Here is a 70633-nt window from a genome sequence, read left to right on the forward strand (position 1 = left end):
TAGTTGCGGCGAGTGGGGGCTACTCTTTGTTGTGGCGCACAGGCTTCTCATTGCGGTGGCTTCTCTTGTTGCGGAGCACGGGCTGTAGGTGCGCGGGCTCAGCAGTTGTGGCACGTGGGCTCAGCAGTTGTGGCTCACGGGCTCTACAGTGCAGGCTCAGTAGTTGTGGCGCATGGGTTTAGCTGCTCCGCGGCATCTGGGATCTTCCCGGACCAGGGCTCGAACCCGTGTCCCCTGCATTGGCAGGCAGATTCTCAACCACTGCACCACCAGGGAAGTCCCCACTGATTTCTTGAATAAACAACTGAATGAATAAATAATTACAAATTCTCAGTTTCACAAAAAATATAAGGAATGCCATATTTTGATATAAGTTGATTTCTCCAGGAGCAATGAAACTAAAAAGAACACCTTTGAAAACAAGTCCTGTGCTGTCACCTTAGCTTCTGTCCTCATCTTCCTCGTGTGTATCCACTCAGGAAGGTCTATGTAGGGGATTTTCATCATTTTGAGTTTGAAACTCCGTTCCTTTACACCTGTCCTGAAAAAAAAATGAAGAAAAACATTAAAGGGCTTTTTTGTTTTAACTAGGAAGTGCATTTGCACACTGTGTTGCAGTTTAAGTACAATTACTCAACTTCTGCTGAAATTTTACTTTTGTAAGATTAAAAATTTTTCCGCAACAATAAATGATGCTCAAGGTGATTTCTTAGGCATGAAACACGTGCTATTCACATCCTAGGAACATTCTGAGGTTGCTAAATTTCCTTGACATGAGCCGTAAACTCAGACTGGTGCCCAGGACCCTCGCACACTGCCCCAGGCGGGGACTTCCAACCTCTGAGACTGCTTCCAGCGTCTTCTCTGAAATGACCTCTTTTCCTGGAAATGACATAGCTCCTTTCTATAAGGTCCCCCTCCCAGGCCGGAGGTGAAAATCAGATGAGAGAGTGAAGAGTCAGCAAGTCTCCTGGAGAGTCAGCCCACGTGGGATAGAGCAGAGGCCCCTCGGGAAGGGGAAGGGCAGGACTCTGGCCGGGGCCGTTGCCTGGCTCCGGGGACTTCTGAGAATCTGTGGGGAAGTCACTAACCGAGGCTGAGAGAGGTGGGCGGCCCTCCCAGCATGGGACCGGTGGGCGGTCCACAGCTGTGCCTGAGCTGCGGTTCCACATCCCTGGCTGCCCTTTCCAGGCGCTGGGCCTCTCCCTGCGCCTGGCCGCCTTGGGATGTTTCTCCTTCTTCCCTGACCCCGCTGCCGCTCAAGTACACATTGTATTGAATTATATATCACGTCGCTCTTTACAGATGCGTGTCCTCATTGGTCCTCCTCACTGGTATATAACTCGCTTAAAGCTGGGAAGTATTGTAAGAATTATAAGTATTTGTAGTCTCAGCACAGAATGAGCAACACAATACGTTCTGGATTTTTCTGAATAAAAAAGCATTTAATTTTGCCCAAAAGATGTCTGCCCCACGGCTCTCAAAGCCCACTTACTTGCCCTTTGTCCCTTCCCACCGGCAGGATTCTGCCTCCTCCTCTGGGCCCACGCCACCTCAGACTTGCTTTGTGGAGCACGTTACAGCCATTTGTGTCCCTGGAGACCCTCTTGGTCAGTCTCATGGCCCTGGCGTCCCTCCGCCTGGAGACCCTCTTGGTCAGTCTCATGGCCCTGGCGTCCCTGCGCCTGGAGACCCTCTTGGTCAGTCTCATGGCCCTGGCGTCCCTCTGCCTGGAGACCCTCTTGGTCAGTCTCATGGCCCTGGCGTCCCTCCGCCTGGAGACCCTCTTGGTCAGTCTCATGGCCCTGGCGTCCCTCCGCCTGGAGACCCTCTTGGTCAGTCTCATGGCCCTGGCGTCCCTCTGCCTGGAGACCCTCTTGGTCAGTCTCATGGCCTTGGCATCCCTCCGCCTGGAGTGATGGAGGCCCTCGGCTCTTCGACGTTTGGTTTGCATTCAGTCGGATGTCTCCCACCAGCTACGGGGTGCACCAGGGTTAAGCTTTCTCCCTTTGGTAACGTTTGTCACGGACATTGTTTACCCTATTTACCCTGTGTGGTGATCACCCAGCACACAGTAGGCCTCTGCCTATTTTCTGGATTGGCAGTGGCTGGGAGTAGGAAACTCAGCTGCAGAGCTGGAGGGGCAGGTGGGACAGCGAGGGGGCTGAGGAGACAGCAGCAGAGGGGAGGGGCTGGGGGCAAAGACCTTCAAACGGTGGCTCTGGGGTTCCTCACGTCCCTGGAACCTCCCACAGACCTACATTAAATATGAACCCTCCCAAGCCTGGTTTTCTTTAAGGACGTTTCCCTCGCCTCAGAATTTCATCGATGGAATGCGTGTTTCCCTGTGCGTGTCCACCAGTGAATCCTTGTGGATCTCATGGCCACAGGTTAAAATCTCCACTTGGGTCCCTGATCACATTCCAGGGCGGTAGGTGGAGGGAAACAGAAACCCCACAGAATTGGAGATTGGAAGGAAAGAACTAGTCTCTAATTAAGGGCTGCTCCATGCAGTATGAAAACATCCTGAGGGCGGACATGGACGGAGCCTCGTAGGAGAATGACCTGCTTTTGAATTCCTAGATAAGAGGCTTTCCCTCCCAAAGCAGCCTGGTGGGGAGGCTTGTGGTTTTTTGTTTTATTTTTGTAGGGAACTGGGGGAGAAGAGGTGAAGGAGTGTTGCACTGAGAGTCGGACTGATGTTCTAACAGAAATAACAAGCGGGCCACTGAACCAGAGGAAGGTGGGCCAGGAGCATCACCTGTGGCTGGAGCATGGCCCGGGGAACTCAGGTGAATGACCGGCCCAGGACCGCCCGCCCGCGCGCCCTGTTCCGCCCGCCCCACCCGCCAGGGGGCGCCGTACACCCGTCGTGCCCGGTCCCGCTGCCCGGGTGATGCGGCGCCGCCCGCCCGGTCCCCACGGCCCCGGACACGCACTCCTCTCCCACCTGCTGCCCCTCCAGGGTGCTGAGCCCCGGCGGGAGGAAAGGACAAACTAACCGACTGCTGCTCCAGACCCAGGTTCCTCCAGCTGTGGGATCTGCCCACGTTCCCACCCTCACGCTGGGGAGGGGACAGACAAGGGGACAGATTGTTATCCCGGGAGGAGCCTCAAGGGCCGGCGAGGAAGAAAGGGCAGAACCCTCTGGGGAAGCCATGGAAGGGCACCTGAGCCAGCCAGGCTGCTGCCTGGGGGAGGTTAGGGTAGTTTTAAAAGACTTCCCCTAAGGAAAGACATCTAAGGGGAATTTTGAGCACTAATGTGGGCCAGCAGTGGAGGAAGAAAGGCATTTTAGTAAAGCCAGCAGTACCCGCTTAGACGCACAGATGATTATAAGTAATACACACATAGACTTGTATTGGGGGAAGTGTGTATTATATCTCGGGGAGAAAAGGGATGGCGGGGGACAAGGACGAGAGAGGACCAAATCCTGGAGGGTCCTGTAAACCAGGCTAAGCCGCTGGACTTCACCCTGAAAGAAAAGGACCATGGCTGGTGGTTTGTGGGCAGGGGAAGCAGTATGTGACTCCGGCACTTTGGAAGATTGTTGTTGGCTCGTGAAGCACCAGAGACCAAGGAGAGAGGGGCTGGAAGCTTTCGCAGAAGCAAAACCCACAGGGGCTGGCGACCGAGGGAGGTGATGCTGGAAGCAGAGGAGTGTCTGGGGCCTGGCGGGAGAGAGCCGAGAGCCGAGGCCCAGACCCCCCGGAGCTCACGAGTGTTGTCTGCCCGTGGCTGAGTTGGGGGGCAGAGATCCGCAGGGGAGGCCTGGCCCCCGGAGTGGGTGGCTGGAGGCCGGGGGGAGCACGCTGCTGCAGCAGCAGAGAAATAACATGATTTTAAAACCAGGGGAGCCTCACACTGGCTACACTTTCAAACACTCGGGGAGCTTTTAGAAATGCTGATGCCCAGGCTCCACGCCAGGCTGGACCCCTGGGTCAGAGGTCAGGAGAGGCAAACTCAAACTGCCCCCAACCGTGAGGATGAAATGAGCTAACACACGCAGAAGGCTCATGGCTGGTCAAGGGCTCAGCAAGGTGGTGGTGACGGCCCTGTGGGGGGCCACCGCGTCGCCTGGGCTGGGGGCGCCCCTGCAGCTCACGAGACGCGCCCCCCCCAGCAGGCTGCTTTACCCAGACGCTTAGCCGAGCATCTGGAGGCCAGCAGACGAAGCACCACCGTGAATGTGTCCCAGCTGGTCTGCCAGCAGAGCCTCACCTCCCCACGGCACGGGAGGGGGGAGACTTGCCCTTGAGCGGAGACGAAGCCCTGGAGACATACTTGGCAATCAGATTGATACGTCAAATATTTAATTCTGGTATTTGAAAGAGAAAACCAGGAAGCTTGGGCCCCGTGAGCCGGAGTGGAGGTAATTTGATGGGGCAGTTGGAAGCGTGTGGGGAGGTGGGAAATGGGAGATGAACACAGGTGATGGGCAGGAGGGAGGCCTGGAGAGGGCCGTGCGGCTGGGGGAGGGGGAGGTTCCGAGAGCAGGTCTGGAGGGGGCTGGAGGGGGCTCAGGGATGCGGAGGAGAGCTGCGACCCGGGCCTGGAAAGGGACTCGGGAAGAAACACCATCCTCGTCTTTGATGTGAGCGTGAAACTGGAAAGGAGTGCCAAACACCTTAGTCCTTTTTTTTTTTTTTTTTTTTTTTCCCCCCGGTACGCGGGCCTCTCACTGTTGTGGGCTCTTCCGTTGCGGAGTACAGGCTCCGGACGCACAGGCTCAGCGGCCATGGCTCATGGGCCCAGCCGCTCCGCGGCATGTGGGATCTTCCCAGACCGGGGCACGAACCCGTGTCCCCTGCATCGGCAGGCAGACTCTCAACTACTGCGCCACCAGGGAAGCCCCCTTAGTCCTTTTTAACCCTCACATTCTATGTGATTTATTTTGTCTTCCTCTCTGACTAGTAAAATGGCTTGTGTACTTTACTCCCTGACTACGTAAACCCCGTTGGAGCGGTGCTAGTACGTTCTGGGTGAGGCTGAGGGTGTGGGTCACCTAGGGCCCAAAGCCTGGCCTTGAGTAGAACTTTCCAGGCTCCTGGAGGGCTCAGTGGGAAGTGATTGACCTTATTCACTGAAAGCCGCCCTCCTGGCCCTGCAGCACCCCTGGCCCTACCTGTCCACGGAATCACCGTCCGGCAGAAGTCCCTGAGCTGCTGTCAGTGGTCACCAGGACCAACCAGCCAGAACATAGCCAGCATCCAGGGGCTCGTCCACATTCCTCACCTGCGACCCACGTGAATACTCCTTTACATCTTAGGACCTCGGAAACTACTCTCTCAGGACCCAGAAAATTATTCTCTTTTGAAACACTGGCAAGCCTCCTGGTATCAGATAATGATTGTTAGGCCATCTGTGTTCTTTTTTATCGCCTGGGCTGCCAGTAAACTCAGCACTCGTTTTAGACAATGACCGTGAGTCCGGCAGCATAAGCCTAGATGACTGCCATGCTCACTTTCTCCTTATTATTATATGCTTTTAACTTTGCTATTTCTACATTTAACATTTTATTTTAGATATACCTTTAATTTTTAGGAAATTTTTAACAATATATTGTGATATACTTTCATACGTTATATTTTTAAGAACCTGGCCCTCATTAATTACTCTGAGCAAGTAGTAAGATTATGCCTTTGTTCCTGAGCCCTGGGAGGTGGGTCAAGAGATTTATGATTGTTGGATCCAATCCAGTCGAGGCTTGTACTAACTCCACCCGCGTTCAGAGATAGACGAAACCATTGCATTTTAACCTTGGTCTGGGGCGTTCATTCTCTTCACTCCACTGTGTACAGCCCTTCACGGTGTTTTATAATAACACACTGTCTTTTTAAAAAAAATTCGAAGCATTTTATTTTTTTACATATACATATTCCCTCTCTCTCTCTTTCTCTCTCTCTCTCTCTCCTCTTTTTCAGATTCTTTTCCCTTAGAGCTTATTATAAAATATTGAGTATATTTCCCTGTGCTCTACAATAGGTCCTTGTTGTTTATTTTATATATAGTAGTCTATGTTAATCCCGAACTCCTAATTTATCTCCCCTGCCCCTTTCCCCTTTTAATAACACACTGTCTTACTTTTTTTTTTTTTTTTGTGGTACGCGGGCCTCTCACTGTTGTGGCCTCTCCCGTTGCGGAGCACAGGCTCCGGACGCACAGGCTCAGCGGCCATGGCTCACGGGCCCAGCTGCTCCGCGGCATGTGGGATCCTCCCAGACCGGGGCACGAACCCACGTCCCCTGCATTGGCAGGCGAACTCTCAACCACTGCGCCACCAGGGAAGCCCACACACTGTCTTAATGATTCCTTATGAAGCAGGAAGAGTCCCATTTTGCAAATGGAACAGTAAGAGCAAGATTAAATCACTTGCTTTCTGCCACCATTCAGCCTTCCCAGAGCAACGCTGACATGATGCAGGGGCCCCACCGTTCACCCTCCCCACCCGCTCCTGCCCAGGTGGAGACAAGAGCCCCGAGGACTCTGCCTCTCGGCCCCGTCGTTCCAGGGCACCTGGGCACACGCCCAAGTTCAAAGGATGAAGAGGAAAGAAACGGCCCGAATGCCGTAGGCAGCCTTCCAGGAGGGCCAGCCTGCCGGCCCCGCAGCCGGTTGGCAGGGGGGAAAGTGTTATCCAGCTGGGAGGCTTCGGCAGCCCTGGCGGCGGCCCTCCAGACGCCCAGGCCTGCGTCCAGCTGGACCTGATGCCCTCCCGTCCCCGGCGGGGCTTGGGCTCCTGGCAGAGTTTTCTTTGGGCAGCAGCAGCAGCAGCAGCAAACAGAACAAGGTGCTCAGCCATCTGTTCAGAGCCTGGTGACGCCTCGGCCTCAAGTGCGCTCTTCAGGCAGCGGGATCTGCCTCAGGGCCACGCGGAGATGCCCTCCGCTTGGCTTCTCTGCCTGGAACTGGGAGACGGGGCAGCCTTGGGCCGGACATTCAAGTCCGGGCCTCTCTGCCCACATCCCCCTCATTGCTGGGTGTCTGCTGGATCTCTGCAGGCAGAGTGCCCCCAGCACCAGCACCCAGGCTCAGGAGGACTGAGCACTCCCAGCAAGGGTACCGAGCGTCTCGCTGCTGCCTTCTAAGCCAGGTCAGCCCATCCTCGGGGTGCAGGCCGGTGCTCAACGGCACGCAGCCCTGTGTCAGGTCCCACCAGGGCTGTCAGTCGCCAAGGGCGCCTCCCCGGCCTCCGAAACATTAAAATAAATCAAGGAAAGCCAGGACTGCCTGGGGGGCCTGTCTCCGGGCTCTGACGCTGGGACACTGTTGGACACTGTGCATCCCTCAGCCCAGGGCATACTCCTGGCGCCACTGTGTCTCGGGGCCAAGGTCTGAGGGATTCCTGCGTAAGGCAGGGCACCTCAGGTTCAGATGCTCTGAGCTGAGCGAGCACCCACAGCCCAGCTCCGAACCAGGCCGTGGTCAGCCCGATCTGCAGGCAGGGCCCACGTGGCTTATGTACAGAGCCGCAGCGCTGCAGGTTGGCGGGTGGTCCGTGCTATCCAGCCCTCGTCGAGGGCCTTCTGCAGAGATGCTCACTGAGCTTTGACTCGCTGTGAAATGACTTGAGCTCCGCATTGGGGGAATGCAAAGGGGTCAGGCCTCCTGCAAACAGACACAGCACAAGGTGGCCAGCAAGACTGGCAGAAAAGGGGAAACGGTGCTATGAGATTTCGAGAACGTAAAGCCTCAGTGGTGTTAAGAAGACTATAGTCGTGGTCCGTTCAGACCGTGAACTTGAGAACCCTCAGAAGGAGCTGGGCTGTGGGATGGAGGGGGTCGGTCCTGGGCGGAGGGGAGGGTCTGGCGCCGGCAGAAAGGACTGGAAGTTGGGAGCCGTGAAAGGCAGGCAGGATGTGAGGGGGAGCGGCTGTGTGTGTTTGTGGTCTTGAGGAGACCGGCCGGAGGACGGAGGGGAAGCACAGCATCTGAGCTGTCTGACGGACGGGTGGGGCAAGAGGGTGCCACACGGACAGGACGGCCCTGCCTGGACGGCGGGGTGTGCAGAGCGTGGCCAGTCCCGGAGCTGGGGGTCCTGGGCGAATCCCAGCGGGGGCAGGTGGCATCTGAGAGGCCTCACGGGTCTACTCACAGCAGCCGAAATGTTTATTTATTTGATTAACACCTGTCTTCTCACTTGGCTGAAGCTGCAGGAAGGAAGGACAGCGTGTGGACTGGCTCAGCTTGGCATCCGGGGCATCTGGGGCTCGGGTGGTACTGAGTGAGTGAGTGAACGAATGACTGAGGAAGGGCCAGGCTTTGGCTGGAAGCTCGTGGACAGGCCAAGGATGGGTTCATCCTTCTTTGAATTATTGCTACATTTTCTTCACTCAACAAACCTCCATTAGGCACCCACTAGTATTACGTAGTGGACACTGGGAGGCTTGAGGTCCAGCAGGGGGAGATGCTCATACAAAAGACCGAGGTCAGAAAGTGTGTGTTCATGGGCCACGAGCATAGCCCAGACAAGCTCGATGGGTAGGGGCTGAGGGCAGGAGAGCGTTCAAGGTCGGCGAGGCAGGTGAGCAAAGCCCCAGAGTCAAGAGTGCCGCTGAGAGCGGCCAGGTGGCCTCCTGGAGGGCGCTGGGCTGGGCTGAAGGACGCACCTCGGAAACACTGGCCACAGGGGGGTGGTGTTTAAACAGCGGTCTAACTGACAGGTCCATGAAAGGAGAAAAGAGGAAACACGGGGAACACTGTCCAAGAGGTGCCAGAGGGTTGGGATGCCTCAGAAAGAAAGCGGGGCTCAAAGAAGGGCCGTGACCGCGTTACCAGGTGTTCCCGAGCCGTCAAAGATGGTGAGGAAGGAGCAAGACAGAGGGACGTAGGTACTGCTGGTGAGTGGGCAGAAGGCATGCGACCGGCATGCCCCACCTCCAGGCTCATCGTGTTATCAGCCTCACATGTCGTATCCTTTTGGAGATTACTTCTATACAATCTTTTTTTAAAAAAATTTATTTTAGCCAGGACATGGAAGCAACCTAAGTGTCCATCAACAGATGAATAGATAAAGAAGATGTGGCACATATATACAATGGAATATTACTCGGCCATAAAAAGAAACGAAATGGAGCTGTTTGTAGGCAGGTGGATGGACCTAGAGTCTGTCATACAGAGTGAAGTAAGTCAGAGAGAGAAAAACAAATACCGTATACTAACACATATATATGGAATTTAAGAAGAAAAAAAAAGGTCATGAAGAACCTAAGGGTAAGACGGGAATAAAGACACAGACCTACTAGAGCATGGACTTGAGGATATGGGGAGGGGGAAGGGTAAGCTGGGACAAAGTGAGAGAGTGGCACGGACATATATACACTACCAAACGTAAAATAGAGAGCTAGTGGGAAGCAGCCGCATAGCACAGGGAGATCAGCTCGGTGCTTTGTGACCACCTAGAGGGGTGGGATAGGGAGGATGGGAGGGAGGGAGATGCAAGAGGGAAGAGATAGGGGAACTTATGTATATGTATAACTGATTCACTTTGTTATAAAGCAGAAACTAACACACCATTGTAAAGCAAGTATACTCCAATAAAGATGTTAAAAAATTTATTTATCTATCATTTATTTTTACTTGCATTGGGTCTTTGTTGCTGTGTGCAGGCTTTCTCTAGCTGTGGCGAGTGCGGGCTACTCTTCGTTGCGGTGCGCGGGCTTCTCATTGCGGTGGCTTCTCTTGTTGCAGAGCACGGGCTCTGGACACGCGAACTTCAGTAGTTATGGCACGCAGGCTCAGTAGTGGTGGCTCGCGGGCTCTAGAGCACAGGCTCAGTAGTTGTGGCACATGGGCTTAGTTGCTCCGCGGCATGTGAGATCTTCCCAGACCAGGGCTCGAGCCCATGCCCCTTGCATTGGAAGGCGGATTCTTAACCACTGTGCCACCAGGGAAGCCCTGGAAATTACTTTTGTCTGTTGTCTCCAATGGTCTACAACAGGGTAATGTGATGACGTGTGTGTGTGTGTGTGTCCAAAGTATGTGGACAAGAGTCAAGTCCATAATGTAATTGCATTTATTTAGAAACTCATACTCTATAAGTTTCAAGAGACATAAACCCTAGTCTGGCTTTGTCACTTACTGACTCTCAGAGGTAGTCACTGACTTGTCTGGACCTCAGTTTACCTGTTTGTAAAATGATGGTGTTGGGCTGCAATTTTTTTTTTTTTTTTGCGGTACGCGGGCCTCTCGCTGCTGTGGTCTCTCCCGTTGCGGAGCACAGGCTCTGGACGTGCAGGCTCAGCGGCCATGGCTCACGGGCCCAGCCGCTCTGCGGCGTGTGGGATCTTCCCGGACCGGGGCACGAACCCGTGTCCCCTGCATTGGCAGGCGGACTCTCAACCACTGCGCCACCAGCGAAGCCCTGGGCTGCATTTTTTAAGCAGCGTTCCAGTTCTTAACAACAACAACAAAAACAAGCATCAGCTGTTACCCCCATGATTCTAGGCAAATTCCGAGTGGCTGATTGTACCCTGAGTTTGTATCTTTCACATATACTCTGGATCTCTATGGATGAGAGGGTGGACTGAAAAATGTGATAAAATAGAAAAAAAAAACTCACGTAAAAAATGAAATGTTGAAGTAGTCGTAAAGAATCAGCTATAAACTCTGAGGCATCTTCAGGTAAAACTCTCCCGCTGATACGCTCTGGGTTCATCCACCGTGGGGTTTGTTGCTTCACATTTCTGTCTGTGTTGCTCCTTCCTCAGCTGGTTTTGTCTGCTCTTCGGTGCGCAGCCTGGCCACCTTCTTGGACCCCAGATACTCGACAGTTCCATATGCCGCCATGGCCAGACTCAGGACGCCCAGGAGGACGTAGAGTTTGACGCTGACACACAGGAACATGCTGTATCCGAACGCGATGACGAAGCCCAGGGCTTCCCACAGGCGGTAACTGGCAAAGGCGGCCTCCTTGTTCTTCTCAAACAGGACCCCGAAAAGAGCTGCAGGGGGAGACGGGTGAAAATGTGGCTGTAAAACCGACCTCTCTGATCGTTACCAGAAATACGCAACTTCCCCACGGCCCAGTGTTTCCAATAAAACCAGGACCTTCCTTTGCAAAAACTGGAATTATTTCACGCTGTGGATGACAGCAAGTCAGGTGATGTTCTCGAGCAGTGAAGAGCCACCGTAGATACAAGAAACAGAACGGATGAAAGTTAGCACCGTAGGGGGCGCGGCCCAAGCCCGAGCTTTGCAGGTAAGAAAAGCAAGGCTGACAGGTGGGACCCGCGTAGGTGAAGGCGAGAAGGGGGAAGGCCATTCATTCCTGCACTTAGGGGAAGTGCACAGTACATGTTATTCAACCGTGGGGTTTTTGGTGCCTGCCGCAGGGCAAGGGGATCACCACTGTGTGGGCCTTGCCTTCCCCTCCCGGAGACTTTAGGGGTAAGAGCGTTCAGCCAGGTGAAGCCTCCGAGTGAGACCGCCCCACACCGAGTTCTTGATGAAGGGACTCAAACCCCCTTGGGTGGTTTTTTTTTTAACATCTTCATTGGAGTATAATTGCTTTACAAAGGTGTGTTAGTTTCTGCTTTATAACAAAGTGAATCAGTTATACATATACATATGTTCCCATATCTCTTCCCTCTTGCGTCTCCCTCCCACTCTCCCTATCCCACCCCTCTAGGTGGTCACAAAGCACTGAGCTGATCTCCCTGTGCTATGCGGCTGCTTCCCACTAGCTATCTACCTTACGTTTGTTAGTGTATATATGTCCATGCCTCTCTCTTGCCCTGTCACAGCTCACCCTTCCCCCTCCCCATATCCTCAAGTCCATTCTCTAGTAGGTCTGTGTCTTTATTCCTGTCTCACCCCTAGGTTCTTCATGACATTTTTTTTTCTTAGATTCCATATATATGTGTTAGCATACGGTATTTGTCTTTCTCTTTCTGCCCTTGGGTGGTTGTCTGAAGGTTTGGGAGAGAAATGACCTGAGTCTGTGATAGGGGCTGAACTGTGTCCCTCAAATCCACATGTGCTAGTTCTGGCCCCCAGGACCTCAGAGTGTGACTGTATTTGCAGTTGGGCCTGTAGAGAGGTGATCAAGTTAAAGGAGATCATCAGGGTGGGTCCTAATCCCGTGTGACTATATAAGAGGTGTCCATATAAGAAGAGGAGGTCAGGACACAGACATGCACAGAGGGACGGCCACATGAGGACACGGGGAGAAGGTGGCCGAGTACACGCCCAGGAGAGGGGCCTCAGGGGAACAGTCCTGCCGCACCTGGATCTCAGACCTCAAGTCTCCATTTCTGCTGTATTTTGTCGTGGCAGCCTTCGCAAACTAGTACAGTCTGATAATGCTTCTAGGTGAAGGGAAATGATTTTCTGTTCCTGTTTGCAGTGTGGTAAAGTTTCGCCGAACGGGAATCAACCCCATCCCCAGGACGTGAGCGAGGCAGCAGTGTGTCTGGAAGGTGGACACTTAGGAAGGGAAAGTTTTCAACAGGGGGAACTGCCTGAGCATCCCGGCCGACGTCCTGCTGCACTGCCCGGAGCTGCCTGGTCACCACGCCTACCATTTTGGCTGATGGACTTGCCCTGCGTCCCCCTGTCCTCTGCTAGGCCGTGGGTTCTCTGAGGCAGGAACCCATCTTATCTGGAATGATAATTCCAGCGCAACCCAGTGTCAGCGAAAATCCTTATTGAATGACTGAGTGGACGCATGGGTGGATGGTGACTCATGAAGTGGCAAAACGCTGAGCCCGGTCCTGCAGTGTCAGCACGTCCTGCAGTGTCAGCACGTCCTGCGGGTCAGCACACCTCTCAGAGGATAAACAGTAACCCAAGTAAACGGTGGGCAGTCCTGGGGGGAGAGCTGCTCCTTCCTTTTCTCCCCTTCCCCTTACAACCCAAAAGCCCACGCTGGCGAGGCAGTCCAGGTAACAAAGGACACGTGACCACACACAGCACGGCACGGGCCAAGGCACCCCCTTTGCATGTGGGTCAGATAATGCGTGAACCAAAATGTCAAGCGTGGACTCCAGAGCGGGGGGGATGGGCAGACAGCCCCGAGCCCAGCGGGACCAGACGGAATCTGCACCCGGAGTCCTTCATTCCCAGAGGCAGCGCAGTCCGCAGGGCGGTGGGCGTGTCCTCAGAACTGTCCCGCCTACAGGGCGGGCAGCTGTGGTGGGGAGAGCGGACAGCGGAGCTTTCATGCACATATTCATTTTTCATTCTGTTCCTTTAACTTTGCCCCTTTCCTTCTACCCCTCCCCTTCTCCCCCGCGTTTAGAACAGGAGAGGGGAGGCTTGTAGGGGGGAGGGGCCCCTCCAGCACTGGGGGGAAAGGTCTGAGGGCAGCAGCAAGGTCTCCTGCAGCCCTGCCTGGAAATGTCAGCGCCCAGGAGACGCCCCTCGGCATTTGGTTACTCAGGTGTCCATCTGCGCAGGAACCGCTCAGGGCGGGGTCCATCAGGCAGATATAAGATATGGCATAAGATACACATTTTGAACAACACATGCCGATTTGGGAAAACTGGAGGCTGTCTGGAACATTCAGAAGGAGGTGTGCTGCTTGTGTGGAGTCTGCAAAGCGCCCTCTCTAATGGAAGTGAATGCCCAAAGAGAACCTAATAACCACACCCTGGGACTTAACTTCTGAGCTTACTTCAAGATCTCTTGTCTTTCTTCTGAGGGTGACTCTAAAATAGGACCTAAAAACAAGATGCTAGAGAAGAAAATCCAAGGTGAGACACCGTGGCTACAAGTGGTGGATTCTGTACTGTTCTCCGGCAAAAAGGTCCAGCTGCCTCCTTAGTGGGTTGTGGTTCCTGACAAATGCACCCTGACGTTTTGAAAATCCAGTAACACAGCCAACTCTAGCTTTAAGTCAACGTTTTTGGTCTATAGGTTGGTGTCTTTAGGCGACTTCAAGGTTAAGTTTAGGTCGTAACAATTATAGACCACTGTGCTCCAGGATAAGGGGACCCACTGCCCACTCTCTCCTGGGCAAGTTCTGGTTCAAGTCCAGTTCAGCCTTTTAAGTGGCTGTGGGATCCTCAGCTTCCTGAGGTTTTCCCATAAACTTAAACTTTCTGGGCCCCCAGGGCCTTAAATGCCAAATGAAGAACTCGCCATTCTGTGAGTCTGATTCTGAACTGTGACCCTGGTGAGGGGATCCACCCGCAGGGAAGAGAGGTCGAGTGGCTGTGAGCTCACAGCCTTGCGTGCAGAACAGCTCAGCAGTTTGGGAGGCAGGAGGGGCCCTCATCGGGAGGACCTGGAACCCAGAAGTCTGTGGGAAGCTGGCTATGATTCTGGATGAACGACAGAGACGGAAGAAGACGTGTGACAGCTGGACAAGAGGGAAGGACCCCTCCCTTGCCCCCTCCTCAGATGGCTGTGTCCAGGAGAGGCTGGATCACGGCCGGCAGAAGGCTGATGTCAGCAGCCGGAATTGCCGTCTAAGAAAACGCAGAGAAAGGGAGTCTGGGGGACTCCATTTGCCCCCATTTGGGAAATGGCCCAGCCTGAGGAGGAGAGGGCAGAACTAGTCATAATTAAAGTCAGGCTTTTGGGGAAATTACTAATGATCTGTTTCCTATTTTAATCCAAACGTAAAGAAGGCAGCACATTAATTGTGTCAAATTCCAACCGTTAAGGACACGGAGGGCAGAAGGGAAAGACATGAAAAAGAGAAGTAGTCTCAAAGCAATAGTTCAACAATTCTGAAATTACATGTGAGCTAGGATTGAACAAATAAGCAATGTGGTATACAGAGTGGAAGCTGGGTTTCTCACGGTCAAAGAAAGAAGTTACAGAACAGCAGTGGGATGGGGGTGAGAAGGGGGTGCTAGAATGAGCCTGTGTGCTGGGACGTCAGTGTGAGTTCAGCCTTATTTTATAGATAGATATAGATAGATAGATATGCAGATACAGAAATAAATAGATGTGTGTGTATATATATGGGCCAGTAAGCCTATGCCCATCTCCTCACTCTGTCCACTGAGAGTGCCTAGAAACGGCGTCATCTCAGTAGCAATGAGCACACCCAGCACTCAGATCTTACTTCCTAATACCATTCTCCAATAAAACACACCCAGACTTCTTGGAGAAATGGCTAACCTAGGGCTGGCACAGGAGTTACCAGATGAGCCTAGACTATTCTGGAGTGCCTAACAGTGAGGAGGTACTAAAAAAACCCAAAATAGGTAGCGGTGGGGAGGGGGGGGGGGCGAGTCGAAAGGACACAGGTGCCAACGGGAAAGACCCCAGTCGCCAAAGTTGGAACAATTAGAGCAAAGGAGTAAGTAACATAGCATTGGATTGTAACCCAAAGGATACCATAAATACATGAGCCCATACTGATGTAGACAAACTTTTGAGTAAATAGCTAAATGAACGGGGGAGAAGGGACAAATGTTCATCCTAGAAGAACTATACCTAATGCACGTACACACACCTCTCCCAGGAGGTGAGGGGTAATTACTTCCTCCTGAATTGTAGCCTTGGTGACTGGCTTCCAAAGAACTGACAGTGGAAGGGAAGAGCAGCCCTCTACGTGGGAGGAGCCAGACCCTGGCTTGACCAGCGATCGAGGTCCACAGCATCCATGACCAGTCCTGTGCTGTCCTGTAACCGTACCAATGTGACGAGAAAGGCGCTTCACTCTGGGGTCTTCCTCCCCCAGACCCTTAGCTCTATAGCCTAATTATGAGAAAACATCAGATGAACCCAAATTAAGGGACAGTCTACAAAACACCTGATCAGTATTCTCCAAAAGTCAAGGTCATCAAAAACAAAGAAAAATGAGAAACTGGCACAGACCAGACAAAGGAGATGGCTGGCTACGTGTAACGCGGTGCCTGCCTGGGATCCGGGAGCACACAGAGGATGGTGCGGGGGAAACCTGGAGAAATTTGGGTAAAGTCTGAAGCTTCGTTATGTACCAATATTAGTTTCTTGGTTTTGACAAATGTACTGCAGTTCTGTAAGGTGTTTGAGTTAAGGGAAATAGAGTGAACAGTATATGGGAGCTCTGTACCGTCTTGGCAACTTTCCTGTTGATCTAAGATTATTCCAAAAGAAAAAGGAAGAGAAAAGCCTGCTTGCAGCCTGACCTGGGAAAGGCACCAGGTGGAACTGACCGGATGCTGACCCCTGTCGTCGGATGACAGGATGTGAATGAGTATTGTTTGTTTGGAAAAGACAGGATACATGAACTGGACATGTAAGAGAAGACAGGCTTTTGGAGTTTATCAACCTGAAAACAGCCCCTTTGGTGGCTGACAGGGCAAAAGAGTATTTTTAGGCCAGACATTCTGAATCTCAAGTGCAGGCCTTGGTGCGCGGGCAAGGGTTGCCATGGCAACGGTGCCCACCTTTTGTGAACTGTCAGGGCGGATAAACAGAAAGCCGCCCAGATCACCGGCTCCAACGGCCGGAGGGATCCCCGGAGCCCAGTGGGAACGTGGGCAGCGAGAAGCACGGTTCTGCCCCAGGACGGGGGGTGGGGGTGGGGGGGCTTGGACGCTTCCCGCCCCTGATTTGCCTCTAAACTGGAGAACTGTAACAATGTTTGTAAACTGAGAGGTGATGACTGAAAAGGAGGGTTGAATTGTACTGACTTGTATCCAGTCTCATTAACCAGGAAAGTATGTGGCTCACGGATCTTCTTAGAAGAGAGACACGTTCAGGGAGACTAGGATTAGAAATCCAACTCGCTATTGAAAAAGCAAAAATGAGAGAGAGCTGATCTTGGGAGGTGGCGAAAGCTACACAAAATTTCCAGTTTTTGAAAATACAGAGACGGTATGGATGGACCACGCTGCAGGGTGGTGAGCCCGAGAGAGCCTGGTGGAGCCAGCCTGCAGGGAACTCGGTCATTAAAGCATCCCTCCTATAGCCAAGACGATCGCCAGTATAGACGCCAGAAGAAATTCTCAAGCTCAGTCATTAAAGCATCCCTCCTAACCAAGACGATCGCCAGTATAGACGCCGAAAGAAATTCTCAAGTCGTACACGAAAACAACAGTCTTCCCCAGCAACTGATTTTTCCTTGAAACAAATTACTTTTGATCTGAACAAAAAGACAGAAATAATTCATTTTAAATTAGCATTCCTTATTCAAGGAGGTCTTTATCCAAGTTATTCACTGGACCTCATGTAACTCTGCACAATTTTGACAGGCTCTGCCTGATGGTCTCTCATGTCCGTGGAAAGAAAAGGAGAGTTAAAGCAATTACTCCTATATCTCAGGGAGAAAGAAAACCAAACATTTTGTTTGCAATCATTTGAAACACCTAAGGAATTATTGTATGGACTATTGCGTGGCTGCTGACTTCTAATGTGTAAATACTGTAAAAAATTCAAGGGAACTCAGAGATGTCAGCTAATTAGAAAGCAAGACGGCAGAAGCATTTGGACCGTTCAGTAAAACAGTGGGCGTCTTTCACACCTCCTCTGGGATGTTGAAAGCAGTTCTCTCCTGATGCTCCCCGGGGAAAATGCCTAAGATTCCTACGGGGGAAGTTGCGACCTGCACTCCTTTAGAAGTGTGCACGGCCAAGAAAAGCTAGTGCGGTGTCTGTGCACCTTTCCCCTACCGATTAAGTATTTCTTCTGTTGAGCAACATCGCAGCCCAGCCTGAGACTAGTTTGTCATTGCTTCCACCAGCTGACCTTTGTCCAAACACACCAGATTACGGCACTGAGCCTCACACACCTTTGTCACCTGGTTCAGAACTTCAGGAGAGCCTCCTGCCAAGATTGTGAAACCCAAACCCCTTGGTTCCAACAGCACGGGGTTTGTTCAGTGATGTTTTCAGCTGTTTCATAAGCCAGCAACAGATAAGATAGTAAGGAGAGGCCGTCCTGGAGTACTGAGTCCACCGTGGGTGAGGTCACGTGTACCTGTTCTCTTTGGGTGTAGGGACAGAGGCCAGGCCTCCTGCCCCTGGAAACGCTGGCCTGTGGCTTGTTTGTGGACTGGCCTGACCCAGTTTCCAGTCCCGGGTGTTTCCCCGATAAGGGCTGAATGGTGGGTGGTGTTTCCAAAGGAAGAGGCTCTCTTCTGAGCCAGATTCACCTCTGGGGCCCTGGGCTCACGCATCTGCAGGATGCCGGCTGTGTAGACGGCTCACCTCCTGGGGTCTCCGACACCCTCCCGCCCGGGGCCAGGGCCGTAGGTGGTTCGGGAGACTCAGGGCCAAGGGTTCCCGCCCTCAGCCCTCGTCCCATTAGGTCACACAGAACTCAAGCCGCCCTCCGTGTCCTCCATGGGCCGCCCGCCAGCCCCCTTCTCCCCTCTCTCCCGTGGCCTCCCCCCCAGACCCAGTCAGCTACGGCTCATCCCCTGGCAGGACACGCCGCCAACCCGCCAACCCAGGGCGCCTCCTGACACGCGGGGAGCCTGCGTCCACAGGAGGCCTCCCTGGGCCTCGGCTGGACGTCTCCTCCTGGGCTGCGGCCACTCCCTTCCCACCCGCCGTGGGCGGCCCGGACTCCCACCCACTGCAGCCCAGGGAAGAGCTCCCTGCACCACAGTCTGAACCCTGGGCCTCCAGCCCAGGCCTGGCTCCGGCCGTCCAGCTCCCCACGCACTCGGGGCTGCCGGGACCTCTTCCCCTGATGCCCCCCGCCTGCCTCTCCCGTGTCCCTCACGTCCACAGCCTGGCCTCCGAGGCCTTTGTCGAACGTCTGGTGGCTGCCGTGTCGGGGTGCAGGGCCCCCGAGGGTGCCGGACAGCACTGGCCACGCACACCGCTCTCGGCGGACTGAGGGCAGCTCTCCAGTTCCCCTGCGCTGGCGGGGGCCCCCCTGCCCTCAGCGGCTCTGCCCGCCTCGCCTCTCACCCGCCCTCTTTGCAGCGTCAGCCAAGGCTGCGGCTGGACCTCCGGGCCAGAGTCCCGCTCCGCCCCAGGCCCAGGCCGGTGGCCGCGCTTCTGCAGGGGGCGGTGCGCTGAGGGTGATGCCGCCCGGCTGGCCTACGTCGGTGAACGAATCCTCGCAGGACTGACGGCCGGCTCGCGGTGAAGACCGTCTGTTAGGTCGTCGCCAGCTGTGGCTTCTCTAGGAAGCCACGTGTCTCAGGCGTGAATTAACTCCTTTCCCCGTGGTGACAAAGGGGCCGTATCCTTCCTTCTGACTGCCTTCCCCCGCGTTCCAAAGAAAGGGCACCCCTCCCCTCCCGGCCAGGCGCCTCCTTTTCTGGCCCCTCCCCTCACAGCCCTTCAGTCTGAATCTAAAATCCTACGAGAGGGACTTCCCTGGGGGTCCAGTGGTGAGGACTCAGCACTCTCACTACGGCGGCCCAGGTTCAATCCCTGGCCGGGGAGCTAAGATCCCGCGTGCCGTGTGGCGCAGCCTGAAATAATCATAAGTGATACGCGCCCCAAACAGCCCCTTTTCAGTGCTGGGTCCCCCCGCCGGAGTCCTCTCTGTGTCGTGTTCAAGCTCAAGCCAAGCCCCTCAGCTGCTGCGTCCAGGTCTGTGGGCTCGTCTGCCGCCTTCAGCCTGGGGATCCCGACGCCCAGCCTGGCCCGGGGACCACTGAGTCCCTGCGTCCAGAAGCTCCGCCCCTCGGCCTCCTTCCCAGCCCCGCCCCTGCCCTCCACCTCCCGGTGGGTCCGCACCGTCCCCTGAGTCACGGCAGCAGTGACCCTGCCAGCCCCCGCCCTAAACCCTTGCTGCTGCTTCCACCAGTGCTGAGTGAAAGTGGACCGTTCAGCGGTACGTCGGCCCTACGTCGGGCCAGCCAGTCTCTCCTCTCGGTGTCTGAAACCCCAAGGCGACGGCCTCTGGGAGGGGCGAGGTCGTGGGGTGTGGCCCTCAGGGAGGGGTCAGTGCCCTTGCGAAGGGACCCCAGATCGGCCCCTCGCCCCAGCCTCTACGTGAGGACACGGCAAGAGAGAGCCTCCGTGAACCAGCCCTCCAGACGCCGAATCCGCGATGCCTTCCCCCGGACGTCCAGCCCCAGAGCTCTGAGCGGTAAATGTCTGCTGTTTACAAGCCCCCAGCCTGTGGAGTCCTGTTGCTGCGCTAAAGCGACAGAGACGGCTCCCCCCCCCCCGCCACCCCCCGGCCTCCCCAACTCCCTGCCTCCCCCAGGCTCCCCGCTGCTTGGGGGACTATCCGCCAGGAGCCCACGAGGGCGTGGCCCCCACGGTGAAGCCTCTGCTGACCCTCCCGCCCTTAACTCCGTTCTCCCGAAAACTGACACCCACCCCCCTCCCCCGAAGCCCTAGAGCCACTGCAGGGACGTTGTCCCGGTAACCTGTAAGCGCTTCCGCCTGTCCCCAACCTCAGCTGAGAGCGGCTGTTCTGTTCAGACCAGCTCTTCCAGGGGGAGCCACGAAGGAACCATCATTTCAGGAAAGAAAGTCGCACACTTCATGGACATCATGGATGTGAGGAGACGCTCAGAGAAAGCACTGCAAATCCCCAGTGTGGAACTGCAGCCCTCCCGCCTGTGTGGTCCCCGCTCCACTGCCCTTATTGCACATGTCACCACGTCCCCCTGGGGGGCCCTCCACCCACCATGTGTCCCCCCATGACTGGCCAAGGCGGGGCCACCTGAGCAGGAACGGCTCTGTGCCGGGCACTCACCATTGTTCTGTGTCTGCCAGACGGCGTCGGCCGCGCCCCAGAGGCCCGGAAATACGAAGAACAAAGGCAGCTGGCGGGGGTGAGGCTTCCACAGCAGGAGGGCGATGATGCAAGACAGGTGGGTCACGGCACCTGTGAGTGGGGAAAGGGGCTTCTCTCAGACACTCTGCTACAGGACGAGTCTTCTGACCATTTGCTTCCAGGCGGGAATGGTTTCCTAAAATAATCCAGACTGATTTCTGCAGGTGGGTTTAACGTGGCACACGGAGACTGAAGGTGAAATGCAGGGCACGCCTGGCAGGGGTGCGATTCCATCCACCTCTGGCCTGCACATCATCGGGTGGGGGGCCTGGGGGTGACACACCTCTGTGTCTTAGAGGAAAGTGTCGCCTTGCTGGGCAGAGGGGTCCCCAGATTATGGGGCTTCAGAATGGGAGAGAGAAGGGCTTCTTCATTAGGAGCGAGTGGTGGGACCCCTGCTTCTCACTGAGTAGGGGGCACGAGGAGGGGATGGGAAGGGGTGCCCCAGCCGGGGAGCTGGGGCTTCCAAACAGGACGAGGAGGGAGAGGCTGGGGGAGAACGTCCTCATTCCTCCTGACTTTATCATGATGAGCCCTAAGCCCTGGCCTCGTGATTCTGCAGACGCTGTGATGTCCCTCGAGTGTGGGAACAGAGCAGCTTATGACCCTCAGGGACTGCCAAGGAGCAGAAACAGCAGGTGCAGCCTGGGTTCTCCGAGGCTGTGTGACCTTGGGCAAGTTACTCTCCTTCTCTGTTGTCTCCTCGATATAAAGCAAATTACTTGGCCCCCAGTGAGCACTGACCAATGGTTAATGTGCTCCCTCCCTCTTGCTCCCTCACCACAGACCCTTTGGGCCTTGACCGGGCCACCAGGTAGCTGTCTCCTTAACACCCTCATCTCTCCTTATTCACGCTGTCTCCGATCCTTCTTGTTCCCTCAAGAAAAATAGAAGGTGATGCCCGTTTAGAAGACCAGCTTCATCCACCACGTGAACACAGATCTCCTCCTTCTGGAAGGCTCCCTGTCTCCTGCCTGACCCCTTGGCCCCCACTGTGGGTGTGGGCCCCGTTTCTGTACCTGCACCAAACCCCGTCCTTACCCCAACCCTGGCCCTCATCACACACGCTCTAATTGCCCGCAGTGGAGCCAGACCTGCCCCAGGAGTGCGTCCACTGTGTGTCCACGGTCCACCTACCTAGTGCGAAGAGAGCAATCCTGCCCGTGTACTGGGCCAGCTTCCCGTACAGCACGGAGCACAGTGCGTTGACGGCTGCGAAGCAGATCATCACGTAGCCCACGAACTGGATCCCCAGGGCGCAGGTGATGTAGGACTGGAGAGAAGCACAGACCAGTTACCTGCGCTGCCTCAGGCCTGCTCCAGGGCTGAGCTCTGAAGTTGCGGTTTGGGGGTTCACTTTGATCCGGGAATACAGCCCATGCTAAAACGCTTTCTGCCCTGTGACCGCTGGCCCGCTAAGCTGGCCCGCGAAGCTGGCCTCCAGCTCCCGGGTGGAGAACGCCTGTGCTTGTAAGGAAAACCCTCCTCTGGGTGAGAACTAACAGGGAACGCTCTGCATGGCCACCTGGCAGACTTCTCCCCGCGTATCTGTACCGTATGTTATTTATACAGGGGCGAATCTGAACTCTTCTTGCTGGTGTGGGTCATTTCCCATCCTGCCTAGAAGACAGCTGGGTGAGGACAGAGCCGGGGAATGAACAGGCAGAACTCAGGGGATTTTTAGGGCCTCGAAACTCCTCTGAACGACACCATAACGATGGCTTCATGTCATTATGCATCTGTCCAAACCCTGAGAATGCAGAGCACCAAGAACGAGCCCTCAGGTAGGCTGTGGACTCGGGGCGATGACGATGTATCCAGGTAGGTTCCTCAGTTGTAACAAACGGACCCTCTGGAGGCGGGCAGCGGGCGAGGATGTGCCCGTGTGGGGGCAGAGGGTGTGCGGGAACTCTCTGTCCTTTCCGCTCAGTTTTGCTGTGAACCTAAAACTGCTCTAAGAAAATAAAGTCTTAATAAAAAAGAAGAAGATGGAAGGAACAGGAAGGGAATCTCCATAGAGATGAGAAGAAGCGCTCCTGCCGCGACTCGGGGGCAGGGTTGGGGACAGACAGGAGACCGGCTAGGAGGCCCCTTGCATCTGGATAGCGGGGGGACTGTTTGTCATTCTGTCTTCGTTCTTTGAAACTCCAAGACCCCAACAGGACTGTCCTAAGAGTAGGGCTGCCAAAGAAACTCTTGGGTGTCCAAATACTCAGGACCATACTTATACTGAGAGATATTGGTGGTTTATCTGAAATTCAGATTTTTACCCTGCCTTTTATCTGGCCCATTTGGCAAGCCTTCCCGGGAGGGAGCTGGGGTGGGGATGGAACATGGAAGCAACCTGCTGATGTCCATCAACAGAGGAATGGATAAAGAAGATGTGTTGCATATATACAATGGAATATTACTCGGCCATTAAAAAGAATGAAATAATGCCATTTGCAGCAACATGGGTGGACCTAGAGATTATCATACTAAGTGAAGTAAGTCAGACAGAGAAAGACAAATATCATATGATATTGCTTATATGTGGAATTAAAAAAAAATGATACCTCTGAACTTATTTACAAAACGAACTCAAAGACTTAGAAAAAAAATGGTTACCAAAGGGGAAAGGTGGGGGGATAAACTAGGAGTCTGGGATCGACACGTACACACGGCTATATTTAAAATAGAAAACCCACAAGGACCTACTGTATAGCACAGGCAACTCTGCTCAATATTCTGTAATAACCTAAATGGGAAACGAATTTGAAAAAGAATAGATACGTGTATATGTATAACTGAATCACTTTGCTGCACACCTGAAACTAACACAACATTGTAAATCAACTATATTGCAATATAAAATAAAAATTTTTTAAAAACTAGGTAATAAGGAATTTCAGTGTTATTCGTGGATTTCATGGTTTTCCCTATTTTTCACTCTAAAATGAGGACACAGGGTGAGATGCAGGCAAGTAAGCGTCCCTGCGATGACTCCGGAGCAGCTTTGGTCCTTTCCCTGAAAACACATCTCAAGTGAGGGGTGTCCCCAGGTGGGCTGATGTCCTAACCACACGGCGGCTCTCCTGAGGCCGGGAAGGACCCAGCGCAGCCCCGGACCCCGTGCTGGCCCCGCCGGCCTCGTCGCCTACCCGCGTGTAGTCGCCGGCCAGGAAGGCTTGCTGGAACCCGCTGTACAGCGGCAGCAGGACCAGGAGGCAGAGGCGCTTGTCTCTGAACAGCTTGGCCGTCGACAGCAAAGTGGACCAGAACGGTGACGCTTGCTTCTCTCCCTCACTTTCCTGCTGAGCGTCTTTTATGGGTTCCAGAAACAGGGCGATGAGCAGGACCGCCAGGAAGCCGCTGCCTGAAAGGACAGGGGAGGGGGGGACAGGCTGCTGTGACGGGCTCCAGCCGCACCGCGCTCACGCAGACTCATCTCCTCACTTCCTCCTCCTCTCGAAACGGAGGGTCGGTTTCAGATCCACATTTCAGGTGACGGAGGCAGGCTGAGCCCCTGACCCCTGTTGTGGACTCGGAGGCCACACACGTTGCCTCGATCCTCGTGTGCTGGTTCTGTGACTGTCGGGCTGTCTCACCCACAGAGCAGGTGATGGGAAACACAGACACCTGGGGAGAGACCCCCGAGGTCCTCAGGGCCCTTAACCATGCACCATTTCTCTCGTCAGAATCCTCAAAGTAATTTCTACCAACAGCTAGGCTCCCTTCTCAGGGTTATGGGTCCCGCCAGGAAAGTTACCATTGGCTTCTCTTCATGTTCATCCCAAATCTCTTCATCCAAACGTCCTGTGGTAGGAGCTGCACGTATTAGGGTATCTCCCAACCCCAGTGGGATGATGCGTTTGGAGAAAGGAAAGGAGCTCTTTGCATACTGAGATGGGACGTTTCCCCCCAAGACAAATGGCTGAAAGGAAAAGCCAGGTGCAGAGCTGGGAGTCTACTGTGCTCCCATTTGGTTTGGATAAGGAGGGGCATAAAGACATTTGTTTAGACGTGCGGTAGGTGTGTCTAAGAATTAAAGACTATGTGGGCTGTCTACGGCTGCGGGAAAGCTGGGTGGCGGTGAGAGGGGCATTTTCCCTTTTACAATATTTGTATTTGGGACCATGTGAACAGGGGATCTATCAAAAAATGACTCAAGACAACTATTCCTTTCACCCTTGAGGGGATATCCTGTACTTTCATGATTCCAGAAGGTAATGACGAGATCTCTTTCTCTGCCACGAACCCACCTTCCTGTCTCTCGAGGGAGAACAAATGTCTGTTTAATCTTCCTGTTCTTTACGTGGACACCTTTTTGCTCCCTCATGGAGGCTGAGGGCGCTTTGTCATTTCTTATGTCTCTACTGTTCTTCCATCTACCATGATAATGATACACGTGGTTTGGGACCCACAGATGAATTCAGGACCAGTGGTGGTCTTTCCTCTCCCTGGTGGGATCGGGGACACTTCAGAACAGTTTTTATCGCTCATTGCTGGCTTTGACCCATCACCCTTTAGAGAGGGTTTGAGCCACTCTGTGTCTTTACTGGTCCCCAACCTTGTCTGCTATTCTTCCATCTCTTGTAGCCCCAGACGCCCAAGGCAGCAGGCTCGCCCCTCACTGTGGTGTAGCTGCCTGAGCCGTACTGAAACGGTGAGGCTCACCAAGTCAGCCCTCCTCCAAATTGCCCGAGAAATGGTGAAACCAGTCCCCCCACGTGTCCCAGAGAAGTCCGTAGTTAATAAACACATTTCCACGCTGAGGAGCACCACTTTACAGCTAAGCTTCATCTCTGTAATTCAGCTGCTTTTCCTCCTGGCTAAGCATTGGTCCCCTCCCCCATTTCATGCTAACTCAACCTGGTGACCAAGTCTATGAGGCCGGACTCTTGTCCACAGACGTTTCACAATGGCACTGACGTCCTCTGGGGTCATGATTCCCACTTAACTGTCAAAGCAAGTCAGCGCACGCAGGCGCTCCTCCAAACCGGCACATCAGCTGGCTGTGAACACCCACCACCTGCCACAGCTCCTTCCCCGGCCTGAGCTCGGAGCAGCCCCAGGACACAGCTTCCCCGGGACAGGGGCTGAGATGCAGCGGCGGTGGCCGGGGGTAGGACTAGAAGCCACATGTTCACCAGGACACAGACGCGTGTCCAGAGGGTCCCTTGGTCCAGGGCCATCTGCAGGGGCGTGGACTGGGCGATTGCTGGTGGTAGGGCTAATACGCTGCCTCGTGAGGGCAGAGCTCAGGAGTCCTAGAAAATTACTCCAGGGAGATGGTGCTCTCTTTGCTTTGGTCTGTTTTTCTCCTTTCTTATTTTAGTTCTGTTTTTTATAATTTTCTTTTGTCTTTGTGGTAACATGGCCTTGCTTGAAGGAAGAAGGGTGTGAAGCCCTGCGAACCAGGATCCAGATACTAAGAGAGTTTCCCCGTATGACGTCTGCAAGGTCCCTGCTTTACATAAACGTCTGGACTTAGGCGGCTGGATTCTCTGTGAACCAGGACCTCTGTGGAAGGTCCCTAACTGCCCAGGGGACACACTGTTCTGCCCTCACATCAGGTTGAACGTTTCCCAAACAGAATGTCGGCCCATCTGCTCCCATATCCCGTGTCCAGTCTTGCTAGTTGTCACTCTAACTGTCTTGAGCCGCCCCTCCCTCGCTCTGCACACCGTCCTCACTCCCCTTCGTCTTCTGGGTCACTGTATCGCCCCTGCGCTGGTTTCTCTGTCCGCAGTTTTTCTCACGCCCACACTAAACTAACACGGGAATCTGTCTACAAGACAAATAAGTGCGCGTCCAGACTCAAGGCCACCGCTGGTCACGCCCGTCTCTGGCTCCTCTGCCCCCTCCAGGCCCCTGTCCTCCAGCCACTCTGGCTCCCTCTGGGGCTTCTCCGCCTTCAGTGTTGTTCACGTCCCCTTCTCTGCCTGGTAAACTCCTACTCACCCTTCAGCACCTGGCCTGGGTACCACCTCCCCATCAAAGCTGCCCTAGAACGCAACTTCCCCAGAAGATGTAACTACATGTCAACTGGGAACTTTGCTCAAAACACGCGTCCTATCAAATCTTGGTTAGTTGAAGACACATCTGGACTCTAAGGTCACTGAAAGTCAGGGTCTTGTCTGGCTGGTTTCTGGGCCACAGGAGTTCAAGCACATTGCTCGTCGTCTGCCAGCGCTCGCTCTGCCTTGTAGCATAAAGGGCTCACTTGGCACCTCTGACTTGGAAGCAACCTTGAAAGAGACCGGCGTGTTGGTGGCAACTTATCTCACAGGCAAGACAAACTGACCATGCACGTGGCCTCTGGACCTCTGATTCCCAGTGGAGTCCTGCACTCAGTCCCACCAAATCCGATACCTATCAGACTCTTGATCTTTAAGGACACAGTCCAAGACCTTTACAGATTCTAGAATTCAAGAATGACAGGGCTTCCCTGGTGGCGCAGTGGTTGACAGTCCGCCTGCCGATGCAGGGGACACGGGTTCGTGTCCCGGTCCGGGAAGATCCCACACGCCGCGGAGCGGCTGGGCCCGTGAGCCATGGCCGCTGAGCCTGCGCGTCCGGAGCCTGTGCTCCGCAACGGGAGAGGCCGCAACAGTGAGAAGCCCGCGTACCGCAAAAAAAAAAAAAAAAAAAAAAGAATGACAGAGAATACCCTTAAATTTTCTTCAAATGGTAACAACAACAAAACTAGTCTAAGGGTACGCCCGTCAAAGTGGTGATACATCTGTAAGAGCAAAGTCATTTAGAAAGCTATTAACATAAACATTTTCCATTCAAATGAGCGTCTAAGGATAAGAACAATAGGGGTTCACTCCCTCGGGCAACCATCTTTCATGAACTTCCAACGTCCTGTGCCTTCCGCTGCCCTGTGACCAGCAGGGGGAGCCCCAAGGCCTCGCCGATGCCCGAGGGCGGGTGCTGGGGAGACCCGTTCCCAAACCCAGCCTCTCAGCAGAAGCCGTTCAAATGTACTCCTCGGAAAAGGTGATAACACCGGGATTTGGGACTTCCCAAATCCACCTGGACGTACTTAGAACACGAGTAGCCACAACCCACCAAGGCCGTGGTCCACTTGCTGGGGCTGCCATCGCTCCGCGTGGCCATTCAGCACTTGGAACGTGGCTGCTGTGAGCTCAGAACGGTAATTTTACTTTCGATAATTAGAATTTAAGTAAGTGCACGTAATGGCTACTGGCCTGGACGGTGCAGACGCGAAGTGCTTCTATCACCACAGGAGACCTCGGCCAGCAGAGGCTGCTGCGTTCGGTTTCACGTGGAAAAGGCTGAGTACAACCCAGCTGGACGCGTTTTGTGGGGCTTTTGCAGGTGAAGAGACTATTCATACCTTGAGCAGGTGGTCTTTTCAACCCAGGAAGGCGATGGGCTTGCTTTGCCTGGGTTCCTGGTGCCGAGCACGTACCTGTGTAGATGCCCAGCAGGGTGTAGATCAGCTCCTGGGAGGGACGGTTGGTGCTGTTGGTGGACGCCGTGGCCATGAGGCAGTCACTGGCCCCGCAGGACAGGAGCTGCTCCTCCGGGATGGCCCCTGTGAAGGAGGAAGCAAAGAGGTGCTTTGAGGACACGGGTAACTTGACAGGAGACGGTACCCAAGGAAGAAAACGCCCAGGGAAAAGGAGCCTGGACACGCAGAGGACAAGACATCACCATAGGTCAGAGTCACGAGACAAGGGCTCGTTTGACTCAGTGTCCCAGAATGCTTTTCCCATTGGGCACGTGTCTGGGTGCTTGATTTTAAGACACTCTGGACCAATGTGCAATAAATGTCGGTGACTTGTTATATTACATTCTTGACGTAATTGAACCTTGTCCCCTTTTCGGAATTAATTAAGAACTAGAGTACATCAGACTGGGTGTCAGGCCCACTGGGTTCTCTCTCAGATTCACCTGGAACCAGTCCCATGACCTCCGGCAGGTTATTGCATACCTTCTCTGAATGTTACTTTCTTCTCCATTAAAAGAATAAAATTGGAACGATCAGTGACCCTCAGTAGACCTACATCAGAATCTCGGGAGAGAGACGATGGATGTCATGGAGGAAAGAACACTCAGTGTTTCATTGTTTCCATCAAACAGATTCTATCACATAAAATGCTGCAAAATCCCCTTGGCCGGTGAGATGCGCAGCTCGTCGTGTGGAGGCTGGAAGCCTAGAAAGGCTGAGAGAACTTGCAGTGCTCTCTCAGTGCCTTCCAGCCCTCACATTCTGTGTCCTATGATCGGCAGAGACTGAAGCTCACTTGTCTGTATGTCTTTAAAAGTAAACCCGTTCGCTCCTTCACCACAGTCATGTCAGAGACTGAACCTTCACCCCAGCTTCTGTTGGCTGATTGCTGACGGTTTCTCCAATACTGAGTAACGATTGGTGTCTGTCCACCGTAAAGGTTCCCTTCTGTGGATGCACTTAGCAAGGGATGACATCACATGAGCAAAAAGGGGAGACGGATTTTTTATTACAGTTTCCCAAACGTGGGACTTTACATGGGTTAACAGGATCAGGGCAGAGAGAGAGAGACATGATCCTGATAAGAGCAGGAGAGTTAGAACGTTTTTCCCCATTAATACATTTCCTGCGAGAATTGAAGGTATTTATTTCCTCTGTCCTTGGTCTAAGTCCTCAGACATCAAAGGGTGCAGGCATAGGGCAGAGCCACACTTTGCAGCCCTGTCTGTGGTCAGGCAGACAGATGAATTAAAGCATCAGTCACCAAACGTTCAAATCTGTTAAGTGATAAGTGGTCCTTTGTGTAACAAGGAAAACGCTGGTGAATGGACCAATTCAGGGGCAAAATAAATCCATGGGACCCGTTCTTAGTCTAGAAGGATAGTAAAGGACTCCGTGAACCCGCGTTCCACAGTTGAGCGGTGGCCCTAAGTTTCCCCAGGGCACCTCAGGCTCCCCTGTGCTCAGGGGAGGCCAGGGTTGGAATTGCTGGGGCACCCGTGGACCAGACGGACCCTCAGACCCGACCAGACTGCCTGGGGAAGAGCCGGGGGCCAGCTGACTCTGAGGCACAGGCAGCCTGAGAGCCATGCCTTGCGACCTCACGGGACCACCTGCTCAAGTCCTGAATGAGGACGTGTGTAGAGGGACCAGGGGCCCTCCATGGTCACCACTTCCTTCCTGTTACCTTGAGTGGGCGTCTGGCCGAACACCAGAGACGAGATCAGGTTGCCAAACCCACCAGCTGACTGGTATATGAGGAAGAAGATGCCAAAATACTGGCTGACCACGTCTTTGCCAAGCTTTCCTGTCTTCTCTGCGTGCGTGCTTCCCATGGTGGTGAGGTAGGTGCCCTGCGCGGACCACAGCGGGGCCGCTCCGAGTCCCAGCAGGATGGAAGTGGGGATCAGCGTGTACCTGAGAAACGAAACGCGGGCATGGGGTGCCTCGGGCTCTCCGCTCTTCCCTCCGTTCGGGGAGAAGGAAGCTCCTTGCCTGGCCCAGGGAAGCACTGCTGTGTCATTGGTGGTGCTCTGCTGGACAGAGTCGCCCCTTAGCCTCAGATGAACGCAAAAATCTGTGTCTTTTCTCGTTCAGCATCATTTATAAGAGTGAAATTCGGTGCCAGTGCAGTTTCTTTGTGTTTGGACGTAGCTACAATGAGCTGGGGTTACAAATAAGGCTGGGCGGGTTCTAGGTATTTCTAACGGCAGTACGTTAGAAACGATTTATTATCTATCAATCTATCTATCTGTCTACCTATCCGTCTAGCTGTCGCTCTCCTCCATGAGGATTCTGTATGAGAACTCTACGGTAACAAGAAAAAGAATAACGTGAAGCCATCCTATCAGTACATCCTGGATGGCAGCGGGGTGTCCCTCAAAGAGATGTTTGATAAGTGTACGCCTGGCAACGAGGGCATGTGGCCCTTGCCCTCAGAGCTTGGTCCCCGAGGGTCCCTTTCCCAGGGCGCAGGTAGAGCTCAGGCCCGGCCTGGGGCACTGGCTCCAGCCCTGCTGCGTCCACTCCCTGTGATGGGGTGAGGGTGTGGGGTTTGGTCCGCAGGTCACATTCTGCTCAGTCCCCCTGAAATTCACCCTCCGCATCTTAGGCAGATTCTCCCCTCGTTGCTGGGCCATAAAAGTGCCCTGGCCCAGGAGGGAAGCTGGAAGCCTCAGGAGAGGCCAGGATGGTCAGTCGGGGGAGCATGGGCCCAGCAGAGGGGACAGAGACATCTCGGTGGGAAAACATGGGAAGAAGGCCACGCTACCGTCCTGTCCCAGAAGCCGAGAGGGGAATGTCGGGAAGCATCTGAACGTGGGCGTACCAGCTGGCGTAGAAGTTGCCCAGGGTGAAGGTCACGTAGCAGCACATGGCGATGACGATGGTCCACTTGCAGCCGAGCTTCTTAATGAGGATGGGTGGCAGGAACATGGAGGACAGCAGCATCCCGCCATAGAGTGTGCTGAGCGCCGCCACCCCCAGGCCCTCCTCGCTGTACAGGCTGCTCTGCGGGGACAAGGCCAGCCCAGTCAGGGGCCCCGCTGCCAGGGCTAGGTGGTCTGGGTCATCTCCAGGTCCTGGAGACCCCCAGCAACAGGCTGCCTGGGCGGTCTGTCCTCCAGCCGAGGGATGGGAGGGGAGGAGACTGCGGTGAACTCTAGTCAAGGGGAATCAGCAAGTGGAGACGCGGGGGAAGCAGCCAGTGTGCCCCGCCTGGGGCAGAGGGGCCCTCACGCCTCCTGCTTCCTGCAGCCCCTGCCTCATCCCTGAGAAGGCGGGGGCCAGGGCAGCCAGGGGCCTCCTTGGAGACCAAGGTTCCCGCTAGGCCTGAGGCAGAGCCAGCAGCCCCAGCTTAACGCTGTGTAGACACAATGCACACTTTTCTTGTTTTTGTCATTCCTCACTTGGTGCCTAGCATAGCGTGGTGTGAAGCGAACAAAAGGTCAAATAGGTAACCAGAGCCAGCTCAGGCCAAGGCAATGGCAGCCGTGACTTCCAGCTTTTGCTGCGAAAGAAAAACCTATTAGCATAATTGCTTCCTCCATTTATTTCACTTGTAAAGGGAAAGGAGGGGGAGGGGGAGGGGGGAGGGGGAGGGGGAGGGGGTGGAGGGAGAGAGAGGAGGGGGAGGAGGGAGGGGGGAGGAGGGGAGGGGAGGGGAGGGGGAGGGGAGGGGGATGGGGAGGAGTGGAGGGAGAGAGAGGAGGGGGAGGGGAGGGGAGAGGGAGTAGAGGCTGGGGAGGGGAGGAGAGAAGGGGTAGAGGAGGGGGCGGGGAAGAAGACTAGTGCTTCCCTTCGCAGCCAGACCTTCCTTCACAAGGGTCCATCCGTGTGTTTCCTTCGCTTCGGCATCCAGCTCAGCCCGACCCTGTGGTCACTGTGCAGGGGGTCCCCGCTGTGCCCCACACAACTGACCAGACACCAGAGAAGAAAACTTCGCACACAGGGTCTCTTCCCTTGCAGACGCCAGAGCCCCAAACTCAGCAAACCAGCACCTTAGAGCGTCGGCAAAGTGCAAACACCGGAATGCGAGCTGTCACGCTCCTTCTCCTTTATGGCTGAGACAGGCGTTACTACCTCCACGGGGGAAAGAAACACGCGGCGTAGGATCATACACTCAGCTAATTAGTCCAGATGACCCCAAAGCCAGGACTGTAACGCCTGGACTATTACCATTCCTTCCTGCCTGGTCCCCCAGCAAGACGACAGAAGATCCCACCCATCAGTGGGGGCCCTCTCTGAAGCCCTCCCCGCCCATCCCTTTCCTGTTCTCCTGGAGACTCCAAACCCCATAGGCTGTGTTCTCACCCCAGGATTTCCTCTCCCTTTCCTCAACACACTCTGACTGCCTTCATCCTCTTTCCAGATGGTGCCCTTCCTTCAAGTGCATGCCAAGGGTCTCCAAGGGTCTTGAGCGCACGGAACGTTCTGCTTTTTCTGAATCTCTCCCAGTGCCTTGCCCCAAACAGGTGCTTAGTCATGTTTGCTGATTAATTGAAACAGAACAAGAACATCTGGTCCCATGAAAATTCTAAAGTCTGGTTGGAAGACACAAGTTGAACAGTCTGCCTGAAGTGGGGTTATCTGGAAATCTCTGCTCCTAACTCCAGTTGCTAGGAGTGTGGCATGTGGGGACTGCTTCGCGGGGCCTCTGTTTTCTTAATACTCACGTATTAAGGTCTCACGTATTCGTGACCTCGCCTCTTTGTGTGCTAATGAGAGGCTGGCAGCGCTGCTCTGTTCTGGAATTTCCTTTCCACCCACAGCCCTGCTGCCAGTCGGCGGTGAGGTACATTTGTTACTTATGATGGAGTTCCGCTGCCCACCGCTGGAAAGGAAGGCGGGTTTCAATCTCCAAAGTGGGAACCAAATTTCGAAACCAAATGTCTTTTTTTTTTAAGTGAATGACCATGTTCGAATCCCTGTCTCTCCATGTGTTAGGAGAGCCAGCCTGCAAAATCCACGCCCGAGGAGAAGCCCACGGGAGTGACCTGTATGTAAGCAACGAGGACGGTCACTCAGCTCACTCGGCAAGTCGATCGACGGATCGGCCGTAAGCACGGACCAGCAGAGGCTTACGTGTGGCTCCTGGGATACGAAAGGGAAAGATATCAGCCACCAGCCACCACCCAGGAGCGGGCGATGGACAGGACTGCCAGGGCCAGGGATGCCTCCAACAGGCCACTTGCAGTGGGACAGTGAGTCCTGCAGGGGGAAGCTCAGGGGCCGAGCTCCTGGGGGGGCACGAAGTCCAGTCCAGAGGCGTCAGAAGACTTTCTGGAAGGAGTCAAGGCCTCGCGAGACCTGCAGGGTGCGGAGGGGACCAGGGAAAGGTCGGGAGGTGTGGGTGAGGAGGGACGTTTAGGGGATGTGTTTGCAGAGGCCCCGTCCTGAGAGGAAAGGCCCCAAGGAGGTCTTTGGGGTCTTTGGCCGCAGCTGTTGAGCTCTTCCGGTGAGGTGAGGCTGGACAGCCGGCCAGACTAGACCAACAGGAGTCCCAGACGCCATACTGGGGAATGGACTGGATCCACTGGATCCAGTGCTGAGCGCTGTCTGAGGCAGGGGATACAGAGATGGACGGGGTGGTGAGGGCCTGGCCTCATGGAGCTCACAGGCACCGTGTGGTGTGTGCCAGCGGACCTGGCGTGCACACAGGGGCGCCTCTCCCAGACTTGGGACCCAGGGCACAGGGCAGGGGGAGAAGGAAGTGTGACGTGTACACTGAGATCTGAATAATAAATAAGAGATCGTCTGCTGTGGGGAAGGCGGTGTAGATGCGTGTCTGCGTCCTGGGCAAGTGCACGACCGAATCCAGACCGGGACTGGCACTCTGGGGATGCCTACGACCACCTTTGCTGCCTCACTGGGGCCTGAGAAAGAAGCCAAGCAGATGAAAGCAGAAGGAAGTGATGGAGACCGCAGGTCCCTTCAACGTGGCTGGGATCCAGCCATCCCTAGGGCCACATCCATCCCTGTCCTTACCTGCTGTTTCCAAAGCCAGTCCTGACTGACAGAGTTAAACCATGTTTACATGTCCTGGAGCAGTGGGCAAGGAAATAGGGCCAGATAAGGGCGGGGACGGAGCAGCGGTGAGTGGCGGGTGGGATAGTTCCATGGCTGGGCGGGAGGGCTGGTTCTCTAACATCTCCGGTCTTCTGGAGAGGAAGAGGCCACACCAGAGACAGCAGTGCCCAGCCCAGGAGCCCTGCGGAAGGCGTGGATTCCAGCGTGGCTCCCCCTCAGCTGCGCTGCTCTCTCCACACAGACGCCACTCCGAGAGTTCCTGACTGAGGCTTCCACGTGTGTGTGGCCTCAGCGTCCCACAGCCATAGCCCGAGAGAAGGGACTCCTGGCAGCTCCTAGGGTCCCCCCACTCCCTCCCCTGGCTTCCAAGGGGGCCAGTTTGCCGTCATTCAGCTGCAGCTGTCAGATCTCAACTGCTTCCTGAGAATTCGGATCCCATCAGTCACGCCCGAACCCAGGGAAGCTGCCCCACCTGCTGACAGCAGGACCTCCTCCGGTGGGGCAAGCTTCTGTAGGGACAGTGTCACTGATGGGTCCATGGTCTCGCTACGTTCTCCTTCCAGAAAGCACACACTGCATTCAACGTGAGCTCAAGGCCGCATGACACAACAGGTGTTTCACACACATTAGCATTTTACAACATCACAACGTTCTGAGCAATGTCTACAAAGTCATGGAGTATCCTGGCAAGAAAGAGGGCTGTGCTTCCCCTTCAACTTGATTCTGGGAATCACCATGGGCTATAATTTCATTCTCTGTGACCCTAGTCAGAAAAAAGACTGAATAGGGGTTCATGGAGGAAAACATGCACTTGGAATTCAGGGCTGAATCTGAGCTACCTCGCCAACCTACAAGTCCAAAGGGTTTGTACTGTAAAAATGAAGACAGAAAATTTGAATCTCTCCTCTCTTGTCCTGCACCTCCGATTCTGAGCCCCCTGCACATGCTTTTCTTGTTCAGCTCTGTGCACACAGTAGGCGCCTACTTCTTGTCGCTGACTGACAGACCTTCCAGGACCACACTAACTCGTCATCAGAAACCTTGCAGGTGCTCCACTGTGCGGCAGCCCCCAGGCCACAGAGCACGAAGCTGGCGAAGAAAGCACAAGGGCGTGATGACAGGCTGCTTCCTGACCAGCCCTGGGGCTTCCTTGCGGTTTCATTCACAGTTAAAGATCAGACTTAAAATGGAACTACCCGGGGGAAGATCTAGCAGGAATCTTCGTGGTATCAGGACCTCTGATGAATTCTCATTCCTGCCCCTGGCCACAAATTCACAGTGATTCGTCTTGTGTCTCCTTTTACCCACGCAAAGGCAAAGTGGATTTTATCACTAACCCAAGACCAGCTCTCCTTGTCTGAGGGTCAAACACCCGCAGTTGTACCATCCTGCTGAACTGGGAGTTGGGGCTGCACATAAAAACCTCTGTTTGTTTTAGAGGATTTTGGAGGGTGAAGCCCCACGTTCCTCGCTGTCTGTGCCACGGGAATTCTTGGAGTCCCAGAGACATTCAGAAGGTAAGATCACATGACGACTGTATACACCTACCTGCAGACTCTGCAGACCTCCGTAGGCAATAAAAAGAAGTAGAAATCCAAAGGAAAGCACCAGAACGTTCTTCAGGCTTCTTTCCATCGTGCTGCCTAAAAGCTTCAAGCACCAGGAGATTTGTAGTTCCCTAAAAGAAACCAATCAGGGCCCAGGAAAAGCAGTCAGTACCTAGAGTCTTGGAGTCAGTACCTAGTGTCTTGGAGTCTGAGTTAGACGTGTATCAGTCACTAAGGCTGCTGAGCATTAATGAACTTGACAGTCACTGAAGCACCCAGGGCTGTTACTCATTCACCTTCTCTGGAACCCACAGTAATCACTTTCTAACTGGGCAAAAATTAGGACTCTTATCAGCTCATATGGACTGGAACATTTTTCTACTAATTTCTGATAGATATGGTCCTTATAGGAAAGTGGTGATTTTCATATTATATATATTATATAATCGCATATATTATATAATTATATATATTACATAGTATTACATGTATATACACACACACACATACATACATATAAATGGTACCATCCTCATTAAGAGAAATTATCAGTGGTGCAGAACTTGGAATGTACTTCAGTCTTAAAGAACAAAGTATAAATGTCAGCGTCAAGATCTATAGTTCATCTTCTGAAAAAGAGTTAACATGATTAGAAGATCCAAGGGCCAAAGTATTAGTACGTCCAAGACTATGATTTTACAACACTGCAATAATTAAAAGAAATTATATAACACTTGATAATTTGCGAAGCACTTTTACATGCTGTCCTCCGACAGTGCTGTGATACTTATCATTAGAATTTAGACCCATTACCAGACAGGAAACAGCTTCAGAAGACTTTGGAGGTTTTGGATTGCAGGTTTAGAGCAGTGCTGTCCAAGAGAACTTTCTGCACTACGCAATACAGTAGCCACTAGTTACACGTGGCTTTTGAGCGCTTGAAACGTGGCTAATGCAACTGACGAACTGAATGCGTAATTGCACTTAATTTTAATTGATTAAAATTTAAATTTAAATAGCTACCTGTGGCCAGTGGCTATCGTATTGGACAGGACCAGTCTAGAGTTTAAACATACCCCACATCTCACAGCCAATAAGCAAGCGAAGTCATTTGTCTTTCCAATTGTTAGTTCAGTTGCTTTATTCCATTGTTGGTAAAATTTGGAGTTTGGGGATTGTTTCCAAAGTTCTGTGAAATCAGTTATTTTCATCTAGTGGGGATCAATAAGGCAAACCTTACAGTGTAGGTAAATGTCACACGGGGTGGTGACGCAGCTCAGGGAAGCAAACCTTTTACCATTTGAATAGCACGATACAGTTCTTGCCCTTGCAGCTTAACTTATTCCTATGAGACATTTTGGGGAAAATAAGAGTTTTGGGGATTGACTAAACATGTATTTTCACACTTAACAGAGACATGTGAGCAGCACAGTCTAGGAAAAGGGATGATAACCCTGGACACGAATGAGATCTGGAAGTTCTAACCCTAATCCTGTAATTTCTTAGCTGGACCATCTCAGGTGGATCGTGTGACTTTCCAAACCTCAGTCTCCTCTTGAAAAAGGAGGGTTGCAAAATTTCAAGAAGCTAACCATTGGGAAAGCCCTCGGAAGAGCCCTGGCACATAGAAATCACCAGTGAATGTAAATCAGCTAAGATGACGTTAACTCTCAGTGAAATTATCAGTGGGGACAATATTTAAAGAAATGTCACACTTAGCATAGCATATGCACTTTTCTCACCAGTCTTGTTATCAGTTATCTGAGTTCCTTTTTGTTTTTCAGCGGCACTCCAGCTTACTTCAATTTTGACCTGTCTTTACCCACAGATGACTTACATTTTGATATCAGAAGACCTTCCTGAGGTTTTCTTCTGCTACTCACTGTTCAAAGTTACCAGACGATCTTCTGGATTTTCTAACTGGTTCCAGTGTGCAGCTCCCAGTAGCCGCTGATCCAGCCCTTTCCACAGTCAACCAGTATCTCCTGAGGATCTCTGAGCTTGTGCAAAGGAACGTCGGAGGTCTGCATCCGGTCTCTTCCACCCCTGTCCCGTCCCTCTAACTGTCCTTCTTCTAATCAGGAATCAATCACTAAAATAATTGCTTTAATCATGTTTGGTTTTTCAGTCTCCCTCTCTGTTTTTCCCCTTTATTTTAAGAGGGATATTTTAGATGAACAAGTGGTTTTCAGTTGACCTCGCTCTCTAGCAAGACAAAATGTTTCTTTTCTCCCCTCCAGTTTTATTGAGAGATAATTGACATACACCACTGTATATGCTTAAGGCGTACGGTTTGATTTACCTGTGCAGTGTTGTGGGGTGATCCACCACAATAGGTTCAGCTAACATCCATCTTCTCTTAGAGATCCAATAAAAAGAAAAGAAAAGAGAAAAGAAAAAAGGAGAAAAAGTTTCCTTGTGATGAGAACTCTTAGGATTTACCCCCTAAATAACATTCCTGCATATTAAAGGGAAGCGCCAACTGTAGTCATGTCATGCACTATGTAACTATGTAACTAGTACTTATTTACCTTATAAATGGACGCTTGTACCTTTAGACCACCTTCCTCCAATCCCCCCTCCCTCCTCCCTCTACCTCTGGTAACCATAAGTTTGATCTCTTTATCTATGAGTTTGTTTTTAAAGATTCCCAATATAAGTGAGCTCATACAGTATTTCTCTTTCTCTGCCAGACTTAACTTCACTTAGTATAATGCCCTCGAGGTCCAACCATGTGGTCGCAAAGCACAGGATTTCCTCGTTTTTTACAATAATAAAAAACAGAATAATATTATCTTGTGTGTGTGTGTGTACATATATATATATATATATATTTATATATATATACCACAACTTTATTCATTCATCTGTTGATAAACACTTATGTTGTTTCCATGTCTTGGCTATTGTAAATAACGCTGCTATGAGCCTGGGGGGGTGCAGATCTCTTTTTATCTTTATTTTAATTAATTAATTAATTAGTTAATAATTACTTTTTTGGCTGCGTTGGGTCTTCCTAGCTGCACGGGCTTTCTCTAGTTGCGGCAAAGGGGGGCTACTCTTCGTTGCGGTGCGTGTGGATGGCTCATCGTGGTGGCTTCTCTTGTTGCAGAGCGCGGGCTCTAGGCGCGCGGGCTTCAGTAGTTGTGGCACACGGGCTTAGTTGCTCCGTGGCATGTGAGATCTTCCTGGACCAGGGATTGAACCCGTGTCCCCTGCATTGGCAGGCGGATTCTTAATCACTGCACCACCAGGGAAGCTCCCCAGATATCTTTTTAAGTTAGTATTTTCATTTTCTTTGTATAAATACCCAGAAGTGGAATTGCTAGACCAAATGGTAGTTCTGTTTTTAATTTTTTGAGAAGCCCCCATACTGTTTTCCATAGTGGCTGCACCAAGCTACATACACATGGACAGTGTGTGAAGGTTCCCTTTTCTCTATATTCTCGCCAGCATCTCCTGTCTTTCTGATGATGGCAGTTCTAACAGGTGTGAGGTGATACCACACTGTGGTTTTAATTTGCATTTCCTTAACAATTAGCAATGTTGAACATCTTCCATGTACCTGTTGGTCTTTCATATATCTTCTCTGAAGAAATGTTCAGGTCCTTTGCCCATTTTTAAATTGGGTTATTTTATTTATTTTTTGCTATTGAGTTATGTGAGTTCTTTATATATTTTGAATATTATCCCCTTATCAGATATATCATTTGCAAATATGTTTTTCCCATTCTGTAAGCTGTCTTTCCACTTTGTTGATGATTTCTTTTCCTGTGAAGAAGCTTTTTAGTTTAATGTCGTCCCACTTGTTTATTTTTTATTTTATTGCTTGTGCTTTAGGTGGCGTATCCAAAAAATCATTGCCAAGGTCCACGTCTGTGAGAATGTTCCTATGTTTTCTTCTAGGAGTCCTGTAGCTTCAGAACTTACATTAAAGTTTTTAATCCATTTTGAGTTAATTTTTGTGAGTGGTGTAAAGTATAGGTCCTGTTTCATTCTTTTACATGTGAATATCCAATGGTCCCAGCACCAACAATGGAGTATTCTTGATTCCCTTGTCAAATATTAGTTGATTGTATATGATTAGGTTTATTCCTGGGCTCTTGATTCTGTTCCATTGTCTAATTTTCTGTTATTATGTCAGTACCACACTATTTTGATGACTATAGCTTTATAGTATAGCTTGAAATCAGGAAGTGTGATGTCTCTTGCTTTGTTCTTCTTTCTCAGGGTTTCTTTGGCTATTTAGGGTCTTTTGTGGTTCCATATAAATTTTAGGAGTGTTTTTTCTACTTCTATAAAAAATGTCATTGGAATCTTGATGGAGATTGCGTTGAAGCTACAGGCAGCTTTTGATAGTATTGACATTTTAACAATGTTAATTCTCCCAAGCCATGAACACAGAACACCTTTCCATTTATTGGTGTCTTTAATTTCTTTCATCAGTGTCTTGTAGTTGTCAGAGTAGAAATCCTTCGCCTTCTTAGTTAAATTTGTTCCCAAGTATTTTATTGTTTTTGATGCTATTGTGAGATCAATTTCTTTATTTCTTTTTCAGAAAATTTGTTGTTACTGTATAGAAACACTACTGATTTTTATATGTTATATGTTTGTATCCTGCAACTTTACTTAATTCATTAATTTGACTTTTTGGTTGAGTCTTTAGAATTTTCTATATATAAAATCATGTCACCTGCAAATAGGGACAATTTTACTTTTCTCTTTACAATTTTGATGCCTTTTATTTCTTTTTCTCGCCTGATTGACCTGGCTAGGACTTCCAGTACTATGTTGAATAAGAATGGTAAGAGTAGTCTTGTCTTGTTTCTGATCTTAGAGGAAAAGCTTTCAACCTTTCACCATTGAGTATGATGTTAGCTGTGAGCTTGTCATATATGGTCTTTATTATATTGGGATATATTCCTTCTATGCCTAATGTGTTAAGAGTTTTATCATGAATGGATGTTAAACTTCGTCAAATGCTTTTTCCGCACCTATTAAGATGACCATATGATTCTTCTCTTGCATTCTTTGAATGTGATGTGTCACACTGATTTGGGTATATTGATCCATCCTTGTGTCCTAGGGATAAATCCCAGCTGATCACGGTGAATGATCCTTTTAAGTGTTGCTGAATTTGTCTTGATATTATTTTATTGAGAATTTTTGCATCTATGCTCATCAGGGATATTGGCTTATGGTTTTCTTTTCTAGTAGTCTTCTTTTCTGGTATAGGTATCAGGATAATGCTGGTCTTGTAAAATGAGTTTAGGTGTGTTTCCTCCTCTTTGACTTTTTGAAAGAGTTTGAGGAAAGTCCTGCTCTTATGGTCTATTTCTGGACATGGCATCTGTTCGAGCTCTGAGGATGGGGATTGTGGGTGTGGTGTCACTGGCTGAGAACAGTGGGATAGGACTTGTGTTTCCTACCCAAGTGAGGTCGTAGAGCAGGCTCCACAGTTGCCTGGATTTCCTGGTCAGAGCTGGATACTGTATCCATTAGTAGATGGGGCCACGAAAAGCCTTCCCTCCCTGGCAGGGTGGCAGGACGAGACCCAGGGTCTGTATAGCATGTTGTTTGGGGACCCAAGTTAGGTCTGAGTGTGCACTGAAGTTTCTGGTCTGGGAGGCCACTGGCTCTGCTCTCCAGACAGGGGAAGCCACAGGCTGTGCTCTGTGTCCCAGTCCCACGGTACGTGGGGCTGTTGAATGGGTTTTGCGGCTCCCGTGTGCTCCGGGTGTGTTCTCTGGTCAGACAGGCTGAAGGCTGTATTCAGCGATGAACAGGGCTATGGGTTAGATTTCCTGCCCAGGCACGGTGGGAGAAGCAGCTCTACGGCCAGGGAAGCTCTGTGTTTCCTTAACCGAAGCTGACCTGCATCCCAAGCTACTGAAGCTGACCTGCATCCCAAGCTCTCTGATCAAACAGTCACTGGCTTTGCTATGCAAACCATGAGCTCCCCCTACCTCTCAGCTCAAGCACAGCTGGGCCACACAGCTTCCAGGAGTCCTTGCCAGCCCTTCTGGTCAGATGCGGCTGGAAATCAGTCTGCACAGAGGGCAGGGCTGTGACTCATCTCCTTGCCTGGACCTGAGCAAACAGAGCTCTTAGGTCAGTAAAACTCCTGTTTGAGGATCTAAAGCAGGCAGATCTGCACCCAGCAAAGTGACCCACAATGCTGGGGGCAGGGGGAGGTTGCTCTGCCCACCATGGGTTCTCTTTTCCCACTGGGGATCCGGGGACTCGGGGGCTCGGGGGGGCCTCTCCCCGTGGTGCTGTGCCGGCCTGGGGGAGGGTAATGCGGTCAGCCTGTGGCCACTTCCTTACCCGGCAACGCGATCTCTCTTGGTCCCTGGGGTCGGGGCGCTGCGGGCTCAGCCCAGAGTTCTAGGGTTCTCTCAGAGCTGTCTCGTGCTCGAATGCTGTTAGTTGCCCTTCCTGTGAGGGGAGTGAAGTCGGGAACGACCTATGTCAAACCATCTTGGCGACATCACTCTCCCAAAATACTTCTTAGAAGAAACGTCCACCAGGACTGCTCCCAAATGGTTACTGTGATGAGGACAGTCATGTGATACCTTCCTCATAATCAAAGGGACCCAGTGGGGACAAGGGTGTCCCCACCGACTCACACTCCTGCAAACACGTGGTTGGGATGGGAAGACCATGGGAATTTCCAGGACCCTGGAAGGTGTCTTTACCTTTCAGTCAATTTCTGCACCATCGGTGATGTGTCCCCAGAGCCGTGAACCCCAGGCCAGGGCAACCCTCAAGTGGCCAAAGAGATGAGGATGAATGACTCAAAAGACACCAATAATCATTTCACTCTCAATATTAACGTCAATACCATATCACTTTGAGGACAAAAGATGATTTTGTAGACCTGCTTAAATTTTCATGATCATTTATTGGATGGCAAAGTGATGGAATGTTCTAGAGAACAGGGGACAGCTGACGTGGGGAGTGATTCTACCAGCCACTAGGTGTCACTGTTGTTACCCAAGTTCACCAGAAGCCGCGTCGCATGGGTTTGAGAGCTAAAGAATCCCGTTTAAAATCAGCAAACTTCCTGCTAAGAAGCTAAAGATTACTCCTCATTTAAGGGAGTCCCGTCAACGGGTTGCTCTTTTAAAGAAATTACTTATGTAAGAAAATTAATATCCCCTTTCCTGACATTTAAATCTGACATCTTTCTTAATAAAAGCAGTGCCGAATGAATTCAGATTTGTCCTGTACGTTAATTAAACTTTCACCTACATAAAGATGAAAAATGTATAGGTAGGGCATGGAACACATTACTGCCTCAGTTAGGAATTCTTACACTTTGGAAATAAATGTACTCAGTGCTTTGTTTTTAAGGAAAAAAAAAAGAAAAGCGATTTACGTTAGCATGACTCTGGCTTGAGAAAGCGTCTTCTCACAGCAAGTCTTCCAAGCGGCTAAAGCCTTGGAGCTGCAGCCTTGCCTGCTGTCCTCTGCGATGAGACGGGGCGGGGACAAAGACGCTGGAGCTGGGCGGGGGCTCTTCTGGGCTGAGCCCTCCATTCCCATCACTTATCAGAGACAGCAGAGACCCTGAGGGAAACTCAGCTGAGGCAGGGCCACAAAAAGACATGAAACAGTCCAGCTATCATACTTCCACCCTCACAACACTCACACGTGGTATCAGCCCCCAGCCCCCTCAAGATTCTGGGTCTTCTCTGCCCTTGGGGTCCTGAGCCATTTCCACCTGGGACATTTGAGAGGCTTAACTCTGCAGCCAGAACCTTCCAGGGGAAGCTGCAGAGCCCCCTGCCCTGCGGCATCTGGTGAGGTCGCACGCCCTCTGTTGAACTGAGACAGGAGGGGAAGGGGCAGGGCACAACCTTAAAGAATGACATAGCCGTTGAGGACAACATAAACTGGTTAGAACTAAGTACGCCCAAGATGGCAGAAGATTCAACTTCCAGTGGAGCCTCAGCAGACGCTCATGGTAACACATCAGCTAAATGACGCGCCCACAGGTCCATCACAGTTCCCAGGCCGACCACAGGAGGCCAAAAAGTGGACGGTGGCCCAGTTCCTGGAAAGCCCCGCCCCTCCCCCAAAGAGTTGGAGTAACCTTCCCACCCATTAGCCCGTGAAACTGCTCAGCTCGTGGAAACTAAGCACCCCACACCTCGGGGTGCTCTAGCCTCTTCAGAGGGACCACATCCCATCTACGGAACGGGTGTCTCTCTCAGTAAACCTGCTTCCACCTGACTATGGCTTGATCTTGAGTTCTTTCCTGCTTGAAGCCAAGGACCCTCACTTGGCGGCCCGTCCCAGGGACTCCCCTGAGACCTGGGACGTGACCGTCCTCTCGTGCCCCATTTTCCTGCAACATCTTTACAAAGGAAGAGGAAGCAGGTGGTCTTCTCTCCCTCCCCACTTTTCCTTTGGTTACAAAAAGTAGCTCACTAAGTTCTCGGGGCACAGCCCTCTCACCTACCCGTTGATGTCCCTCGCAAGCGTCCTGTATTAATAAATCTACTTCTGGCCCATCACTTTGCCTCTCGCTGAGTTCCTTCTGTGCTGGGACATGAAGAACCTGAGCTTCATGTAGAGCCTGAGATGAGTTGTGTGGTTTCGGTTAGAAGATTGTGGGTTCGAGTCCCAGCTGAGGTGTGACCGGGTTCAAGGACCCTCCTACCTAAGGCAGAGACTGCGGGTTTGAGTCCATCCGAAGGAGTGCAGTTTCAGAACCCGGTGGAGGCGGCCAGCAGGCCACAGCGACCACGCCTTTCACTCGCCCCGTCAGCCGTGCAAAGTGGAATGAGTCAGAGGGGACGATCTTCACCACCCCCCACCCCGTGGTATTCAGAAGGGTGATGGCGGCTCCTGGGGTAGAACACACTCGTGCGTGCACAGATGCACACACACGTGCTGTGCACACAGGTGCACACACGCATGCACACCTTTCCTTTCCCAAAGGCATAACCTTCTCCCTTTCCAATGGACCCTCTGCTGCCTTAGACAGAGAACTGCTTCCACAGTCATTGCATGCGGCCTGTTGGGTGCCCACCTCTGCCAGGTACCACTCCCGGTGCTGGGGCTCCGCACGGATGGGATGGCGAGGGCTCCTGTACTAGCGAACGAACAGGAAATAGTGAAGCAAAGAGAAGAATCAAACGAATTTAGGGGAGGTATGTGTCATCCCCCAAATAAAGCAGGTCATCTGATAGAAAGTCTGGGGAGGCGGTCCTATTCGGTTCCCAGCCCCACATCTCCACAAAGGGGCAGAATAACCTCAAGCCACTGATACAGCCGCTCAGCTCCCCAGATGAAAACCTAGACAGATTTCTCTCCACGGCAACTGAAAGTTCCGGTTCTGCAGCTCACAGCCCGTCGCGGTGAGCCCAGCACACCAGAGCAGGCAGCTCCAGCGAGGCCCAGCAGAGCGCTGAGTAGCTAAGGAGTCTGAGGCCATAATTTGGACAGCCGAGGGCCAAATGCGCATGGGCCCACGACGCCCGACGGGGGCAAAAGGGATGACTATGCTGTAGTTTTTGATCGATTTTATTTTCTGTACAGACAAAGGCACAGCGATGTAGCGTTACATTGGTAAATTGCCAAAGGCAATTTTGTGCCTTTCTGTCCACCACACACAAACATCTATAAAATTTGAATTTTGTCCCCAAACCAAATAATGCCATCCTCTGTCAATTTGACCTAGTGCTGTGACCTCCTTAAGTCCCAGTCACCATCCTAGCGCGCGGCTTCTCAGTCTTGGAGAACTTCGGAACGCTGAGATGTTTCCCTGGTTTGCTTTTGGTTGCGGGGAAATAACTCCTTCCGATAGGATGTTGGGGAATCACGTGGTCACACCTATTGTCGCTCCAGCAAGTGGCAGGAGCTGTTTGTAAATTACAGGTGCACTGGCGGCTGCTGACCTGGGAACTACTTTGGAAAAGTAGTTGGCAAGATGTAGAGAGAGAGAGACTGGAAGAGCACTTGGTGTGATTAAATGAGAACATTTTGTAAAGACCTCTATTGAAAACGATGGCGTGGGTTCTGAAGAAAAATGGTAGGAAATCATTTTAATGAAAAGGATCGTCTACATCTGTGTGTATGCATGTAAGAATATGTGCATATGGACACGCATCTATACAGGCGCGTGCATACCTACATGCAGTGAGTCCGTAAGTAGATTCACATCAAACCCTTCTCTGGAGAACAGAACCTGTGGAGCTGGAGAAGCTCCAAGAGGGGTGGGAGAAGACAGAGCAGTAGCATCCTCTCTCTCTCTCCTTCCCTCGGCCCACTCATTTATTGATAGATTCAGCACAGGTTCTGGGAAGGGTACCGTGAGCCAGGCTGCCATCGGAGACACCGCCAGCAGTGGGCAACGGAAGCCAGACCGACCCCCGGAAATTCGGGAGTCCCTGTGCAGGTCTGGGTTTAGAAGTGGTTTTCAGACAATGGATGGGCACCACCTCATTTCAAAAGAGGGCTCATCCTTCATAGCTCTTCTCTCAAGTGAAGTAAATTCTGGCGATGTTTGATTGATTTTGCGACAAGGGGCGTTTTGTGCTTTATTCAAAGATCAATTAGATACGGATTTCACAAGGAATTGGATTTACATTTAGGTCGGTGAAGCTTCCAAACAAGACCCCCGCCCTGTTCCAGGACAGAATTCCCAACATTCCTAGTCCCAGATGTGCAGACCTGGGTCAGCATCCTGGCTTCAGAAGATAAGAACTGAAGTATGATTTTATTTTTCTTGGAATTTTATTTTATTTAATTTTTAAACAGCAGGTTCTTATTAGTTACCCATTTTATACATATTAGTGTATATATGAAGTATGATTTTTTTAAAAGTGAAAAAGAACACAGAATGGGAGAAAATACTTGTAAATGATGTATCTAATAAGGTTCTAGTATCAAGAATATATAAAGACTCTTACAGCTCAACAATAAAAAGACAATAAAACTAAAAACTAGACATTTATTTAAAAAGGACATTTATCCAAACGGCCAATGGGCAGGGCTTCCCTGGTGGCGCAGTGGTTGGGAGTCCGCCTGCCGATGCGGGGGATACGGGTTTGTGCCCCGGTCCGGGAGTATCCCGCGTGCCGCGGAGCGGCTGGGCCCGTGAGCCATGGCCGCTGAGCCTGCGCGTCTGGAGCCTGTGCTCCGCAGCGGGAGAGGCCACAGCGGTGAGGGACCCGCGTACCGCAAAAAAAAAAAAAAAGATGGGCAAGGTCATTGGTCACTAGGGTAAATGCAAATCAAAACCACAGATGCTTAAGAAACAATGTGTATACTTTTTAGTACAGACTGGTATCTATATATTTTTTCTCTATTAGATGAAGCTAGTTTAGTGCACTTCTCAAAATATCTATGTTTTTGATTATTTTTTGTCTTCTTGACCTGTTAGTAATTGAGAGAAATAAGACTGAATCTCACACTATGATGGTGAATTTACCTGTTACTCCCTTGGTGAGCCATCAGTTTTGCTTTAAATATTCTAAAGCCTATTTTATTTCTTTTTTTCCTTTTTTTTCAAAACGGTTTGTACTTTTTGACTGCTTTCATTTAATTCCCCCTTCCTCCCATCCTTTAACCCTGGTAACAACAAATCTGATCTCTTTTTCTATGATTTTGTTTGTTTGTTTGTTTTTTGAAGTATATTGACCTACAACCCTATGTTAATTCCTGGTGCACAACTTAGTAATTCGATATTTCTATATATTACAAAATAATCACCATTATAAGTCTGTTACCATCTGTCACCAAAGATATTACATAATTATTGGCTATACTCCCCACACTGTACATTTCAGACACGATTCATTTATTTTAATACCTAGAAGTTTTGTCCCTCTTAATCTCTCTCACTTATTATTATTATTATTGGCCGTACCATGGCTTGCAGGATCTTAGTTCCCTGACCAGGGATTGAACCCGGGCTCCCCGCAGTGGAAGTGCTGAGTTCTAACCACTGGACCGCCAGGGATCTCCCTCTCTCACCTATTTTTTTCCCTCCCCCAATCTCTCTGCCCTGTTTGTTCTCTGTATCTATGACTGTTCCTGTTATGTTTATTTGTTTTGTTTTTAGATTCCACGTATAAGTAAAATCATGTGGTATTTGTCTTTCTCTGCCTGACTTATTTTACTTAATAAAGCCTATTTCTTTATAAGTTTAGATTTGTTATATCTGCTTATTGAGTTGACTCTTTTTTAAAAAAGATTTTTTATTTTATTTTTGGCTGCATTGGGTCTTCGTTGCTGTGCGCGGGCTTTCTCTAGTTGCTGCGAGTGGAGGCTAGTCTTCCTTGTGGTGCGTGGGCTTCTCATTGCGGTGGCTTTCTCTTATTGCGGAGCACAGGCTCTAGGCATGCAGGCTTCAGTAGTTGCGGCATGCAGGCTCAACAGTTGTGGTTCGCAGGCTCTAGAGTGCAGGCTCAGTAGTTGCGGCTTAGTTGTTCCACGGCATGTGAGATCTTCCTGGACCAGGGCTCAAACCCATGTCCCCTGCACTGGCAGGCGGATTCTTAACTACTGTGCCACCAGGGAAGTCCCTGAGTTGAATCTTTATAATTATTTAGTGACTCTATTTATTCAATAATGCTCTTACTTGTCCTAAAGAATTTTTGTTACGGATATAATAATGATAAATTTCTAAAGATTGCTATTTGCTTAACATATACTTTTCCATACTTTTATTTGCAACTTTTTCATATTCTTATAATTTAGGTGTGTCTCAAGATATAGCTGAATTTTTAAAGAATCTAATCTGAAAAATTCACCTATTCACTTGAAATTTAGTTCAATAATATTGTGACTATTGAAATATTTAAACTTATTTTTGTCAATATTATTTGTGTTTTCTCTTTGTCCTAATTTTTTACTCTTTTTGTTCTCCTATACAGTTTCTTTTTATTCGGTTGGCTTTCTACTTGTTTTCGTGCTCCATTTTCTCTCTATTTTAGAGATTAAGTACTCTTTTTCTACTCCTTTAATGGCGATCCTTGACTTTTAACTACACATGTGTAACTAACCTTAAGTGAATTAATGTCTTAACCCTTCCATTTGAATAATAAGAATTTAAGAGCATCCTTCCCAATTTATATGTTGCTGTTTTGTAGTATATTCGCTATTTTAAATTTAATCTCCCAAATTAAACTTCAATTTCTATGGACAATATTAATTTACATTTATTTGTATGCTCAACAATGTCTTTACTCATTACTCCTTCTTACGTGTCAGACCGTTCTACTGGATAACTTTCCCTTTTTTGAAGTTTATTATATAGAATTTCCTTTAGTGAGTTCTTCTTGGGTGGTAAAACCTCCCAGTTTTTTGTTTGTTTGTTTTAATCTTAAACTGCAATTACGGCACTGTTATTTTTAAAAGATGGTTAATTCTGGGCATATGATTCTAGGTCAACACTTTGAACTTTGAAGATCTTCTAGATGCCTGTGGTTCAGAAGTTCACATCAGTCTAGTGCCATTCATTCGGGGGTGATCTGAGTTTTCTCTCTGGCTGCTTTCAAGAGCTTCTTTTGGTCTCCTCTCTTCTGTCTTGCATTAAGCCAGGATTTCTAAGCAGTGTAACGCAGCTCCAGATGTGGAATGCCTCTAGATCGCTCTGAGAGCAAATGCAAATCCTATCATCTCTCATGTAGTTTCCTAGAGGCCCATTATTTTTTCAAAATGTCACTGACTTTTCCATAAGTGCCCTCCCCTCCCTAGAAAGTTGGGTCTGGAGACCTCAGGTTCCAACCACTGCTGTGAGTTACTCATCTCCAGGTGCTCCCACGTGTAAGTGCAATGCACACCTTAAACTTTAAACTTCTGTCATTCGTCTCTTGTTAATCTGCCTTTTGTGAGCCTAATTTACAGGGCCCCTGCAGACAACCTAAGAAGGTATTTTTCTTCGCTACACTGCTCTCTTGTCCCCACTTTGCTCTCTGTAAAGCCCATACTCTGAACTAGCTGGCTGCCCTTCCTTTCTCTTTGTCTTTATTGAGCACATGTCGTGCCTTCCTACCTGCCTTCCCTCCTACCCACCTCTCTCTGCCTGGTGAACTTTCCTTTAGAATTTAAGTCCTTGCAGAAAAATTACCTCATCTCAAAGTCTTCTCCAATCCTTCCAGCCAGAGTAGGTACTATGCGTTCTGTTCTCCCAGCATATTTGTTATAATGGTGTGTCTGTTATGCTGTTCAGTGAACTGTAATTGAGTTTTTCATTGAACACTGCCCTCTCCCTTCACTGAACACTTAGCTCACGCCATCCTCTGTAATAAAAACTCTACATACGTGAATTCATTTAACAGTCACAGTCTGTCATCCCTCTCGTTTGTGCAGCACTTTATGTTTTGCCAAACACTTTATACTATTCATTTTGTAAGAATGATACTGTGATGGACACAGGTAGTGCTGTGCCCTTAAATTTAAGGTAGAGGAACTGACTCTGCCCCGCACATCAAAGCCATGCCTTTCCCAGCATATCACATAGTCTGTACAGTTTCTGAGTTTCTTTTATTGGCCTTCAGATACTCTTGGAGTTTCAACTTTCAAATCACAGACTGGCTTCTAATTAACTACACAAGTGCAATCTGGTGCAAAATTAGAATTTAGTTTTCTTTTGTTAAAAGAGCACAATTTTCTTAGACTATTGTCCTGCTCTTGATAAGAGAGTGTGAAAAGTTTTTCTTTACCTTTTGGGTAATCTGCCTGGAAAATAAGATTTTGTGTCCTACCAAAATTTCCTGTGTTTCGTGTCTTTATCAGGTCTTTGCTTGGGAGAACTGAGTCTTCTCAATATTAAAAGAGCTAAATTTTATTCACAATTATGTAAACTTCTGTATTTGCCTTTAAAATCTCCCATTGTCACTTTGTTTCAATAGACGATTAAGCATTATTTCATAATGATCTGTGATCTTATTTGATCAAATGTTCAAATCTGTTGACATTTTTGACAACTTCCCCAAATCAAAGTTTGAATGGAATCTTTTTGACCTCAAACTAACTTTGAAATTTCCCAGAGGGACCCTGCCTAAAGATACGTGAAGTTAAACAAAACTAAAAGACAATCTACAGAATGGGAGAAAATATTTGCAAACGATGCCACCAACATGGATTAATCTCCAAAATATACAAGCAGCTCATGCAGCTCAATATCAAAAACCAAACAACCCAGTCAAAATGGGCGGAAGACCTAAATAGACATTTCTCCAAAGAAGACACACAGACGGCCAAAAAGCACATGAAAAGATGCTCACCACCGCTAATTATTAGAGAAACGCAAATCAAAACTACAATGAGGTACCACTTCATACCGGTCAGAATGACCATCGTCAAAAAGTCTACAAACAGTAAATGCTGGAGAGGGTGTGGAGAAAAGGGAACCCTCCTACACTGTTGGTGGGAATGTAAATTGGTACAGCCCCTAGGGAGAACAGTATGGAGGTTCCTTAAAAAACTAAAAATAGAACTACCATACGACCCAGCAATCGACTCCTGGACATATATCCAGAGAAAAACATAATTTGAAAAGATACATGCACCCCAATGTTCATTGCAGCACTATTTACAATAGCCAGGACATGGAAGCAACCTAAATGCCCACAGACAGATGAATGGATAAAATATGGTATATATATATACAGTGGAAAAGCCATAAAAAGAATGGAACAATGCCATTTGCAGGAACATGGATGTACCCTGAAATGATCATACTAAGGGAAATAAGCCAGACAGAAAAGACAAATATCATATGACATAGCTTATATATGGAATCTGAAAAATATTGGGTTGGCCAAAAAGTTCATTTGGGTTTTCCATATGTTATGGAAAAAGTTCATTTGGGTTTTCCATATGTTATGGAAAAACCCGAATGAACTTTTTGGCCAACACAATGGATACAAAGGAACTTATTTACAAAATAGAAATTGACTCACAGACATAGAAAACAAACTTATGGTTACAAAAGGGGATGGGGGGAGGGATAAGTTAGGAGTTTGGGGTTAACACACACACACGACTATATATGAAATAGATAATCAACAAGGACCTACTGTAGAGCACAGGGAACTCTACTCAATGTCTTGTAACAGCCTATAATGGAAGAGAATGTAAAAAAAGAATGTGTATATATATATATATTTATAACTGAATCACTTTGCTATACATCTGAAACTAACACAACATTGTAAATCAACTATATTTCAATAAAATTTTTTTTAAAAGATACATGAAGTTAATCTGGTATGTGAAATAGGAACTGATGATAAACCTTCTTAGTTTACACGTATATAAATATTTCTCAGTAATATGGGTATCCAGAAACCGTTTGAACTTCATAGAAATTTGTCAATACCCCCATCGTCCAGTTATTATCTAAACTGTTGTATGGCACGGAAATAACTAACTTTTCTTATCAAATGCACTCTCATCAAATCTCTAACCATAGTGATTTTTTTTTTTTTTTTTTTTTTGTGGTACGCGGGCCTCTCACTGCTGTGGCCCCTCCCATTGCGGAGCACAGGCTCTGGACGCGCAGGCTCAGCGGCCACGGCTCACGGGCCCAGCCACTCCGCGGCATGTGGGATCTTCCCGGACCGGGTCACGAACCCGTGTCCCCTGCATTGGCAGGCGGACTCTCAACCACTGCGCCACCAGGGAAGCTCCCATGGTGATTTTTGAAAAGTCTTTTTTTTTTGTCATTTACAGACCAAAAGACAGTTATTGCTTTACTCTGATGCTTTTCCGAAAGTACCTCTCAGAGAGATTCATGAAAAGGCCTCTGACAAGTACAGGTTTCTGATAACGTTCAGATTACATCACTGAACTGGAACAAGAACTGCCCTTGAATGTCCTTGGAAGGGACCATGCCAGGTCCTCCTCAGCACCCAGAGAGCAGACAGACATCAGGGACTTAAACCTTGGGTCCACTTCTCTCAATTAAACAGGGCGCCTTCAGACTCTCAGAATGGCATACCACTATCTGGAAATCTAAAATTAAAATTGAGCAGGGAGGTCCCCCAGAAGCAGAGGACATCTTGAGGTGGACAGCTCCCCCAAGATCATGGGTCAAGATCCTCGTCTCCAGAAGGAAACCTTTACTCCTCCAGCAGTTTTGCTACTTGGCTCTCCTCTCTGTTAGTACGCAGGGAGGGGATATTCCTTAACTCTGGTAACATTCGCGGAGTCTACCACTGAAGTCACAGCTGTGCAACAGAATCCCCTCGGCTTCCTCGCTAAGGTGACTTTAGGTCAGAGAATTGCTCTAGATTACTTGCTGGCTGTGATAGGGACAGAGTAAAGGGACAAAGCAGGTAATTAAATAGTTAACCCGACTAGACGATGGGAAGTAGAAAAAAAAAATGTGGGATACCCCCGTAAGTTAATGATCACTCATGAAAGCGGGTTTGCTTAACCACAAAACCAAGCAGGCTTGTTTAGCAACAAGACCATGCAACAGAAGCATGCGACATGCCCCCAGACAATACAACAATGGTGGCCTGAGACCCACATCCTGCCCAGTGAGCTCAGTAAGTTAATGCTTCCTAGGACATGCTCCTCTGGGCACATTAAAAACAAAAATATAAGGAAAGGCTGACATTATACTGAAACCTGAAATGATTTACTATTTTTAGCATATGTCACCTTTTTGCTCATTTCCTTTGCACCATGACAGTCCCGGCTTGACCACGTAGGGACAAGAAAACTCCCCCAGCCACCATGAAGGAGGAGCTGATGGTGGAAGCTTGAAGTCTACTCAAGAATGAGGAAGAAGGTGGTCTTCTCCCCCTCCCCACTTTTTCTTTGATTATAAAGCTGTAGCCCACGAAGTTCTCAGGGCACAGCACCCCCTTTTGCCTGTCTGCTGGTAAGCCTCACAAGTGTCCTATTCTAATAAAGTCACGTCTTATCTATCACTTTGCCTCTCGCTGAATTCTTTCTGTGCTCAGACGTAAAGCACTGGAGCTCCTTGGAGCCCCCCGAGATGCCACCTAGAGGTTTCAGCTGAACAAGGAGGAATCTGCACCATAGTTGTTACCTCCTGCTGTACCTGGATCCGCACCTCCGCTATAGCAAATACAGGGAATTAACAAACAAGCCACTTGGTTAAAAGAGGTTGATGCCCTCTCAGGTGCATTCTTTGATTTATTTGATACCAATTCCTTTGGTCCATGGGGTCCTGGCTAAGGAGTATACTCCAGTCTCCTGGAATTATCCTCCTAATAACCATCACTGTAGTCTCCCGGGTGTACTATGTTCTCTCAAAGTTCTTAGATATTGGGTCCCCAGCCACCAACAGTGCATCAGATGGTCTCCCTGTGCTTGGAGAAACAGAAACCAGTTGAACAACCAAAACAATTCTTCCATGGACCTGACATCAAAACCTACGAGTTTCACAATGAGACAAGAACAACTTAACCCTGATCGTGACTGAGAGTGGCACTGATTCCAAAATGCTTCCCCCAAACCCTGGGGGAACTGTTAAATTTATTAAACAAGAAGTCCATTAGACTGGGGTGGTTTAGTACTTTTGCAGCCTACCCAAGCAAATCAAAACCAAAGCCTGAAACTGAAACTTCTGGGAGGTGTTTTGGGGGCTCCAAGGAGCTCCGTTTCTTTATGTCTCAGTGCAGAAAGAATTCAGTGAGAGGTGAAGTGACAGATAAGAAGTGATTTATTAGAATAGGATGCTTGTGAGCACACAAGCAGGTGCGCAAGAGGGTGCCGTCCCTGAGAACTTAGTGGGCTAGTTTTACAATCAAAGGAAAAGTGCGGAGGGGAGAAAGACCACCTTCTTCCTCATTCTTTTTTTTTCAGCCGCTCCGCGGCATGTGGGATCCTCCCGGACCGGGGCACAGAACCCGCGTCCCCTGCATCGGCAGGCGGACTCTCAACCGCTGCGCCACCAGGGAAGCCCCATCTTCCTCATTCTTGAGTAGACATCAAGCTTCCGTCACCAGCCCCTCCTCCAGGTTGGGCAGGGGAGTTTTCTTGTCCCTATGTGGTCAAGCTGGGACTGTCAAGAAACAATGGGAATGAGCAAAAAGGTGGTAACAAAATACCTCAAAGTTTAGAAACCAGCAGCTAAGAGAAGCCAAACATAAACCGCCAACTAGGCTTTGAGCTGGAGCCAAGCGAGAAAGTTGTTCTCTGCTCCTGCCTCTTCTCTGCTCCTGCCTCTTCTCTGTCCCCGTCTTTCTCCAGCTCCTGTTGAGGGAGCGCTCCTCACTTCTGCTTCGTGCTCCCCTGCACTCCCAAGACTCAGAACAAGATGAAAGGAAGACTAATCAGACCAATGGTTTTCTTCCTTATGACAAACGCATAAAAAACAAAGAAAAAGAGTGACTTTCCACAAACCGAGAGTAATTCACCAAATTTCCCCAAAGTCACTGAGCCAAGGAATTAGCACAAGTATTTTCTCCTGCTAATATAATTTTAGAAAAGATATAAAGGGCACTTACCACTCTGTTTCTAACAGACCCTGCAGGCAGAGATCTGGGAGACTAACTGACAATAAAAATGCTTACCTCCTGCCTGCTTTTCTCAGGTGTCCCAGGCTCTCTGAGCTGCAGCAGCCTTGGGGCAAGGAATGTTCAGCTGGTAAAGTTGAATCCAGCCACCTATGCTAACTGCTGGCAGGGAAGAAATTGTCCTCTACCCTTTTAGGTTCTTTTGGCGAATCTAAGAATTAAATTGACATGAGACAGATCAGCAGGAGAAAAATTACACAAAAGTTTAATGACATGTATACATGAGAGAGACCCAAGAAAACTAAGTAAGTCACCAAAATGGCCAAAGCCCTCACCTTGACACCATTTTCAGCTAAACACAAAAGAGGACGTTGGGGGTTTGGGACCTCAAAGGGGAGGAAAGCAATTCATGTGGGGATGGAAAAGCAAATGTTGGGTAAATTAATGTTTGCTGAGCCAGCAGAGACAGTGGGACACAGAGAGGAATTTTAACAAAAACATCCTGGCCAGCCCACCTGTGAATGACTACAGGGAAGAAGAAATGAACACATCCCCTCTGGAGGCTGCCCAGAACCAGGAAGTGTTTGACTTTACTCCCTCCCCTTTTAGTATAAAAAGAGCCTGAATTCTAACTCAGGCAAGATGGTTCTTTGGGGCACGAGCCCACCATCTTCTTCGTCTGCTGGCTTCCTGAATAAAGCCACTATTCTTTGCCCCAACAAAAACCTGTAGACAGGTTCCTCCGTGTCTATACACCTTCATACTATAGTGAACTATGGAAATCTCTTCCAAGAACTGGCCCTTTAATCTAAATTCTTTAGGTAGCTAAAGGGGGAGGTAAAAAGAGAAACTTCTTGAGTCTTCTCTTTCTTAAAAATAAGGTGCTAGGACTTCCCTGGTTGCGCAGTGGTTAAAAGTCCGCCTTCCAAGGCAGGGGACACGGGTTCGAGCCCTGGTCCGGGAAGATCCCATGTGCCACGGAGCAACTAAGCCCGTGCACCGCAACTACTGAGTCTGCGCTCTAGAGCCTGCGAGCCACAACTACTGAAGCCCGTGCGCCTGGAGCCCATGCTCTGCAACAAGAGAAGCCACCCCAAGGAGAAGCCCACGCACCTCAATGATGAGTAGCCCCTGCTCGCTGCAACTAGAGAAAGCCCGTGCGTAGCAACGTAGACCCAACGCAGCCAAAAATAAAAAATAAATAAGGTGCCTAAAATAATTGTCGTTGCACAGAGACACATTCTGGGGTGGTAAATTTTCCTCCCCTACACCCTGCAAATTCCAGCCTTGGCTCTAGTCCTGAGTCCACGAGGGCACAGGAAGGCCCTGCCAGCCCATCCATCTGCTGCCTGGGAGCTGGGCCTGGGAGAGGGTCCAGGTCCCCTGGTCCTCAGAGCCCTGCACTGTCCCTCTGGAGCCAGTGTGAGCCCAGCTGTGGGCTCCACAAGGGAGGTCGCTCAAGGTGTCCTAACTCAGCCTGCCTCAGGCTTTCTTTGAATCCCTTAAAGACTGGGATGTCAATAATGTTTTTTAATTTGTCATTTGAAACAGCAGGACCAAAACTGCCCCAAACTGCCCACATTCCTTGTTGAACACGTCAACTGAAAAAAAGCACAATGTAAGAGTCGTGAGTTAAGTTTCATTTGGGGCAAAACACGGACTATGGCCCGGGAGACAGCATCTCAGATAGCTCTGAGGAACTGCTGCAAAGAGGCCGGGGGAAGGTCAGCGTTATGTACGATTTTAGAGAAGGGGGCACGTGCGTCAGGCACACGTGGCGGCAGAGGCCGGCTGCCGGTCACGAGGAGCAGACGTCACGGCTCAGGATTTTACTGCTTTTCTAGGTACCGGGAGATGCAAGAATTGGGCTCCTAAAATCTTCTCCTGAAAATATCTAACTACCCGAAGGCCTGTTCTGCCAGCTTTTCCCAGAGCACAGCGCGTCTCGTCCCTGCTCTCCACCCTGAGCTCCTTTCAGGTTGCTGTAGGTCAGTGGCCATAACAGTTTGCAACTTAGTCTTTATAGAGGCAGACGGCAAGAGCCAATTTTTAGCTGGCAAACACATGAAGCCCTTTGAAACAAAAACTCAGGCACAGGGTGCCTCCTGCCTTCTCTGAAGACAGAACTCGGGGTGCTGTTGCAATGAAGCTAGGGTAGGGAGCAGAAGGGGTCGCCCTGAAATGTGCCCCTTTGGAGTATTAATTATTTTAAGGTGATTATTTATAAGAAAGAGCACACATGGAAAAAACTGAAACTGAGTAGGTTTGTGAGGGTGTCTCCCTTTCTATACCTGGGAGAGGAAGGTGACCATATCTCTAGAAACTCTTTATCAGTGGAGACGGCAAGACTTAAATCTGCGTCACAATCATCTTTATCTACTGCATTTTTCCTGGTGACTTCCCATAACTGACTCTCCCCATCTCAACATCCTCTTTTATCTTTATGGTATTTAAGGTGAGGGTTTTGGCCATTGTGAAAAGTTACTCAGTTGTCCTGGGGGGTCTCCCACGTATACACGTTATTAAACTTTTGTTTGATTTTCTCCTGTTAATCCGTCTCATGTCAGTTTAATTCTTAGACCAGCCAGAACCTAGAAGGGTAGAGGACAACTTTTTCCCCCTCAATATTAGCACTTCCCCCGTAAAGCACTTTCTTTTCCCCAGAAGCAAGGGTGCACCTATATCCCCCAGCCTCTACAGACCTCTGAAAGGGAACCCACCTGGGCTTACAGCAGCCCACGCAGGGTTAGGCTGGGTGATGAGTCTGCTACACAAGGCGGGGATGGGGTTCCTTTTGCTGACTGTAGGACCTGGTTCTCGCTTTTGAACATCTCATTTACATATGAGTGGGCAGCTTGAAAGATGAGCTTGGGCCGTGAAACCTGCTGCTGACAGCTATCAATAAAGGTCAGTGATGTGAGCTGACGGTGAGCTGGGGGCTCTGCGATTCGTGGAAAGCAAACGTCTTCTTGAGCTCACCGTGGCAGTTGCTTTCCTGGATTTCCTTGAGAACGTGTTTTATTACACTGTCTCACAGTAAATTATGGATCGCCTGGCATTGTCGTCTAGGTATTTCATAGTCTTATTTTCCCAGATAATTCAGATTCGATTTCAACTGGCATCGTGTAACTGAGCCAAACTTGGGTCCCCTCGCCAGAGCAGTAAAGCCAAGCCACTGGCCCCGGGCTGTGGGGAAGGAACGTGCAGCGTTCACTGCAGGCGCCGAGCAAGGAGTCCAGACAGCTGGTGCTCAAAACACCCGAACTCCCCGATGCATTTCAGGAAAGCATTTTCAGAGGCCAGCTGAGGGAGCAGGGGGCTCCCAGGGTGTGTGATCAGCTCGTGCACAGTTCTGATTGGTTGATGGTGAGGTCACAGGGCGGGATCACAGAGGTCCACATGATCAATCCTTAGGTGCCAGTAGGGCTGGGGGCTACGTGCCCATGGTCGTCAAGTAGTTAATTTCTTCCATTTGGTGGCGGTTTTAGCATCTGTAAAACAACTCGGGAAAGGTGCATCAGATACTATGATCTGGGTACTTCAGAGCGGAGCTGATGAAGAGGACCTGGGGGAGGGGCCTGTTCCAGGAAGGCCCCATCGGGTCCTGCTCGGTCACATTACTTTGAACCACAGAGCAGGGTGTTCCAAGCCCTTCACACACTGCACGCTCTTTCACTCTCCAAGGACAAGGGTCTGGCTGCTTTGCTCTCTGACACCTTGCAGAGCACACAATTGGTGCTCACTAAATTCTTTGACCCCCGATTTTCCTGTGGTAGTGCCCCGCCTGAGGCAAACTATACAAATATTTTCTGCAGAAGTGTTGTAAGTATTGGATCCTTCCTACGGTCATACTTGGAACAGAATCAAGGAGAAAGTATGCTTTCTGATTCCTGGAAGCCCAGAATCTAAAATGGTCACTCACATGTAATAGAACATTAACCATGGACCAAAAGTCTAAACAGTATAATGCTGTCCACTGAAAAAAATGCACAACCTAAAAGTTGAGAATTACGTTTTATTTGCTGGACTTTCTGAGGACTTTAGTCTGGAAGACAGCTTCTCCAATGGCTCTGAGGGACTGCTCCCAAGAGGTGAGGGGGGAGCCAGGATACGTGCAACAGAAGCCAGGTAGTCAGAACATCAAAAGAGTACTGCTAATTAAAGAAAATCAGACATCTCACGTTAATGAATTTAGCGCTTTTCTGTGTATGGGAAGATGCAAGTGTCTGGGTCATTGAAGTCAGTCTTTTTTTTTTTTTACATCTTTATTGGAGAAAAATTGCTTTACAATGGTGTGTTAGTTTCTGCTTTATAACAAAGTGAATCAGTTATCCATATACATATGTCCCCACATCTCCTCCTTCTTGCGTCTCCCTCCCACCCTCCCTATCCCACCCCTCTAGGCGGTCACAAAGCACCGAGCTGATCTCCCTGTGCTATGCGGCTGCTTCCCACTAGCTCTCTACCTTACATTGATCTGTGCCTTAGCTCCCTGGGGCCGGCATTCTGTTCTTTCCCATCCTGAGTACCCTCAGGGTGCACCTTTGGGGACGGCTGATTTGGCAGCAGCATTCTTCATTCACAATACATTCTGTGCACTGTGTCTGTATATTGCGTCTGAAAGAAAATCTTCAGAGAAAGGTAAAATCGCGATGTGTCGTGCAGAAAGAAAGTTTTCTCTGTCCTTCTAGAGAAAAGTAACAGGTGTGCCCCCTCCATGGAGGGGCCCTGAGGAACTCCCTCTCTCTCTTAAGATGTCCCCACGTGAGCTTGTAGGAAATGCTGAGTCATAATGTTAGTGGAACCACTGACAGAAACCACCCACCCTGGCCAGGCACTGTAGTAACCAGTTGCATGGGTTATCTTACAACAGGAGGTAAGGAACTTGGAACTAACAAGCTACCACCAACCGGAAGAATTTGGGAAAGGTCAAAAGGAGAGAGGAGACTTCAGTCCGTATGTCCTACCAGCCTCCCAGAATCCTCCTGGCTGGAATCCATCTTGACTGAGTGATGTGCGTGCCACCAGGAAGGATCCTGAGTCAGAATGATCGGCCAGAGACAACCTGGAAACTAATCCCATCACCATAAAACCTGAGACTGCTTACCCTGCTGCTCTCCACCAGGGTGCCCCTTCCCAATAAAGTCTCCTGCTTTGTCAGCACGTGTGTCTCCGTGGACAATTCATTTCTGGGTGTTAGACAAGAGCCCACTCTCGTGCCCTGGAAGGGGTCCACCTTCCTGCAATAATAACATACTTAGCAGGTGAATTTATAAGAATCCAAACAAACCAGTGTATACAAAAGAATAATTACATTGTTTTCCAATTTTGCTGTATTGCTAAACCCAACATTTTTCAGAGTGCAACATCTACCTGAAAGGGGGATAAAGGTTGGGTCACAAAACCTCGAGCATTTCACCTCGAGAGTAATCGCTAGAGAATGGCTGGCAAAAGTTTTTAGGAAAAAGTTTTTATCTTCCTGCAGCGGATACTATTCTTAAATTCTAATCTCAATGGCCCGGAGCCCATCCTTGTTGCTTTTTCCCTAATTCCAGGGAATTCAGCTCAGATCCAAATCGAAGGAAAGACTCATTCTTGGGATACCAGAGCCTGTCCTTCGGGAGGAACAGGGCATCCGCTCCGAGTGGAACAGAAACAAAGGCAGAGAGATTGACCCAACGGCGATACGTCCCGTCTGGGCTCCGGGCTGTGGCAGAGGAGTGATTGAGGAGAAACCAGCCGGCCTGGGGGGCTTTGCCCGCTCAGGTGACTGACACAGGCTGGGACTCTGACCACATTTGTGCAGACGCACGGGAAAGTCACCTCATCCAGGTGGTGAAGAGCCAGGCCCCAGAGCCCCTTGGCTGCACTGCCCCTTGGGGCTGGCTTCTGGAGGGGCGGGGGGTTGTCACCCCAGATATGCCGCTCTAGCACAGGGAGGATTCTGAGCTGAAAGCATTGAGAAAAAGTAAATACAAGAAAAACTCTCCCCCACCCCCATCAGTAAGGGCCAGGCTATTCTTAATTATGAGATGACTCTAGACTCTTCTCAGCCCAGAGGTGGCACTGAGGAACCTGCGTGACAGCCTCCACCCCTCCCTGAGACACCCTCACCTCCCGTCAGCGCCCCATGCATTTGCCGTCCCATCTTTCGCTGCGTCTGGAAGCTCGAGGTCCCTGTCCTCTGGCCTGTCCCTTCTCTCCAAGTCTGTTGTTCTTTTGCGGGGAGGCTGTGTGAGCTGTGGGTTCCCACCACCCTGAGTTCCTCATCCCTGAGTTCTCGGTGTAGACACGCCACGCATGCCTTAGTAACTTCTGTTTCTTTTTCTCCTGTTCCTCTCTCTCAAGTCAGCCTAATTTGCAGCCTCTGCAGTGACCCTTAGATGGGTGAGACCTGAGGTGCCCTGGGAGGTGGCGAGTGGCCACCAGGTGTCAGGAAAGTCCATGTCTGGGGGCTCGTACTTGGAGACTGACCTGCATTCTCTGGGCAACCTTGAGAACCGCCTGGAGAACGGAGGGATGTGAAGAGGCCACACCCCATTAGACAGACAGACAGGAAGACAGACAGAAAGCCAGCAGAGCCCAAGGTCCCTGAAGCAGCCAGCTGCCTCCACAGGGGCCGAGGCTCCCCCAGGCCGGCAGCTGTCCCAGGAGGCCGGGTAACAGGCTGACGCGGCCTAACGGGGGCGCCAGAGATGCCTCACAGTGCTTCAGCAGGATCGCCAGCAGTGCAGTGAGAAGTGGGGAGAGAGACCCCAAGTGACTCCAACGGCAGCGTCCTGAACAAGGCAGGCTGTGCCCGGGGCCTGCCCCAGGGACCCCTGTGCCACGCTCTCAGCGTCCTCTGTGGTTGAGAACTGGGGCCTGGCCTATCGTGGACACCGTGCTGGGATCATCGGCTGGGTCTGGGGGCAGCGTGTACGGGGAACTCACTTCTCTCTCCACTGAGAGATGCTTCCTCCAGGTGCTAAGGGAAGGGTCCTGACCAAGCAATTTTCACTGACAGCATGAGCTTAGGGGGAGCGTACTTCACAGACGTTTCATCACGTCCTTACCGAGCGCAGCAAGGCCCTCTGCTTGGCGGTTTTGCTGTTGGGTTTGAGGATGAGAAACAAAGCCTGAGGCTGGGGAGGTGCCCGAAGCAGGGAGGGAGGTAACGGAGCCTGGATCCCAGCCCTTCTCTCGACGGTTGCAGCTCTGGTAAGACCATCATTTCAGGAAATATCAACTGTCACCCAAGGAGATTTTACAAGACGTGATGGGAATCATCATTTCCCACGTAGACCTGTAGCTGACGTGTGACTGAGAAGGGAAGGGCCCCCGTGTGGGACGTGGGAACATGGGCAGTGGAAAGAAATACCGCGCCTGCAGCCGGGGGACCCGCTGTTGCCACACACACGCGGATGCTTTGGCTGGGAGGTTGGAGAGCCAATGGCTCTGATCTGTTAAAATACAAAAGTGGACTGAGTAATGCGAAGGTCCAGTTGGCTTTATTCAGTGATTCGCGTATCTGGCAGCAGCCCTTAGAGCAATGAGAAGGGAGCTCTGAGGAAGGACCCAAAAGAAAGGGTTTTCCAGGGGGGCAGGGTGAGGGGGCAGGAAGATGTCACAAGAGGAGGAAAGGGACTGTTCCAGGCCAGGCCACCTTCCTCCGGGGGAAGGGAAGGCAGGGGTCTAATCACACCAGTGACCTCACCAGGGCTGATCAGGCATTGCGGGCAGTCTCTTTAAAGGTCCCGTTTCTGGGAGAGCTTGAAACTGCAATGAACAGAAATCAGCAGAAGTTGCTGTCCTGGGGGGGACAAATGACTCCATTTCGGGCTTGTTATTTCTTTTTAATAGATCTTTCTATTAAAGATAGAAAGATGGTGGTGCCTGAGTCCGCGCCACCAGATCAAAGGAGGGTTTGCAAAGTGCACGTCTGAGTCTTTGAAACGTCAAGTCAGAAGAAATCTTTGTCCTGCATCACACTCCGAAGGTTCTGGTTGCACATGGGTCCTTGCAGTCTCCAGAACCTGGTGCAAGATCAGAGCCAAAGCCGCCCCAGCCAGCCTGGCAAGGAAGCATCTCCAGGTGTGGCCTCCTGCCTTCACACACCTGGACGAGGGAGGGCTGCTCTGTGGCTTGGCAGCCAAGGGTCTGGACCACCGCTTTGTTCCTCACATGCCCGAAGGGGTCAGCCATCACAGGTGACAATCCCTGACCCCTGAGGGCAGGAACTGCGGGAAGGGAAGGACACACACGTGCACACGTGCACATGCCGACTGAACATTGGTACTTGCCGTCTGCCTCTACAACAATTAAATCACAAGCTGCTGTGACCGCTGACCTTCAACACCCCCTGCAAGGAGTGACCAGCAGAAACCTTCTGCAAAATGTGCGCTTGGTTGCCTGCACCCCCCTTCACCAAAATCATACATACGCTGACCTTCCCCGCTACCTCTTTGGAGCAGTTCCTCAGAGCTGTCTGAAGTGCTGTCTCCCGGGCTACAGTCCACATTTTGCCCCAAATAAACCCTAACTCACAACTCTCACGCTGTGTATTTTTTTTCATCGACGTGTACACACACATGCGTGCACACACACGTGCACATACATGTGTGTACACACTCACACACACACACAGTTTCTCTTTGCAAACTGTGTAGCCGTCCTCAGTCCCATCTCTGCATGGGGAAGCCCCAGACCCGCAACCTCCCTTCACTTTCTCCGCCAAACGCTGGTCCTGTCTCCCCCCTACCCCCTGCCCTCGGCTGGCGGCCCCCCTTGGAAACCTCCCAAGTCTGCCATTTCCGGGAAGCAAGTCACCGGTATTCTGGTCTGCAGCCCGCAAGACTCTCTTTCCCCTCATAGGAGAGATGAATTATTCGTGGGGTTTCTAAGGCCTCCAGGGCATGGCTTTTGCCCCACGAGGTGAGGAAGCCCGTGGATCTGTCCGTCGTGGGGATGGATGGCCGGCAGACAGCCCTTCCCCTTGGCCGTCCTGTCTGAGATCTCAGGGCTGATGAGGGCCACAGGCCAGCGTTGGGTCTGGGGACGGTGTGCTTTGAAATCACACTGATCGGGGAGAAGAAGCGGGATTTTGTCCCGTGCCAGCTCCTCGGGTGAGTCATCACCTCCGATGGCAGATACAAAACAGCAACAGACGTGACTCCGCTGAGACGGTGTCAGGCCACTGGCCTCGGGGCTCCCCCCGCCCCTGTGCACGGAGGTCAGAGGTGTGAGTGTAGGGGTGTCATGTGAAGCAGACAGCCAGTGCCTGGTTCACTGCGGTGGCTTGTGGGAGAGCCTCGTGAGTGTGTGTGTGTGTGTGTGTGTGCACGCGTGTGAGACACAGGTGGTGTGTAATGTACGAGCTGCATTTCCTATGGTCCATTTTGCCCCTGCTTCTGGGGACCCTAGTTGGGCCCGGTGGTGCCCTTGGTGAAGGAGCTTCCCGCCCAGGCCCAGCCCTTTAATCACCTTCTTCTGACTCAGAGCATCTCAGAGTCCACTTGAAAGGGGCGCCTGCAGCTCCTTTGCTCTGATCTCTGAAACAGGCCCCAGTTCCATCTGCTCTGCACTCCCCACGTGAGGAATATTATCCAGCCATGATGAGGAAAGAACTCCTGTCGTCTGCACGGATGGACCAGAGGGTGTCTGGTGCAATGAGCCAGACACAGAAAGGACAACACTGCCTGTCTTACCTGTGTTGCATCAAAAGCAGTCCAGCTGCCGGGCCAGAGCAGGGCGGTTGTCACCAGCGGCTGGGCAGGGAATGGGGAGATGTCGGTCGAAGGGCGCAAACCTCCACTTAAAAGGTAAGGACGTCCTGGGATCAGGTGCCGGCATGGGGCCTGTAGTTAGTAATAGGTTTCTGTGTACTTGAAATTTGCTCAGAGGGTAGATTTAAGTGTTCTCATCATCACCAGTGGCTATGTGGGGTGTGGATGTGTCAGTGAACTTGGTGTGCTGGACAGTTCCCACGTATTCCTACTCAACACACTAGGTACACCTTACATATGTAAGTTTCATTTGTCACTTACACCCCAATCAAGCTGGGCAAAAGAAATTAACGTTTTTAAAAAGGTGGGCCCTGCTCTGTGGGTGCCCCCAGGGCCGGGACTTAGGGACATGCTGGTGTCCGGCACCCAGAGACAGGCTGCGGGTCAGGACCAGGACTCCGCCGGCCCTGGCGGGGCCCCTGCTTCCTGCCTGGAGCCTGTGCTCGGCGCACTTCTGCCTGGGTGTGCAGCTGCCAGGCACATAATTGTGAGCTCTTAGGGAGTGATGCCAGCCTGGTTCCTACTGGGAGCGACTCCGTCATCCTGACAATTGTGGGACTGGAGCCCTCTTGGTATTAGGTGTCGGTGTGATAGACAGACACGTTTGTCCCGCTGTCCTGATTTTGATCCCCTTGGTGGACCAGATGAAGCTGGCGGGTGGAGGGAATGTTACTTGGCAAGAATGACAACGGCAGATGGCAGAAGACAGGGCGTAGCCCGCTGCAGAGTCATGGCGCTGCCCTCACTGTGTATCATGGGCAGTTGTGAGGACTTTTCTGCCACACAAATGAGCAAAGGGATGGAGACGTTTCAGAGAAAGGCAGCGAAGATAATCAGAGAGGTGAGAGCCTGTCTGCCGAGGCCAGACAGATGCTTGATAAATATTTGGTTTGTCAAATATTTGGGGGTGGTCAAGGCACACCCCCAAATTTCATGTCCTGTCATCTTGGCGTGAACACAGCAAGGCAGGCAGTGTTATTTCTCACTCTGTTTAGACAAGAAAACCAGGGCTTGGAGGTGGGGTAGCAGGCCTGTGTTTCTCAGAATAGTCCTAGCTGACCCGACACATAAACCCCCAATTCTGCAGCTTAATCTCAGGAAGTTAATTTTTGCTTAGAAAACATTGGGTGGGTGAGTGACCTTTTCCGTGGTTGCGCTGGGTCCCTCTGTGTTCCCACCCTTCCGTCCCCGCAGTCCTCCCCATTCAGCCAGAGGAGGAGTAGGGAGAGAGGCCCCGCCTCGGTCAGAAGCATCCGGAGACAGGGCTCGTCTGCCCCCTCCCCACAGGCCAGAATCAGCCGCGTGGCCTCGCCTGCCAGGTGGGGAAGCTGGAAAGGTCTTGGGCTCAGAAAACCCCGCCAGGCTGTCAGGGCCGCCGCCAGCCTCGCTCAGCGGAGTCCAAGCCGGGCTTTCTCTCACACTTTTCCAAACCCCAGGGCCTCCCAACAAAGCGGGGAGAATTCAGGAATGAAAAAGAAGATGCCCATGGAAGGGAAGGAAGGCAGGTGTCTCCTCCATCCTTAACTCTTAGTTAGGGACCAGGAACCTCACCAGACAAGCCTGCCTCCTGTCTCTCCCCATCCGGCCCCTCCCGCAGGAGCGGGCATCCCATCGCACACTCATCAGGCCCTTTGGTGAGGCGTCACCTAAAAACCGCCGGGGCCGAACAGGAGGTGGCAGTAAATGAAAAGATAGTTTTCCTAACTTAGCAGAAACACCTGAAGGAGAAAAGGATATAAAGCCGCCTTCTGAAAGCAAGCAATAAGCAGCTGCGGCACGTCTTCAAAGCGGCAGCTTTCAAACAGCACAGCGGCGGCGGGAGGCCTTCCTCTGATCTTGGGATTCCCAGAGCGGCCAGGGTTCCCTTCACGTCGCACGTACAAGGGCTCAGAAGCATTCAGCTCTCCAAGAGGACCCTGGAAAGCTGCAGTTGTAGGTTGGAAAATGTCTGTTTCTCTTCCTTCCTTCAATATACCCTTCCTTCCTTCAATTCTTTTCCTTTGCTTTTCTTGGAAAAGAAAAGGCAAGAATGGGAGCGATTGCTTGACTGACTAAAGCAAAGCGAGCCACTGCTTGGTGTCACTCTCCCAGTTAATTGGGAGGAAACAGGGTATTCGCCAGAGCCCCAGGGATGGTCTGTGTCTCCCGATTTTGTGGGCTGCAGAAGGAGGAGGCCATGCTTCCCTCCCTCTTTGCTGTGTCCCCGGGAAGCCGTGGGGGAGGAGGGGAGGGGGTGTGAGCAGCTTCGGGACCCCCCAGGTCAACTTCAGCGTCTCCCTGGGGCTTGAATCCAGCACGAGGCTCCGCAGGGTCGGCCAGCATGGAGACATCAGTGGTGGGAAGTGAAGGAGGATCCCCGCAGGCCACGTTCTAGCCTGTGAGTCCACTCCCTTAGCAGCGTGGACCCAGAGAAAGGAGACTCCAGAGGCAGGGCCCCTACCACTGGCTGTGGTCCAGGGACAGCCAGGACGCCTCCGGCCTGAGGTTAGGGACACACAATTCCCTCCCCTGCCAAGGGCCTGAGCCTGGGGCGAGTCCCTCAGGGCCTGATGGTCACTGCTTTAATCCCATGCCTGGATCAAAATCATTATTTCAACTTAGTAAGTCTGGGCTCAGCTCATTAACATGGCATTTTTGTTGTGAAAGGCAGAGTCCAGTAGCCATCTGTGAGCTGTAATTTCAGGGGCACCAGAAAATTCCCCACTTATTCCTGAATCTTTCTTTGTCATGTCTTCTGAAATCTCCCCACTAGACATAGATTATCTGAAGACCTTTAAGCACTTCAGTCTTCAAGAGCCTTGATGAAAAATGCCCACAGCCCGGGAACAGTAACCCCGAGAACCACTCTTCATAAGCGCAGTTTTATTTGATCAGACAGCACACCTCCCCCGCTGCAGCGAACCTGTGTGATGCTCCTTCATGATCTGCAAATGGAATTCACAGATAGCACAGTCTTTATAAAAAGCAATATAAGGCCCTCACCTTTATATGAAGGAGGAGTAAAAAGAAAGCAATTGTGATGGTAAATTTTGTGTCACCTTGATTGGCACAGGGCGCCGGATGAGACAGGACTCTGGACGTGTGTGAGGGTGTTTCCGGGCGAGATGAGCGTTTGAATCTGTGGACTCAGGGAAGCAGGTCGCCCTGCCCAGTGTGGGTGGGCAGCGTCCAGTCTGCTGAGGCCCCAGTGGGACAAAAGTTGCAGGGAGGAGAATCCTCCCGTTTTTCCTGCCTCACTGATGCGCTGGACTGTCTCATTCATCTTCTCCTGCCCTCCGGCTGGGATTTACACCATCAGCTCTGCTGGTTCTCAAGCTTTCAGACCGAGACTGAATCCCACCACCTGCTCTCCTGGTCTCAGCTTGCAGACGGCATGTGGGGGGCTTCTCAGCCTCCATAACCTCGTGAACCAATTCCTTTCATAAATATATGTATTTTATGTATGTATATATATATAATTGGTTCTGTTCCTCTGCAGGACCCTGACGAATACAGTAATTTTATAACATAACACGTATTTTGGTATCTGAGTGCTTGGGTGCCGCAGCTGAGAAGATAACGATGGTGTCTGCTGCTGGCCAACCGCTCACTAATGTTAGGATCCCCATGGACGCAGTGAAGATGCAGACTGACACCAAGAAACCTGGAGTGAATCGATCAGCACAAGTTATTGAGAATTTCAAGCAAAGCCAAGTGCGATCTGCCTGCAAGTCAGAGGGTTGTGTGTTCCAGGTAAGTCCAGTGCTTGTTGAGACTTGGCCTGAAGACGGGTGTTAACAGTAAAGCAGGCTTAGACTGTGTTCCTGTGATGAGAAGTAGGTTCTCCCCCTGCAGGAAGGTCCCCTTCCTTTCAGGGTGGTTAGCACCCTGCTGCCAGCCCCTGAGGGTCAGTTGTCTTGGCGATAACGGAGACAACACGAGGACGTGTTGAGAATGTCCCCTAGGGGGCGATGTCACACAGGTTGAGAAGCGCTGTGATGAGTACCATATGATGATAGGATGGTTGTCAAGAGAAAAGAATGAGGGAGGAGCAGAGGTCAGCTTGGGAGGCTGGAGAGGGGAGACTGTGCTTCAGAGGAGGGTGGGCGGGCGCCTCAGGGGGACGTGGGGCTAAGGGTCCCATGCATCATGTTATGGAAGCCACGCCCTAGTTAGCTCGGGACATCAAAGGGAGTGATTGCAGGACGATACCCGCTGCACACTGGAACCCGTGACTGAGATGGACCTGCGCGTACGCCCTCCTCTCTCCTTCTGCCCACACAGCACCCAAATTGCCAATCAGGCACCTGGAAAACTCCTGATGAGGGGACTTTTCATGTTAAACAGTATTTTAAGGTTCAGGGAGAAACGGCAGGAGAGGTCTGTCCAGCCCTCTATTGGGAGATGTAAGGGACCTGGAATCATGTCCGGGGCAGGCTTGCGTTCAGACCCCTGAGGAGATCAATCCCTTTCCTTCAGTCTTCAGGATGAGGTTCTCTCTCAAACAGCTGCAAGACCAAAAGCATTAATTAGCTTCATCTCTTCCAAAGACCCAAATAGAATGTTACAGCAGGCTATAGATGCCAGCTACTTTCAAATTCTAACTTCGAAAAACGAAAACTGAGACCATAAAGAACAAAAGTAGGGAACTAGCAGTTTTAATAAAAATCTACTAAGCATCAGGTGCTTTCTATACACTTCTCTATCCCATTTAATCATCAAAATTTCCCTTCTGTAGGGACCAGGGGAGTTAAGTAACTTCTCCAGAGGTCACAGCTCAGGGAACTGCCTGCCGCTGGAAGAGCATATGCTAGACTGTTGACTTCTCAGTGCTGTTTATATTAGTTCCTATTTCCTGGAGTTAAAAGAGATATTTAACAAGAAATAAGAATGTATTTTCAGGCAGAGAATCTTACCTACTTTGCTATTGATATTTTGCCACAGAGTAGCAGTGAAGTTTGCTCTCTACTCATTACTTTGAAACAAGTAAACTGTTGGCTTGTCTTCACTGAGTTTTGCAACAAGCATAGAGGCAGCTTGGCAGAGGTGAGGTCTTGCTGAGGGGTCCCCCTTCCTCAACCAGGGGAGGGGGACCGAGAAGCAAGCCCACTCCCTGAGGCTGCCCCACCGCCAGGGCTGACATGCTCAGACAGGTCAGCAAGCAAGCTTCCCCAGGCTCAGTGTCCAGTGCAGAGACCCCTCCAATCACTACCACCTGTATGCTGATCTTTGAAGTGGGGTTTCAAGCTGTGTTCCAGAAAGCCAGATTTGACCTGAAAAAAAAAAAGGCTAATTCAGAAGCAAATTCTTATAACCAACCTGGGAGTCTACTGGGGTCATTGCTAAGAGAACAAGCAGAAAAGTGTTTGGATGATAAATGTTGTCATTGTTTGAAACTTGGTAGCATCAGAAGTAACTTCAAATGCTTGAACTATGTTCTTGTTGAAAAGTAAAGTTGGATGGGAAAAGTGGGAGTCCCCTTTTGGTAACAGAGCCTGTAGGGAAAGAGCTGCTTGGACAACACTGCCTTCTGGTGAAAGTGTATCCCTATTGCAGGCAAAATGTCCAGGTCATAAATAGTCCCTTGAGGGACAAACTTGTGAGTTTCTTGCTACACTAGAGAAAAATGACCATGCCGGTACTTTACTCAGACATAAACATGAAATATTACTCAGGAATATTACTCCAGTGTAAAAAGTTGCCATTTGCAACAACATGAGTGGATCTAGAGAGAATTATGCTCATTGAAATAAGTCAGAGAGA

At 50.7% G+C, this 70633-nt stretch overlaps 1 protein-coding gene and 1 long non-coding RNA gene across 6 annotated transcripts; one reads left to right on the forward strand and one right to left on the reverse strand.

The window, feature by feature from the left end:
• Nucleotides 1–9537: 9537 nt before the first annotated feature.
• UNC93A (unc-93 homolog A) lies at nucleotides 9538–32292 on the reverse strand. Of its 4 annotated transcripts, none has more exons than XM_073789839.1 (8): nucleotides 32095–32292; nucleotides 30924–31100; nucleotides 29784–30013; nucleotides 28055–28180; nucleotides 23775–23989; nucleotides 21772–21907; nucleotides 20554–20685; nucleotides 9538–10943 (listed from the first exon to the last, which is right to left on the reverse strand). In XM_073789839.1, the coding sequence occupies exons 2-8, from the start codon at nucleotides 31043–31045 to the stop codon at nucleotides 10678–10680; spliced, it is 1227 nt and encodes a 408-aa protein (XP_073645940.1). In that variant the 5' UTR covers nucleotides 31046–31100; nucleotides 32095–32292; the 3' UTR covers nucleotides 9538–10677. The 4 variants fall into 4 exon arrangements, with proteins under 4 accessions (XP_073645940.1, XP_073645938.1, XP_073645939.1 ...); XM_073789837.1 differs by having other exon boundaries at nucleotides 31907–32292; XM_073789838.1 differs by having other exon boundaries at nucleotides 30924–31604; nucleotides 31907–32292.
• On the forward strand, nucleotides 19592–20798 carry LOC141276055 (uncharacterized). 2 transcript variants are annotated; one of them, XR_012324986.1, is made up of 3 exons: nucleotides 19592–19935; nucleotides 20277–20354; nucleotides 20574–20667. It is a non-coding gene; the product is annotated as an uncharacterized lncRNA (long non-coding RNA). The 2 variants fall into 2 exon arrangements; XR_012324985.1 differs by lacking the exon at nucleotides 20277–20354 and having other exon boundaries at nucleotides 20574–20798.
• Nucleotides 32293–70633: the final 38341 nt, after the last annotated feature.

This window comes from Tursiops truncatus, chromosome 12 (genome assembly GCF_011762595.2).
Source record: "Tursiops truncatus isolate mTurTru1 chromosome 12, mTurTru1.mat.Y, whole genome shotgun sequence".
Classification (NCBI taxonomy): Eukaryota; Metazoa; Chordata; class Mammalia; order Artiodactyla; family Delphinidae; genus Tursiops; species Tursiops truncatus.

Coding starts and splice junctions, on each gene's coding strand:
- UNC93A (XM_073789837.1), bottom strand. CDS start 31,926: ATGGACCCTTGTGAAGGAAG. Junction 21,908..23,774: donor TGGCCGGCGACTACACGCGG/GTAGGCGACGAG, acceptor GCTTCTCTCCAG/TCCTACATCACCTGCGCCCT. Junction 20,686..21,771: donor GATTGCTCTCTTCGCACTAG/GTAGGTGGACCG, acceptor CCCCACTCACAG/GTGCCGTGACCCACCTGTCT.